Here is a 60,948-nt window from a genome sequence, read left to right on the forward strand (position 1 = left end):
TTTGGGGAAGGGGTTGGAATGGGGATGGGTCAGAGGGACCTGGGGACAGATGGGGGTCAAGCACCCACCAGCTCCAGCAGAAGTTAGCACCTATGCCTAGGGTTACTTGATCTAGCTCCAGTGAAGTCAATGGAACAATGCTGATTTTCTCTGGCTGAGGAAGTAGCCCATATTTTTTAGCCACTGGAGAGATGAACCTATCGGTTATTCATGGTGCACCTTAAGTCCCATGGAATTGTTTACTTTTTAAATAGTACAGTGCTGAATGTTGAATAGCAAACAGCATACATTTGTGTCTCAACAAGCACCAACCATAGTATCTGAATATTTCACAAACATTAATGAACCCATACGAGGTAGGTAGGTACCTTTTAACTCCATTTAGAGATCAGTAACTTGCCTATGCTCACATAGGAAGCCTGTGGCACAGTTAGGAATAAAACTCTGATCTCCGGAATCCCTAGAATGTATCTTAATCACAAGACCATCCATCCTCTGATAAGGATGCAGAAGTGTTGAGGCCCCAGGGAAAGACTTTTTTCATGCTCAATAGTCAGCCCAGAATCATATGCAGATATAGGAACCAAGGCCCAGGTCCCTCAAAGGTATTTAGGGTGTCTAACTCCTTGGTTGGGTCATCGATAGGGGCTGAACCCTGGATTGCTGGTTCCATCCACAATCTACTACCACTTGAGCAAAAGAACTAATTCTGTTAGCTGGTGGCTATCCACAGAGGATCAGCTACTGACAGGGACACAGATACGCTTTGCCAGCATGTTACACACTTTCCACCCCAACCTGGGGAAACTCAACCCAAAGTTCTGAGATGCCCAGCAGTTCAACCCCATGGGTTTCTAGAGGCCCCAGGTGAGATTTCACCAGCCTTTCTTTTCTTTCTTCCCATTTTCAGTCCTACTGCTCAGAACATACTGAGGTTGTTGTTCGATGACGTCACATAAATACAGTCTATTTTCCATCAGGATACTTAAAAAGAGCTTTCAAGCCTGCTTTCAAACAAAGCAGTATACAGCAAACACATACTGTGTAAATGTAATGAGATCCCTGCACTGTTACCCCTCCAGGGCTAAATAATATTATCCTGCTACATGGCGTGTGAATTTCCTGTGGCCTGACAGCCAGCTGGCTGTCTTGTACAACTGTGTCATTTTACACATCTGTAGCCATACCAGCATATATGTCATATGCATCGAATCCTGCCAGTGCTGTACGGCTGCTAGGGATGGAGTGGTTGGGAAATAGCCAACCTGCCCTGGGACCCATTAGTATCCCCCAAAAACCTGCATCTAACCAGACAGTTACACACAGTACAGATCATGGATCAGATGTTCAGCTGATGTAAATGTAGCTCTAATGAAGTTACTTAGACAATCTCTATTGGAGACAATGGAGATATGCTGATTTATATTAGCTGAGGATCTGGTTCCAATATGTTGGTATTTGAAGAAGTTTGCCTAAAAAACTAGTTATTGCTTTGTCAGATTCTCTCTCTCTGGCCGGGAGTTCCCTGTCCCACAACAGCCTCTGAATAAGTAACACACACCATTGCGCATGGCTCATAACTAACCAAGTGCTGGTGCATCTGCTAACTTGGGAGGTAGATTTCAGAAAAGTTCTCAAAGTTTTCATAACAAATCAGACAACACAGATTCTTCCTTCCTATGTGTTCCACTGAACCCAGTCTGATGACAGAATACAAATGTACGTCTGAGGACAGATTACAAATCCATCCTTCCATAGACGCAAATAGGAGCTTTGCAGTAGATGACCTAGAGTTTTCTGCCAACATGGCAGCAACTGTGGCATTTCAAATTCACTTTTCACCATTCTTTGCTGTAGCAGAGAGAGAGAAATTCTGTATGAGCTGAGACATCTGCTTGAATTCCTGCTTCTGATTGGCACTTGGCATTCTGAGTACCTAAAACAGACAGGTGGTAAATATACCTTACACAGCCACCTGTGTGCCTGATCCACAGAGGATGTGAGCATTTCAGCCACCAGCTGGAAGAGCAGGCTTGTTAAACTCATGCTGTAGAGACATGTGCATTCAAGACTGAGATTCTCAGGTTTAGTCCCAGCAAGCTACTTTCTCCCCGAAGCTGGGTCACAATTAGAGCTGGTCAAAAGTTTTTCTATCTAAATTCTTTTTTCCACACAACATTTTGACTGTTGAAAAACTGAAATAGTTTTTGCTTTGTCAAAGGAAAGTTCAACTTGATATTTTCCACAGAAAACGTAGATTAAAATGAGTTTTTCACTGTAATCTCCCACAGAAAACAAAGACTTTCTGACCAGCTTTATACAGAATTCATCTAGCCTTAACAGAATAAACTATCTGGAAGTCTAAAATGCCACATTTATCGTATTCACTACTTTATTAACCATAAATCAGTGATTGGCATGTTTAAATATGCCAAGCAAGGAAAACAAAGTATGTAGTATGATACAGCCATCATTGTTCGGTGCTTGCTGTTTGGGCTCATTGTTTGATCTGAGTGCCTCTAGAACTCAGAACATTGGCTTAGGGAGGGGAGGAAAAGCCATACACCAAAGCAATGCTGCATTTCCCAGAGCAGGTTGCCTGCAGCATGGGCTCTTTCAGTCTCTTTAGAACACAGGGCACTTGGCAGGGCAGAGCAGGCAGGCCTGGACCATTGCTCAGCCCTCAGTTATTGGACTGTAACCCATAGATCAGTGTGCCCCCATGTTAATAACTGTGATAATGTGACACACCTGTCACCTTCATTCATGCCACATTACCCTTCTGAGTAGAGCCCTGGAAAGCTGGCAAATGGCCTGTCTCCAGAAGAATGTGTGAAAGAGAAGCAGGGACATGGGAAACGGAAGCCAGCTGCAGCCATGCATTCTACTACTGCTGTTGTAGAAACCACTTGAAATGGTCAAGTCAGTGTAAGAGGGCGCTCTGCCCCTTTAATAGCCTTGGGCGGGGCGGGAGGGAACAGGGAGCTGCTGATCCTGCCCTCCAGAGAAGCCCAACAGGTTTGTGCTAGTAATCAGCTGATCTGTACTGCATGACCATGACTGGCCCACGTTCTCAGCTGGACAATATAAAGGGGGACAACTAGGTGAGAGCTGTCTCTTGTAACCAAAGCAGGAGGCTGCAGGCCAGTACATCCTTTGGAGACTCACCCCCACCCAGGGTCGGCTCCAGTCGCAGGTACCTGGGACAGCAAATAGAAAGGGGTGGCACTCTGTCCGTCATTGGGGCAGCACGTCCAGGACTGCGGCGGCAATTCGGCAGCAGGTCCTTCACTCCCTCTCTTCCTCTTGGGCAGCAGTTCAGTCAGGTTTTTCTTATTTCACCTTTTTTTTTCCGCTGCTTGGGGAGGCAAAAAAACTGAAGCTGGCCCTGCCCCACTGCAGGGTCAGAGAGAGCCCTACCCAATAGCTACCAGAGGCTGAGAACCCCAATCTGAACCCCTAATTAGACCATGTGTTACTTTTTGCACACTTTTCTTTCTTGTTTGTAAAAAACAGTAAACAGAGCCCTGAACAAAGGGACAGAAAACTAACCTGGGAGTGGCTGATTGTCTATTCCCTGCTGGTGACTAGGACCACTGGTGAACAATCAGCCCATAGGTAACTTATTGTAGCTTTCTTATTCCAGGCCAGTACAGGACAGTTCACTGTTTCATGACCACTCTGACAGTTCAGCCACATCTAATTTGAACTAGCCATTCACAGTCATTGTGGTGTTGCTCTGTTGTGTTTCAAAAACATTTTCACCCCTTGCAGTGCCTCTAAGCAGGCCCAGTGTGAGGCAGAGCCTTGAGAAGAGGATATTCCAGAAATCCCAAACTATCCTGTCATATCTGCTTTCTATAGAATCCTGTGCTTCAGCCATCTGCATATTGTCCTTTGTTTTCTTTGCAGCCTTATTCTTCCAGATAAGGGAATAGATCCTCAGCAGGTGTGAATCAGTATAGCTCACTGTCTTCAATTTACACCTATGAAGGATCGATCTGCATGGTATTTCCTTTCTAAATGGTATTTCCATACTGATGACTCCAGGTGCGCATGCTTCCTTCTTCCCTCCAAGAAATGGCATTTTACACCAAGGGCCAGTAGCCTGCCTTTTGTTTTCTGGGTCATTTGCTAACAGGACCACCAAACCACAGATTGCACTGGAGCTGTGCACTGTGGTAATCCAGGGCTGGTGGGGCTGATGTTGAGCTTCTCTGGGTGACTTTGAAGGGACAGGATCTGTTTTGTTGTTAGTGACAGAGGAAAGTTTCAGAGGCTTGACTCAATGTGCATGAACGTCCACTGGCTGGATGCTTCTCCATGTCAGAATACCAGGCAGCCGGCTAAGGCAGGAACAGACTCAGGATGAAGCAGGAGCAGGCTGGAACATGAGAAGCCTATCAGAACTCTTACACAATTGGAGTGTTCCTGATCCAGTAGCAAGGCTGAGCAAACTGGAAAGAATGCTTCCCTTAAGCACTTATATACCAGCCTTGGGATCACCTGGGTGGGTCCTCGCCTGTGGATTGGCTGAACCCTGGTTGAATGGTGTGAGGCCTATCACATGACCTACCTCTGATGACTCATCACACTCTCTGTTTCAGGGATGACTCATCAGGCTTAAGCAGGTTTAGGCTCAGAGATAACTCAGGGATGGCTCATCACCCTCTAGGCTGATTTTCTTTGGTCTGCAACAATGGGACTGGAAACCTTGTGAGAATAGGCTCTCTCTGGAGATTCCACGAGGTCTGGGTCCAGTCTAGAGCAGAGATGGGGACCAGATGCAGTAACAGGGGGACATGGCAGAGTGAGTACCGAGGAGTGTGGACTGAGGAGGACATAGGCCTCTGAATTAAGGGCTCACCACTCAGCTGCAGCTGAACTCTGCTTCTGCTTCTTCACAGCAGAAAAGAAAGATTTGCAGCTCTGTGGTCCTGAGGCTGACTGGGGTCAGACAGGATATAGCGTTAGATGAACCCCATGTTTGATCTAGTAGAGAAATTCCTCTATTCCTAAGAGGCCAGTTTTCTGACTTGGAAGCAAGCAGAGATACCAGATAGGTGCTGAGGCTAGAAAACCAGTTGTAAAGACCAAGTTAGGGACCAAAGCTGCAAAGTAGATGGGCCAAGGCCTATTATAACCTAAGCTTAACACTTGGAAGGGATCCAGGTGCAGTACCTAGGGGAACCAAGGTCATCACTGCTGAAGGCAAACGGTAGCCTCTGCAGTAGCCTTTTTTGAGTAGAGCAGCTAACCACTTATGAAATGGACAGGAAAATATGCCCTCCAATGCATGCCATGTTTCACATAACCCATTTGCCCCAGTTTCCACCACAACCGAGAAGGGCGGGTGCACTGTAGAATAATTAAAATCTGCAGGCCCAGGGGAGATCACATAGGCAAAGCTTCTGTATCAATGACAAGGGGAGGGTTGAGCCAACTCCAGCTTCAGGAAATTAAAGTCAGGCTCCAAACTCCATCATTCAGGTTTGCTACTGAATTACCAAGGGGTCATTTCTTTAAACAAGAATTGCATTTCTTTGCTTCAATGCCAGAAAGATATATAAAATATAATTCATGGTCAGATTAATGAGAGAGGGAAAGTCATTAGAAATCAAAAATGAGATAATTCTGCTGTGGACATGAGTGATGGCAGTAAATAAATTATATATGGTTGACATTACTTAATTAGTTGGAAACATAGTGCTTTTTTAACTTTGCTTAGGTGAAGTTTTTCAGCTTTTGACAAGTACATTTCAAGATAAGTATCCTAGATGTCAAGACAGCCAGATATATCTCGTCACTCATGTCATTTTTTGGCCATATGATTTTGAAATTTGATTTAATCGTTTTAGAATTTTGGTTGCTGCCATAACATGGCATGTTTTGAAATTAGAGAACAATATTCAGATTATACTGTGTTCTCGAGAGCAACTAGTCAGTGTCCTCTGAAGCGGCTCTTGATACGATGGGCAAAAGATCAAGTCTGAGATAAATGGTGTTGTCTTAATTGTTGTAAATGCTTTGATAACCAATAACACTTTGCACTTCTACAGTGCTCCTCACTTGAGCCTCTCAAAGCACTTCACAGGCATGAATTAAGCCACACAAACTAGAACTGGCTGGTTGCAAATAATATTCTTTAGGCAACTTTTCATCAAATAATTATTCACAAATGTGTGTTCCTATTATTTTGCTTGCAACCGCCTTCTGCAGTAGGAACACATTATCCCCATTTTATATAGATGGACCCATGCTGAGGCAGAGAGGTTTAGCTGGCTTCTCCAAATCATACAGGGCCTGATCCAGAACCTGTTAAAATCAATAGGAGTGAATTAAAGGGAGAATTAGAACCCAGTAGTCCTGCATCAAATCACTTGCTCTGTCCATTATTCCATGTAACCAAGAGAACCGTCTTTTGCTAATTAACCAGCATCCAGGATCCTCCATTGTTCTGCAACACATATAGTCATTATAACTCCAAATAGTGGAGAATCCAAATTGGCTGGCTGGCTTAGTTTTCCTCCAGGTGGAACATTCCACTGGAGTGTTTTGTTTTTGTTTAAGAAACAGACCATTAAAACACTGTGCAGAGTACTAACTCTGCATAGGGATAGTTGATTCTTACTAATTCATTATAAAACAATCATTACCTCTTGAGATATATGCGTGAGAAAAAATTAACTTTGTAGGCCTTACCCAGCCAGACAAATTGGAGGATAATAGGGTTAGCTCTAAAGTGATTGATGGACTTGCCCCATGGCTAAGTGAAATTTTTAAGGAAAAATAACAAAATGCAGGGAGAAAGGCACATTAATTCAGATTGCTAATGTTTTTGCATTTTGCAATACTGCCAGCTAATGCTGTTATTGGGTTTTACTGATTGGCTGGGAAGGAGGCTTAGCAGCACACTACCTCAGTCATTTATATACCGAAGATCTTGCATGGTATAAATCAGCCATGGGGCAGTGATGGTTTGGAAATGACAACAGATTTTTATTTTAAGATGGTTCAGCGTTGTCAAGTTCAGACCCAGATCCAAAATTTCTCAAGTTTTCAGACTGTTTTAAATTCAAAGATTTGATCCTAATCCTAATAACTTTAGGGACCATCTTCAAAGTTCACAGCTTGGTCTGAACGCCAAAGTTTTGAGGGCATTAGAGAAGGGCTCAACCCATAGCACCAGAGCCAAATGTATATGGATATAATTAACCACTTAGGACTATGTATTTTGTGCTCTGAAGTGTATCATGTACTAGGACAGGAGAGTCCCTCAAGGAGAGCTGCAGATGAAATTGGTTATTCAGGCATTAGTATTCTTTTCTCTTTGAGTCAGTACTTATCTCACTGCCCCAGCAAGGCATGGGGAGATGCTGTACTCATGGTGATGTGTCCCTACTAGTTGTGATAGTAAAGCTCTCATGGTGCTTTTCACGTGAGTATGGGTAATAGTTCTGGGTTCCTGTTTGGGTCATTACATTCTGCCTCCTAAGTCCTGCCTGCTGTTTCTGTTCCTCTCATACACATCCTTAATTCACAAGGGAATGACACCTCCATTCCCTGTCCCCTCCAAGTCGCTGTGAGTAGTGCATCTGTATCACTACCTTCCTCCTTAGCCAACCGAAACCCAGATCTTACGTCTAGCTCACATCCTGCAGAACCTTGGCTTGAGCTGAAGAGTCCTGCACCTACTGAGTTCCAGGAAGTGGGCGCGGCCCAAGCCCACCCATGTGTGAAGGCCCCTTCTCCAGCCTAAGAGGAGGAGTTACTAAATTTGAGGACCATTGGCCTGGCTGCTGCTGCTGACATAATGAGCTCTGCCACATTAGCTGTTATCAGAGGAGGAACAAATGAACAAGAAAATGTGCAGCCAGTGTACTAATTTGCCAGGAGCATAGTGTTATGTCTTCTGCCATGCATAGACAAGGCTGTGTTTGATCTTCATGCACATCTGTTATCCTGTAAGGCAAAGCTTCTCTGGGAGTTTTATCCAACCTAGGTTCAGCCAGATTTGGTCCAGAATTTGTCTCATGCCAAAAAGTTGCTTTCATTTATGCAATCTAAACCAAAGATTTGAGCAGCTACGTAGTCAAGGGCCTACCCCTCCCCAGGGTGTGTCAGGGTCAAGTGCTCACTCAGGCTCCAGTCATCCAGTGGGGGCAGACAGCATCAGCAGTTCTAGCTGGGCTTGTCCCTTCCAGGGTTCAGAGGAAACAAAAAGAAACCAATCCTAAACAAGCCATCAGCCTCTCCCCCTTTAGGGGCCTCAGGCAAGCCACAGTCCAACTCAAAGGCCTCTGGGCCATCACCAGAAAGTGTCTTGTGGCTATTGTTTATAGTCTAGCCCACCTCTGTCTCTGGAAGCTCAGACGGTTCATAGGTATGGCTGCAGGCTCCACCCTTGACCGGACCTCTTCTCATGAGCTGGGAGATCAGATGTCTAGCCTCACCCTCCAGTTTCAATATGCTGGCGAGGGCCACTTCAGCCCACAGCACTGCCTTAACCCATTCCTGTCTCGTGCAGGGTTTGTACACCCCTCACAGGGCCACAGGTCATCAGCTTTACCCTGACTTCCCTAATCAGCTTCCTACGCCAATTGCCATATAACAGCAATCACTACAGTCATTGACCCAAATGCTGCAGTATCGCTTGATAAACTACAGCAGCGATACTTAGACCTCAGTGGTTCAGGAGCCGAAATGGCGATCAACATTACTCAAAAGAGCCTCCGTAGTGTGAATTCATTGTTTCATTTACTATAGTCTTGGTATTCTGACCAAGTATTATTTTCTCAACCTCAATTGGTTAATATCATAGTAAAAGCATCCTGTTTGGCTAATAACTTAGACTGGTAATAATTAAATCACACTGTTTTAATAGTATGTTCTGCAAACAGCCACAGGAGTCGCCTGAACTACAGCATCTCAGTCACTGTATCATTCACAAATCTCTCTCCATTAGGTCATCCATCTTCTTCCATTCCAGCTGATGTTTCTGAGCCTTGTTTTCTTTATCAGCACCCTCTGGCCACCCTATCTTTTGGGAAATCCCTTTAACACACCTCTCTTAGGAGCTTGCCTCTCCTTGCATTTAGTCTTTCCCTTGGTCTCCTCATTCCATTTAATGAAAGGATGCCATGCTGAGGTGCAAAACCTTAAAGGCCCTTTTCAAACAGGGAGAGAGACCTAGATCCTCAAGCTATTTAGGCACCTATTTCCCACTGACATCATTAGGAGATAGACACTTAAATACCTTTGAGGATCTAGGCAGAGTCTACTTGATCTTTCCATATCAGCTTATTAACCAGCACCTGGGATCCCCTGTTGGTGGGAGGGTTATCACCAAAGGTCACCTGTGTTTAGAGTTGTCTTGTCTGAGTTTAGTTCTCTTTAGAGAGGCAGTCCTGTTTGCCATCTTTTCTCCCAGGAGAAAGGAAGACCCAACAAGAGAGTTAGGTTGGGATTGGAAATTGTAGTTGGTGGGGGTTCATCTACCCTAGAAGTGCTACAGTGGCACCAATGCAGCTGCGTCACTATAGTGCGTGTGGTGAAGACTTTCTCTGCCGTCTGCATAATAAATAGCAACAGGTGGGTGTTATGTTGGTAGGAGAAGCTCTCCTGCCAACATAGCACTGTCCACACCAGCACTTAAGCCGGTGTAACTTACGTCACTTAGGGGAGTGGTTTAATCACACACTGAGTGACATAAGTTATACTGACATAACCTATAGTGTAGACAAGCCATGGGGCTCTGTCCAGTTCCTAGTAGACAAGCCCTCATGTCACAAAACTGCTGTCACAACTGCCCTCTACAAAGATGTCAGGGACTAAATGGACGTGGGCCTGGAGCCTCACCCCCATTACTTTCAATGGAAGCAAGGATCTAGGCCATGGGGCCTCAGCTCTTTTGTCAATGCTGCTAACAGTGGGACCATGCAGGAGCAGCTTGCATTGATTGAGCCCATGGTGTTCACGGTCCTGGTTAAATAGAACAGCGGTTCCCAAACATTTTACTAAGGCAACCCACCAACTGCATTTTGTTTTGCAACTCACCCAGGGTGCAGATCCATGGCGAGGGGTCATAGGCCAGCATCCTTCTCCTCCTCACCCTGCTAAAAGGGCACCAACCACCCGCAGCAGCATCCCTTCTCCCAGCACTGCAACCCTAATCCTGGCCTGGTGCGAAGGGGAGGCCCAGGCAAGGGTGTTTGGAGAGTCAGCCTGCCCTGCACTCATCTTACTGCAGCAGCACCTGTCTGATGGGGCTGGGCTGGGCTCTCTGCTCAAGGCATTGTGACCTAGCACACATGGTCACCATGGATGGGTGGCACAGCCAAACACGAGTGGCACTGCAACCCTGTTGCAATGCCCAGAGTAGGGAGCCAGGCCTAGCCCCCCAGGTGAGTCAAGATACACCATTTGGGAAACACTGAAATAGACGACTTTACTTTCTACTTCCCTTAATACAGCAAGTCTACTAACACTAAGGACTGGGTCCTGTTGCAGTGCAGTCAAGGACAAAAAACTCCCATTGACACAGAACAGCATCTAAGGAACATCTGCGATGCAATGAATACAGTAATAATAATAACTGGAGATATACCAATCTCCTACAACTGGAAGGGCCCTTGAAAGGTCATTGAGTCCAGCCCCCTGCCTTCACTAGCAGGACCAATTTTTGCCCCAAATCCATAAGTGGCTCCCTCAAGGAGTGAACTCACAACCCTTGGTTTAGCAGACCAATGCTCAAGCCACTGCACAGAGTTACAAACACCTCAGGAATGGAGGCTGTTCATAACTCTGAAATGTTGTTCATAATGCTGAACAAAACATCATGGTTGTTCTTTCAAAAGTTTACAACTGAACATTGACTTAATACAACTTTGAAACTTTGCTATGCAGAAGAAAATGCTGTTTTTTAAAGTAATTTATATTTAACACAGTACTGTATTGTATTTGGGTTTTTTTGGTTTGTTTCTTGGCTGTGTTGCTGCCTGATTGCGTATTCCCAGTTCCAAATGAGGTGTGTGGTTGACTGGTCAGTTCGTAACTCTGGTGTTTGTAACTCTGAGGTTCTACTATATAGTGAATTTTACACCTGATGCAACTCCCATTGACTATAATGACAGTAGCATCAGATGCTAAATCCACTATGTTAATTACATCGTTGATGTTCCTGAGTTGCTGTCTCTTCATACTGACTACGTATTACCAGCCAAGGCCTCCTCTATCCCTAGTGAGAATGTATTTCTGTAGCTCAAGGCACTCAATCTACTGGCAAGAGTGACAAACTGTCCTATGATGGTCTCCTGCAAGGTGCTGAGCACCCTCACCTCCCATTGAAGTGCTAAGGGCCCACATCCTCTTCAGGATCAGGCCCTCAACGCTTAATTCTGCATCTCTGAAGTCAACAGTCAATTGATCTCACTGATTTCAATGAGAGTTTGATCAGCCCTTGTGGCTGCGCTTCAACAAAGCACTTAAGAACATGCTTACCCCATGGCAGCCCATCCCTATTCAATAAGGCCCTCCAGTTCAGGAATGCAGTCCTGTTCAGGAAAGGCACTTAAGCATATGATTACTTAATTGAGACTTAAGCACATGCTTCAGTGCTGAATTAAGGACTATATTCACACATGCAGCCTCCACTGACACTAATGGGAGCTGTCTCCAAATATCTGGTGGCAGAATGCAACCCAAAATGCTACCAAAATAAGCATGGAACATGATGTCCTTTATCCACCTCCACAGGTTACAATGAAAACGAGTGTGTCTATGATTTGGTAAAATATATTTTATTTGTTCATACAAAGAAATAGTATGAATTATCAGAATTTCATTTTCCTAGAAACATCTTTCTCTGTGTAAAATTAATTTGTGTTGTACATACCACAAAATACTTGATTTACATTTTTTTAATTATTTTAAAAACAAATTGGCTATTCTATAGTACCATGTTACAGACAACACATCGCTAATATCTGTACTGCACTTCTGAATACAGGGCTGAATGAAACTCAGCCATAAATTAATGTTACAATGTGAAAAAAGAAAATCTAACCACACTCTGAGTTTAACGGTTTATCCTTCTTGAAGAAAACAAAACACGTTGATAGCATTGTGTCCATTATTAGAAACCCAGATGCATACTACAGGGAATCCAATCTTGGTTGCCATATTGCTTAGGTAAGGCCTTTTATATTAATTGGTCTCATATAAACTTCATTACAAAGGCTGTTCAGCCAGGATTAGCAATTTGCTTAAGGTATTCAGAGTATCAAACACCATATAATTCTATAATCCAACATGGTTGCCTTATGAAACCATTCAGTACCAAGGTTTGATTATACCAACTAAGCCAACAGCCTGGTGAATTTTGTACAGTTCAGAAAGGCATCAGGAGATCAAAAATTGTTACAAAGAAAGCAATATACAGAGAGATCAGGACACCTAAATCCTCCAGTATATATAAAAAAACCAACCTAAGGAAACAGAGGTGAAATGAAGAAATGGCAAAGTGATAAATACCTGAAGTTTGCCAAGTACTGGAAGAAATGGGATCACATGGTTGGACAATGTTGTCACTTCACCAGAAAGTGATCCTGGTTTCATGACAGCTAAGTGAACAGCTGGAGAGTGACCATGCAGGGCCACCAGAGTGCAAAGCTTAATTCAACACACTGCATAAGTTCTGCATTAGGAAGATGCCAGGATTCAAGTTCTATAATAACTAGTGTCCTAGGATGCTGCTTTATAAGATCTAAAGCTTTTTTCTGCAATCATTCAAGACCCTCAAGCTAGCAGGTCCTTATGGTAAATTGAATATGCTAGTATATTTATCACTCAGTAGTAGAGGTGGACCCCAAGACCTGCAGTCCATGGCGAAAGACTGGGCCCAAAACATACACACATCCAAATGCCCCTTGAGTTTTCATCTCAGTTTTGCAACCCAGGGCTCACTCTGCACTACAGTAATGAAGATGCCACACTCTCTGTTGTGGCTTTTCACAGTATTGGCTAATGTGTTGTTTGGCTGATGAAACTGCCTATGGCAAAACAATACTGTTTCACAGGCGAGATTCACCTTTCCTTGGAGTGGGAAAAGCTCGGAGGAAAAACCAAATCAAAGGTTGCACTACGCTCCAAAACTGACTGAAATTAGACTCTCATTATAGAGCTTGACACTGCAAAGGGATTTGAGAGTGCTCTCATATACTGGTCTTTCTCCTCTCCCACTGACCTGGGTATGGCCCCCTACACCCACATTTCCCAGTGGCACTGATAAATAAGAGAGCTGGGACAGGGGAACCTTTTGACTCTGTATCTACCTTTACTTGTTATGACATTACACTGCTCTCGTAAACAAGTTAAAATTCCCTGTTAGTCATTAGGTTAAACTAAGCACCCCGGGGGTTTGGAATGGGTGCAGATCCATCCACATTTTAAGGAGCAGCATTTTACTGCAAACCTCTTTGTTACAGAGACAGAGGGCTGGCTTCTGCTCTCAGTACCATTAGTGTAAGTGAGATCAGAGCTGGACCCAGCAAGAGCAACATGGGCCTGTTAACTGAATGGTTCAGAAGGAAAGTTATTGCATCTGCACGTCCATCATTAAGCAGCTGTAGTAGACAGCTGTATCGGACAAACAAGAGCAAGGAGGCTGTTAAAGTAAAAGCAACATCTGAGGAATGTTATATGACCACCACCACCACAGCTGGGTATTGTTTAGTAATCTGGTATTATAATGGAGGGGTTGCTGATAGGGGGTGGCCACTGGCGTCTTCAGCCTGGTGCTAAGATACGTTGGTTTCATATGTGTCACCAATATATCAACATAAATCATGTATCTTTTACCCATTTGCTGTTGCTGCAGCATTATACATGCAGTTGTCTAGCATTTTATTACATTGCACATATACTACTTGTTTACTTACACAGTAACATCATAAGGTTTATTTAGCAAATACCTTGCTGCTCCCACTACATGGTATTTATAGACATTCCTGCACACTGTATGAAAGGTGCAATTAATAGCTTGTTTAATCTATATTCAGGGTTAAACTGAAGTCAAAACGAGCCTTGTGTACCCTGTAGTTGCCCTGAAACAATGGTACGGGCCCTGCTTTAATTAATTTCAATGGGAATTGGGATTTTCTGCAGTTACCCTGGTCACTAAGAGGTCCATTTGAGATGGGTGAACCTCAGGCGGTGAGGACAGACACCCAAAGTTTGTGGAGATTATCCATACCACCTAAGCCTACAAAATTTGGCCAGAACTCTAGTGAGAATCAGATTCATTCACTCACTGCTAGCTTCTGCCAGGGCAGTAAATTCTGCAAGAATAGCTATTCTGGGGGTGGGTCAACATTTCTGGTTCCACTCCTGGCCTGACAGCAGAAACTTCAGGGAGCAGAAACGCTCCTCTGAACAGCTCAGCTCCTCAAAAAGTGTTTGGCTCAAACTACAGGCAAAATGTTGGGTTCTTATTTTAACTGGTTGTCCCATCCTTGCTTATGTATTTAAATGATCAACGGTTACACCTCTGAGTAAAGAGCAGTCTGGACTAATAACAGAGCCCTGTGTGATTCAAGGTCTTATTTTCCAAGTATTTAGGGTGAACGTACTGCATGTGAAATGAGAGACCAGTGGCAGTAGATGCAGGCAACTACCATGCAAGTGTCCCTAAGTAGTTCTACAGATTCATCTGAATCCTGCCTGGTAACATCCCCTTCCAATTCCAGGTAGAGGCCGGTTCTGGACAGAGATTCTTGATGAAGTATTAGACCAAAATGTAAGGTGGACAAGACAACATACAAGGAGAATAAGGCTGAAGCCCGCCCCCCCCCACCACCTCACCCATCCCCACACAGTCATTGCACTGGTGACCTACCTCAGATCCCCAGCTGTGCATGGACTCACTGTGTCCCCTACCCACGCCTTGGGGGACACTAAATCAGTGACAGACTCATACCATGGCTTTTGCTAATGGCTCCTGTGATTCTATTGATTTCTTTGGTGTGTCAAAGCAGATGCTTTGCCTGCACATTCAACTCTAGTGCGTTTTAAAATGGGTTCCGTATAAGGTGAGTGTATACATGTAGAAGCTGAAGTGCATTTACTACGGCATAGTTACACCCAGTACTAAGCATTTCACATCTTTAATAAGAATAATAAAAAGTTTTAAAAAATGCATAGAGTCCCCACCCAGGAAACCTGTTTGGGCCAGTAGGGGGAGATTCTCCTTGTTTAAAAAACAAAACAAAACAAAACACCAGAGTGATAAGACTGCTCCTCCTTACAGCAAAATCTCATGCTACAGGTGCTCCTTTTGCTCTTTTCCAAAGGAGCACCTTATGTACCAAGCAACACTTGGTGAAACAGAAGCAAGCAGAAGTCTCCCAGCAGCAGTATGGCTGGGGAGTGTGGATACTGACGGATTTTGCACATTATAACGTCTCTGTAAAGCAGCTGCTGTGTTGGGCATAAGCATCTGAGCTTTAAAAAGCAGCACAGCCTCTCCCTCCCCCACTGTTATTCAGAAGGCAGGTAGGAACCTCTCTCATGCAAAAGGTAGGGGAACAGATACTAGGGAGTTAGAAGATGACAAGTAAATGTTTATAAATGCGTAATACCCGTAACGAAAATAAAATTGTGCTTTTCCCCCCCCTTCCCCTTCCTTTTTAATACTAATTTCCTCTCAGTAAATGGAAACACCATCATTTACAAACCAAACAAAATAAAAAGACCAATATTAGAATTAAACATCATGGAATGTTTAAAAAAAAAGGTTAGGGGCTAATATTCTAGACAGTGTGGTTAGGCAGCTTAGTGAATTAATTACTTAAAAATTAAAAATAAATTATTATAAAATAGATTTCTGTACATTTTACATACACACATCTATAGAAGCAAGCTGCACCATGGGGTAATTACAAGGAGACACTGTTGTGCCAGCCTCAGTCCCAGCCGAAGTCATGCCCAGTCATCTGGTAGAATTTCATGTTGAAAGGCCTGTAGAACTCCCGCAGTCTCTGCACCACCTCTCTGTCTATATTGGGGTGGGTCCTGCCTTTCGTTTTCCCCAGGCAGTGGGGTTTGCTGCTGCCTTCAGCTTTCTTCAGGCAGGGGAAGCCCTTGGTTTTGTTGAAGTAGAAGTGTTTGTCCGTGATGATCCTCTTAAGGCCCAGAAAGTCCTGGACCCTGCCCAGCTCCCCGGCAGGGTCGCTGATCAGCCTCTCCCCGCTGACGAAGAGGATCTGCCCGATGGGGAAGTAGAGGAGCCAGTTCTCCAGGTGCTTGGCGTAGATGCCGATCTGGATGGCACTCCACGAGGTGTCGATCAGGCCTGTAGTCCTGTTTTTGAAGGTCAGGCTCTCAAAGGTGGGGATATCAGGCTTCTTTGAGAGAGTCTGCGTGTAATCAGAGATGGCTCGGGTCACGGGATCCCGCACCACCACGATGAGCTTGGTGCCCTTCGACATGGCGGAGATTCGAGCAGGTGCTTCCTTAGTGACAAAGTAGCTGGGAGTTTTCTCCATGGTGATCTGCCCATCCAGGGTTCTGGGCATCAGGTCTCTACCAAGAAAACAAATGTACTGGTTAGGACAGCAGGATAACTCATCCCTTGCAATGCAACCTTTATGGGCCCTGCTACCAGCATAAGTCCTATTTGCGTGACTTGCAAATACATAAAGTATTCAGGCACGAGGTTAGACTCCTGGCAATTATACCACAGTAGTGATTCATGCTCTGTGTTTGGCTTGCTTTAAAGAGGCTAGTCCACCTCCATGGGGTGTGAATTAGCTGCAGCCTTGAAACTACATCAGTTCAGCAAAATGGAATTGAAATATATTCATCAGAAAAAGCTAAAGCACAAAGAAAGGAATCATTCACCCTTGGGTGCTATGCAGATTGCCTGGCTCAAAGGAAAATCCTATTTCCCTATTACTTTGCTTTTGTAAAGGTTACTGGGCTTAATTTCTAATGGGAAACCCATTGCTCATCTCTTTTGTAACACTACACTGGGAAGTTTTCTAATGTGCATCACAAAAGAGACCACAGCTTCCTTGTGAAGCATAAAGCATGTACAATTGCGTGCAATGCAGCAAGTTGAACGAACAACTGCACACTGACTTGTCAACATCAGGTCCACCATGTGTACTCAGGGGAAGAGGCCTTTTAAAGTCTCAATTCTCTTTTCCTCTAGACCCCCTGAAAGTGCACGATTGTCTCCTATAATACTTGTACAGCACCTAACACAACAGGGTCCTGGTCCACAACACACAAATAATAAAAAACATCAACTCCTGTTGACTTCAGTGGGAGCCATGATCATGAACCCAAGGCAAAAACTTGAGCCTTGTGTTTTAATATCACGTAATGTGAATGTATAACAGCAAGAAAATCCTTAGCCTAGGACAATAGCTTCTGTGCGCTTTGGCTAGTAATTGTTTGTATAAATTATACCCATTCCTAGAATACTTAACTCCTTGATGCCATGTATCAAATCCACTGTAACTTGTGTCCTACTAATAGAAAATACAAGTGAAAAAATAGATCTCTTCAAAAGGCAGTATCCCACATACCTCTTAGACATTCCGCCCACTAAGTTCAAACATATTGAAACATTGTAAGGAAGGAGCACTAGGGCTCTGTAATTTAACATGCCAAATGTTTTCACATCTATGTGCTCCTCTTTCATTATAGGCAAGATTTGCTTAGGCGCACTCCAGAAAACCCATGCCACTTAAGCCCACAGTAGGTCTGTGCAAAGTGGCAAGAGGCAAAACCTCTGTGGGAGGGCAGCTCGTCTTTGCCGTTACTGGGTGCTGTGGGAAAGGTTTCCGAGCCAGCTTTCCATAGGTCAGCATGTAGGGCAATGATGGGGCAGGCCAGTGGAAATGCTGTCAGATCCATGTTTAAATGGATGTCGTGTCAGACCATGCAAGCCGCCAGTGGAAGTGGATTTCACCTCTCCCAGGCCCTTGCGTTTCACCCACAGCAAGGCCTAACTCCACATGCTTCATACAGGTGCAGTGCTTTTTACTCATCGCATGCCATGCCTGATCACTGGTGCCAGATGGAACCTGTACTACTCTATCAAATTCCCAGGGTGAGTGAGTCTCCAAAAAACCACTCTGCCAGGTAGAAGAGGGATTTTCAGGAGAAGCTGCTCTCCAACTGGCGAATCCCACAAAAGGTCTGTTTCCTAAGCCAATCGCAAAACATAGCAGGCCAATAATGGCCCAGTAAACAACTACTGAATCTCACCAGAGCTGAGGCTGAATTTGACAGGCCACTTGTTCACCAGTGTCTGTTTTTTTGAGAAAACTGAACCTGATCTCCATAGCCTGTGCTGGCTGTCTCCTGGCTTAAGATATTGGTTTTGACTTATGAAGCCCCTACTGGCCTGGGAGCTACCTATCTAGGAGATGGTTCACCCCTGCGACCTATTGCAGCAGCTGCGGTTGGCGGAGATGCCTACGTTGAAGCCACTTTGGAAGTAGAAAGAGGAGTCTGTTAGTGTGCTGGACCTTGGGAACTCCCTTCTTCCCCAGGTTTGAGAGAGCCAGAGCTCATTAGCCTTCCAGGCATGGTAGAAGGCCTGCTTTTTCTCCCTGGAGGAGATAAGTAGCCTCCATCTCTTGCTGTCTTCAAGACTGGATGCTTTTCTGGAAGAGATGCTCTAGCCAAGCAAGTTATTGGGCTCAACACAGAGTAACTGGGTGAAATTTAAGGGCCGGTGTTACAAGGAGGATAGACTAGATGATCTAATGGTCCCTGCTGGCCTTAAACTCTGCAAATCTAGGAAGGGCTGGGCAGTGGTGGTGTGTAGAACTCTTGGATTGCACAGGAGGGGGAAGTAGAAGGAATCTATTTTTATTATATTTATGGTGTTGCTCAGTCAGTTGATCCAATCAGAGAGGAAGTGACAGGGGTGTTTATTTAGTTTTCTAAAAGAACATCCAGGGCACCAACAACACTGGACAAATGCTCCATTACGCTTTGTAAAAATCCAAAAATAAATAACTAATAAATCGCCTCTGGCAGGTACAGCAATTAAATCCACAGGCCTTTGGGATACTGGAAAAGAGGGATTCACTGGGAGAAGAATCAAATCTCATGGTCTAGTGGCCTTCTACCTTTACAGACTTACATCCACCTCCCAATAGACTTACAAAAGAGCCACAACTGGCCAGAACCAGAATTCATGTGAAGTGCTGCTGACACACTTTAGCTCCTGTTGGCTTCAGAGTGAGCTGAGGGTGCTCAGTTCCTTACAGGATTAGCTCAAGAGAGTTTCAAAGCAAAGTTGTCTGGGCTCCCTCTACTGGATCTGCAGTGGCATTTTGTGGAAAGATGGTGTTCCTAGAGCTATGAACTTCCCTGATGAAATTCTGGCACAGGTACAATAGCAGCAGCCAAATAGATTCACAATGTGCCTTTCTCTGCATGTAAAAAACCCAAAGTCTGTTCTTTGCCAGTGAAGAAGAATAAAACTGGTAGGGAGAGAAATGTGATTGTCAAGCTTTTCAGAAGGTATTCCAGGCAAAGAAGAGTAAGAATAAAGACCCTCTTAACATGCATTAGAGTTGTTGAAAGTGCCACCAGGATCTAGTTCCAAAGCAAAGCTTTCCTACTATGCGCTGACACTCTGTTGTATACTGGTAGTGTCCCAAGACCACCAACAGAATCACAGGGAATGTCTCACAGGGTCTGCCTTGTTTTAAAAGGCAGCATACAAAGCAAAAAGAACAATGGCATTTGATGGACAATGAAGCCTGTTGAGACTAAGATGGGTTTGAACATTGGATTAAAACAGCCTCATGCTTTAGGAAAATTAAGATCTGTATCTAGGTCCAACTTTGATGTTCTGGCCCATCTCTAGCAGAGATCTACATATGGGTCTTCCATGCTTTCCTAAACAGGAGAGTAGTTGGCTTGCTTGAGACTAAACAGGGGAAGAATCAAAGTCACAGGACTACAGGTTTACCAGATGGCCTGAGATTTACACAGGTGGAGAAGTAGCTAATGCTTGTTGATACCTAGCTTAACTAATAATAGATCATGATGATTCTGAGGTGAGCCACCATCTGATTCATGGGTATATACAAAGGGCAAACTGGTTTCATCATGGCACTAAGGGACCAATCCCTACACACACTGAAGTCCACAATGAAACTCTTGTTGGCTTTGGTGCAAGTAGGAGTTGGCCCAAGTCGTACAGCCTAGTCGCTCTGAAAGGGACTGATCCCAGAGCTGCAGGAGCAGCAAGAGCAAACTAAATCAGTGGAGAAGCATCACTGGAGATAAGACAATCAGAAGAAGAGACAGTGGTCAGAAGAACTGCTGTAGCGGATACGTGTTGGCAGGCTGCAACCCATCAGGATGAAAGAAGGGGAATCTAACTTTGCCCCACTATTGCTGATCTGCTGTGCATAAAGGCTAAAGAGGATAATGTGCTGCCTGGATGGCTCTGTAATGTATTCTACGACTACTCCTCATTTCTAATACACAGGTGCAGCTCTTGGAGACTATAGGGTCCTGCCTTGACTTGCAGAAGATGTACATCCAAGTTAAAGATCTGGGTAGCTTCAATCTGCTCTGTTTTGTGCAAATGGGTGTTGCTCCTGATAAACTGTTAACACAGGGGGAGATAATGAAAGGGGAGTTAGCCATTGGCAACCTTAATACCCTTTTACACCCTTGACAACCTCTCCCATACTCTTTGGTTGGGCAAGGTTTGGGTGCCCGATGCTTTCGGAAAGCTAACAAGCCCCACCCTTGGCAGTTCCCAGCCACCCCTCATACAAACACCACAGCACACTGGGCCAGACCCTCAGCTGGTAGAAGGTTGAATAGGTCCATTGACTTCAGTGGATCTATGGCAACTGACACCAACCAAGGATTTGGCCCTTAAAACTTCCATGGAAGAGAGTCTTGGCAAAGCCATGAAGTGGCTGTGTGAGCAGAGAGATCAATTTTCCACAGGCAGAGCAGAGCACCTAACTCTGAGCTCTTAACGTGTCAGGGAAGATAGAATTAAAAAAGCTTTTCCTGTAATGAATATTTGTTCAGCAAAGCTTCACCCATCGTAGGCGAAGTGATGGGCTTACCCTCAAGACGGATTGGCCTACTTTACCTATCAACCACTTAGATTAATGTAAGAATGAATAAAGAGAGCCTAACCGCTCTAATCCCCAGGCCCTTTGCAGGCCCCAATCTTTATTAATAAAGCAAGTGCACACAAATGCTTAAAACAAAACAAAAAAACACCCTCTGCGAAACTGCAGCATTTTAAAACACAGATTCTTCCAATCTGAAAGATGGAAAGAGATACATTTACGAAGTCGCAATGACAGGTGGCCACGTGGTAATCCAATCCTTGACACCTAATGCCCTTCGTGGCAGCTTTTTGTCCGCACAAAGGGACTCTGAACTAATCTGTTGACACTTTTCAATAAAGAATATCCAGAGAGGCTATTGTCAGTAGGAGGAGGTGGGTGGATGAGGGAAGGCTTACAAACTGTTGAGCTGTTATTTGTTTGTATCGAGTCGGCAGGTACAAGAGACCTACGTTTGCAAGAGAGACAAAAGCTTTCCCCGAGGGTAGCAAGGGGGTATGTGACTGACTAGCTATACCGATGGAACAGAAGCATGTCAGGGCTGGTGTAGTGATCCTTCCTGCGCCTATTCCCTGGGAGGGGGGGAAACAAACCATAAATGTAAGAAAGTTGGGTGTGTTGGGGTCGAGGAGGATGGGTGGAAAGCTAAACCTGACTAGAAAAAACATTTCTGAATCTAGGCAGCATGCAGAGCCCAGTTTGCGAAACATGTGGCACGAATTCTATCCAATACAATTATCGCCCAAGTGGTTCTTAGGCTACGCCTTCACTACCCGCCATATCGGCAGGTAGCAATCGATCCCCGAACGTGCTTATATCGATTTCGGAACTCCATCAACCTGAACAGAGTTGTGGATTCGACACGCGGAGCCGCGGACATCGATCCCGCGCCGTGACAACAGTGAGTAATTCGATCTTAGATACTTCTACTTCAGCTACGTTATTCACGCAGCTGAAGTTGTGTATCTGAGATAGATTTTCCCCGTAGTGTAGACCAGCCCTTATTGTCAGGAATCTGATCTGGAGGTGTATCACAAACATCCACAGCATGGCAGATTTTAGCTTTAAGAGTGTCTCCTCCCCTCCTGCATATGTCCATAGAGATTGTATTCACCTCTGGCAAAGTCTGAGATGAGCATTTCATTTTAGCCCACTATTTCTGGCTGATCATCTCCCATGTCATATTTACACTGTACAAATATTGTTTTCCTGCCTATGTAGGTTTCTATCCATAAAGCCACATTATGCACGGGGCAGGTTTTCTGCAGTATTTCGGACATGCTATGAGAGTGGAAACTGAGTAAGCATCTTTCTGGGGTTGCCAATGGGGCAAGACAGCTGCAGTGGGTGCAGAACTAGAGGTGCAGTGGGTGCAGAACTCCTCCTGCTCCTATGCCTCTCTTTCTGAAGCCTCTGGCACAGAGACCTATTGGGGCACGTCAGAGAGGGACGAAGGAGTAGACAAAGTGGGATGTGCTTCTGCAATTGTCAGAGGAGACCTTCCAACTGGAAAGCAGCATATAACCCAACCCCAGACACTTCTGCTTGAGACAGCTTTGAGCATGGGCTTGGGAGAAAAGAACTTCTGTATTCTAATTCCAGCTCTGTTCCAGGTGACCTTGGTCAATCACCTCCCTGCTCTGTGCCTCAGTTTCCCAAAACAAGGATTATAATGCCTGTCTCATGGAGGTAGAGGGGTGAGATGAGACAGGGTTGTATTTTGAGTAGTTTGAAGATGAAGAGAACTATTTAAATATTATTTGGATAAGCATGAATGGCTCAGATCTTCAAAAGGTATTTAGGTGCCTAATTACCATTTAGTACAATGGGAGTTAGGTCCCTAGCTACCTGTGAGGATCTGGGTCTAAATGCCTGGATGCTTATCTAAACCTCTTGAGCCTGTAAGACTGGGCAGGAAATCATGCTCTCTTGCAAAATTTACAGCTCTCCCCGCTTCAGCTCAGGCTACAGCCTGAATGAGAATGACCTTTTTGTGCTGTATTTCCAGACTTCTCCTCCAGCTGTTCCCTGGAAGGAAGAGACCGAGGCCAAAGGGAAATAAAAAATAAAGAGAATCAGCAAATTATTTTGGGCTTCAACAACATTCAGTTCAGGTTCAGGCCTGTAATCCAGATTCATTTGCCTGTCTACACTGCAGGCCAGATTCAGAATACCCAGGCAGGTTTTGCTTAATTTTTAGTGATGGAAGACATGACAAATGTGTAAAAAAAAGCAGACCCAATATACAGTGATCTGATATTTCCTATGGAAGGTGCTCAGGCACCCTGATGGACTGTCTAAAAACCCAACTAGATTAGACTGAAGGTTCGTGTGCTCAGCAAAATCCACTGCACCCACTTCCAACCAAAGGCTTCAGAAGACCAGCTGAGATGCACAGAACATCTGAACTTCAGACGTCATTTATGACAAGAGAAAGGCTGGCCTTGAGGTGGCTAAAATCAGCCTGAACATAACACTTCCTAAAGCTGCAGTGTAGATCTGTACAGCATCTGTAGCCTTAAATGGTGAGGGAGGGACACAAAGACACCTGACAAACCAAAGCACCCAAAGTTACAGGCTGCTTTTGAAAAGCTGGGCCTTAACCTCTCTATGTGGATAATACTTCCCTAGCTCCTGGGTCGTGTTGCCAGGACAAACTGGTTACTGTTTGGTAAGTGCACAGATACTACAGAGATGAACGGAGAGCAGGAAACCCCTGAAATAAAGCTCTTCTCCTCATCCTCCTTTGCAGGGCTGCAGTGGGGAAAGGTAGAGTTGTGGGGTACTCCTGTTAGGGATTTATAGAGCACTAGCCAGCGTTGTCCCTAGGTGATGACAACAGCAAGGAGGTGTGAGGCAAATAAAAATGGTCTGTGTTCTCAGCTTACTAGGGTTTGGTCACTTGTATTTTTTGCTTTGTTCCTATCCTTTATGACACAATGAACCACTCCACGTTAACGAACTAGGCTGCAGGTGCAACAGAGGGTTCTGTAAGGAAACAACCTTTCAAAGCCTGAAGCTGAATTCTGTCTCCAGCAGGGAAGTGAGGGAAAGGTTTTGGAGTTTGACAGCATTCTTTCTTGTGCCTTACATTAACCAAATCAGGGCCACCACTATCCTCTGCTTGGAACTGGTGGGCAAAGGGAGGATTGAGACAGTGCTCTAGAACTGCTGTCATCTTAACGGAGGCATATTATTTTGGAAGCAAAAATAAACTCCTTACATGCTCCAGTTTCACATACCAAGTTATCTTCGCCCATTGGGAAATTAAATGAGCTCCTCCCAGCTTCCTTCATTTGCATTATGAATATTTCTTTAAGTGAAACACTCTTTAAAGGTTCGGTTCCATTCTCTCCCTGCACTGATAGCTCTCGTGGCCAAGGGAAAACAGAAGTAGTTTTAGAGGGCCATCAGGAATATAAATTTAGCTCAGAAGAGCATGTTCAACAGAGGGCCCGGGAAAGATTTGGAGACACTGTGAAAGGGGAGTGGGGGGGGGGAGATATCCCCATTGCTGGCACCAAGCAGCTTTGCTTTACATTTCATCCACTTTGCCAGGGCGATAACCAGTTGTTCCTAGTCTCCAAGATAGCCGGCTGCTGACAGGAAGTGGGAGAAATTTACAACAGTTATCAACCGAGCTGAGGGCTAGATTAAAAAAAAGCTGTAACAGGGCCCAATAGACAGGAGAGCACTGGGAAAAACAACAAAAAAAAAAAAAAAACTTGGAAGCTGAAAATATCCAATGCAGCAAGACAGCTTAATACCAGCCTGTGTCTTTAAAATGCAGTATCAGTCTCTTGTTTGCTGCACACTTTATTGCAGGTAGGTCATTTGCCAGCTTCTGTAGAGAACGAACCAAGACTATTCTCATATAACCCTGGCTGCAGCTTGCAAGCAGAGACCCCATCCTTCCAACTCACCCTGATTTAAATGACAGCAGAAGATACTCAGCACCCTGCAGGAGCCAGCCCCAGTCTCTAGCTAATTTGGATGCTAAGGGAGAGGGCCAAAGCACAAGAGCTGAGAGTCATACTGAAACACATACTCCTGGGTTTCTCTTAGCCCTACTCCACCCTCCTGCAGCTGGGATTGGGCTGATCCAGCATGGTGCTGAAGGTGCTCAGCAGCTTGCAAGACTAGGCACAGCTTCACTGCAATGTCCAGTGTTAAAGGGAGTTTTGAAGGACTTCATGGGAAGAGGCAGGAGCTGAAGAGTACCTACCAGTGATGCAATAAAGACTGTTTACTGCCAAGTTTAAACTTCTGGCACATGGCTTGAATCATGATTGTTTCTGACATCACAAGTAAGTTCTGAATGAGCTAAGCGGCTTCAAGACAGACTCCAATGTCACGGAAAGATGGTCTGGGCTGAGCATGGCTTGAGGGGAGGGGGAGGAAATCACAAAGGAGTTTGCAGGGGGAGTTTTGAAAATCCTATGAGAAGTGTTCCTCCATCCCACCACAAGCTGTGGAAAGGAAGCTACATGAAACGTGAAGTTATTTCACTGGCCGCACCAAACTACACTTAAGTTTTAATGGCAGCTCTTTCCTCCAGCTCAAGATTAAAATAATTAGATCCTAGAAATCTGGAAGAAATATGGTTCTAAAGCAAGAACCTGACAAGCCCTGGGAATGTTAAAGTGTTTTAATTGTATCACAGAGGCTGCCATCCACACAGAGGTCCCTTGGCTTTGGAATTATCACTTGGCTTTTATTCAGCTCTCTCACAGCAGTGGATGGGGTCGGGGGAAGATATTGATAAAACCCCATTTAAAACCCTGGCTCTGCTTTGTTTGGTTGGGGAGGAGAGGATTTTTTCAAGAATATATCTTTTTCACATGAAATAAACTGTGGGTTTGCCCCCTCCCAACGTTGCACCCAGGGCCCTGGCGGTAGCGCTAGCACCTCCGCCCCACAGCACAGGCCACATGAGCTCCTTCATCTCAAGTGGGAGCCCATTGTTTGGGTTGGCAAATTACACAAGAAAACCCAGAGTGACTGAACCAACCTGTGCAGTTTTGGAAGGGGTGTAAGTCGACGCCACGCTGTCAAACGCATGCCTAGTGGGCAAGGAGCCCAGGCTGATGGGGCAGAGGGCTCACTGGTACCTTTGTTCCAGGTGGCACCCCCGGGGGGGGGGGGAAGACCCATCACAGGAGGCTGTTCCAGAACCTCGCTCCTTTGATGGTTACAAACCTAGTTGTTAGCCTCCATGTATTAACGGCCTGTGATTTAACCCCTAGACCATGTCTCCACAGTCAGACTATATTCCAGACCAAATGTATGTTTAAAGATATAGACAATTTACTGCATCCCTGGCTCTTTGAAAGATCCAATCTGCCACCTGCTTTTTGCCCTAGCATTGGCCAATTTTAATTCACACTTCGTTATTCTGGTGCAAGTTTCTGGGTCGGTTAGCCATTACTGTCTCCTGGCTTCCTTTGGAGCTTACGCAGGTGACGAGGCCAATGACAAGAGGGTTAAGGAAAGGAGTTGCTGATTGCCTTTTGAACAGAGGAGACCTGTGCACTTGGAAACCACTGTTGGCTCAGTAGGACTTACCCTGTGCCACCCCTTCTCCTCCTCACCCCAGCAGATTAAATGTGCCAAGCATTTCTTAACTCGAAAGGGACATCAACCCCTTTTAGAGACGCTAGGGAGGAAGTGACACGGCTAGGCTTCAAAAACAGCAGCAACTTGACAAGCACATCAGGTGAGAGGAGCACACTGGGCTCATTCTGCAGGGACATGAATGTGGTATTAGAGAGACATTGTTTAACTTGCACAACTGCCTTAGAATCATAGGACTGGAAGGGACCTCAAGAGGTCATCTAGTCCAGTCCCCTGCACTCGTGGCAGGAGTAAGTATTATATGCTTAATATGCACCGTGTTTGTTATTAGGCGCCAGAGCTGGACTCCCAAGGCCTTAAATAACACGGGATCCCAACATCCCTGAACTCAGGGTGGGGCGAGGGGGGTCTGGGGAAAAGGCATCTCTGACACCCTAACAAGAATGCGCCAGTGGTACAGCCTTTTTTAATTAGAGCTTGTGTTTGAGTTCACACTAGCACTGGGATCTGTTCTGAAAGCAAGATCTCAGCTCTGCAGATGGAGCCAGTCTCTACCAATCTAGAAGTTTCTTTTCCCATCCCCACCTCTTCCCAGTATACAAAAGCACTAATAACCAGGCTGGTTACCTTAACAAGCTGCATAGGGTTGCCAACTTTCTACTAGCACAAAACCAAACAATCCTGCCCCACCTCTCCTCCAAGGCCCTGCTCTCCCCATCCTCACTCACTCACTTTCACTAGGATGGGGCAGGGAGTTGGGGTGCAGGAGGGAGAGAGTGTTCTGGCTGGGGATGTAGATGCTGGGGTGAGGCCATGGATTAGGGTGCAGGAGGGGACTCTGGGCTGGGGGGGTGGAGCTGAGGGGGTTAGAGTATGGGAGGGGGCTTTGGGCATAGGGTTGGGATGTGGGAAGGTGTATGGGCTCTGAGCAGGGGCCAGAAATGAGGAGTCCAGGAGGGGGATCCAGGCTGGGGCTGAGGAGGAGGGATTTGGGATGCAGGAGGGGGCTCAGGCTGGGGCAGGGGGTGTGGATGGCTTTTGCTCTCAGGCCTGACCTACCCTTAAAAGGTTTTCCCAGTATAACTATTTTTGTCAGGGGTGTGGCTGTTGACTGGAGTACTTATACCAGTAAAGGCTTAGCATGGATGCAGTTACGTGGGTATAACTCATTCTCCTTCCCCTCCTGGAAGGAGTTATATCAGTGTAAGCAAAACCACTTTTACACAAGTATAACTGCATCCACCCTCAAAGGGGAGTTGCCACTTTAATTACAGAATAGCTAAAACTTTCTAACTCGGACAAGGCCTCAGAGGAGCTCCTGAAGAGCCTGGATTCCCCAACCCCCACATCACCAATAGAAACTTACTTAAAATCTATCCAGCAGGGGCTGTGGCCTGTTTCTAGAGTCACCCCATAAAGGCGCATCACTGACTCTCCCCAGGCTCTGGTTGGGGGTAAAAATTGAGCTAAAACAGAACCACCTTATCCCTTCACCCATTAGCAGGGCTTCTGTTGAGGTGCTAAGGTGTTTGGATAGTGTTTTTCCTCCAGTTACTAGCCAAGAAGCTGGAAGCATAAAATGCTGGGAACCTCTGGGAGGAAGCCTCTTCCTAGGGGATTTGCAGCCCAGTTTTACGTGCCCAACACTCGGATGCTCAAAGCAGCCCGCTCAAAGTAGCCCTCTCAAACCCAACCTCTTGCCCTTCTATCACCATGCCATCTTCTCCCCTGCCACCTTAAGTGTGGTAGTCAGCTTTGACTGCAGAGCAGCTTGGAGATTGCACGTGCCAGTCAAAGAGAAGTATGGCCACATGGCTGGGAGTGGGGAGAATTTTCTCGGTGGCCTCATTCTCCATGACTTTAACCACCCTGTGATTAACAACTGGGCAAGGTGGGCCCAAACCACCACCACTCTGAGCAGGCGGCATTTCCAGCTGCTGTGCACAGCTGCAAGATGGTGTGGTGTAAGGCACGGAAGAATCAGGCCTTCCTTTTGGGGAGGGAGAGACAAGGGAGAGCTCCAACCCTTTTCTCCTGTTTCTCAACAGGAGATTAAATGGAGCAAGCAACAATTCTCTTTCCTCTCGGCTGCTTCTTCACTAGAGCCGGTCGAGATGTTCAGGGGACCCTGCCGGCTCATTAGAGGGAGCCTTCCTTTAATGTAAGCACCGCAGCCTCTGTTCTTGTACTTAAAAGCTCTGAACTGCCACTAAATAATTATCTTCCTTTCTTGGTGGGGAGGTGGGGGCAGCACTTTACACATCAAAAGCCTGCTTTGGAGGGGCCTACCACCATTTTAGATGAAGTGGTAAATATTCTGTTCACTCCAGTTATAGTTTAATCCCATTAGTGAGGCCCTGAGAAAGCAATGGCATTATCAGCTAGTGAGCATCTAGGAGGATTTTTTTTCCCCGGGGGAGGGAGCACATGGCAGAAGGCAAGTAAAGAAGTGAAAGTAACAAAAGATGCATTTGCCAGCTCCACTACCCCGCCCCCCCCCCCGAAAGATCGATCTCCATTGTCCTGATGCTTCAACCGTGCTTTGCTCTGAAAGTTTAAAAAAAAAAAAGGGGTGGGGGCGGGCTTTTGAGTGCACCAAGGGGCAGGCTGAAATGAGCATCTTATTCGTTTTGGTCACCTCCAGCTTCCTTTCATTCTCTGCAGCAATGACTCTTCCCCACCCGCTCATTCCCTCCCCCAGGGTGGCAGATCCACTTAACACAGAGCACCAGTTCCTGTTCCTGGTGGGGGTGGGAAGGGAACCAGGGGGTAGTGCTTAGATTAAAAGCTAATTGCTGTTTATGGATGAGTTCTTTAGAATATTTCTCATCATTATCAGACTTCACTGCCCACTGGCTAAATCAGATGAAATTAGACAGATGACTATTTCCTTTAAAAAAGGCATGCTTCTTGTGCTGAAAAGGGGGGGAGAGGGGGTTACTGGGAAATACAAATTAAAGAAATCCTCTAAACCCAGCAGGAAACATGATGGCGCTAAATGGCAAACTAGGATGAGCTGAAAAAGGCTTTAGCCCCAGGGACAGCTGCCTGGATCAAGCTTTTGGGGGTTTTGTTTTTTTAATTCTGTAAGAAGTTGGCTGTTAATACCTCGTGTACTCAAAAAATTACCTGAACTTTTGCCCCTTCCATCAATATTCTGATTACCCCAGTGTACTCCTCCCCCTACAATGGGTACATCTACACAACAGCTGTGAGGTCTGATTCCCAGCTTGGGCAAACGTACACACACTAGTTCCGTTTGAGCTGGTGCCTACATAGAGCAGCGTGGCTACATTGGTATGGGCAGGAGCTTGGGCTGGTGACCTGTGTATGGACCAGGTGGGGATGGGGGTGGGGGGTAAGAACTGGACTCTTGCAACTAGCCCACTGCAGCCACCCTGCTATTTTTAGCACACTACCTTGAGTTGAACTAGTGCATATACATCTGAGCTGGGAACTGTGTGCATCTACACAGCAGCTGGAGCCAGGATACTGTGTGTTCCTTGGCTTCGTGGACAATATTAATCCCTCCTGACTATCAACATCTTAGATTTCTTTGTACAATATTCCTGACTCCACCCCCTCCACTGTTTCAGCCTAGTGCACAAACAGGCCTGATTCTGATCAGTAACACTGATTTCAGCTGATATAAATTGATAAGAGTAATGTAAATTTTGAGTGACTGGTTGTTTCTCACCTCATGTTATTAAAGGGAGTTCATCATTCTAGTTGCCTCCTGGATTTCAGGTGCAAACATAGGGGTAAAATGTTTTATGCATAAAACACAACTGTGGAGAAACAATTTGGATTAGTGCAAAACACTTTGTGTTTGTCTACAGAGACTCAGTGCTTGGCTTTAAATGTGGTTTCACTGGAGTCTTTATTAGGATTTTAATATTAGGACAACAACATAGGAGACAAAATAGCAAAAACTGCTAGTTAGTTTCCCTTCCCTCAAAATCCATAACATTAAGTCAATGTTAACAATTTACTGAAGGACTTTGTAGTTCTGTGTTGCCATCATTACAGCAGTAGCCCTGTTCCTTGACTTGTGAGGCTATCACAAACACCGATAAAACAGGAGCCAGTGGTTGGAAGTTTAAGTGGGAGCAGTTCAGACTAGAAACAAGGCATAACTTTCTATCAGTGAGAGCAATTAGCCACTGGAACAACTTCCCAGGGGTTGGGAAGATTCCACATCACTGGCAAGGTTTCAATCAAGCTTGATGTTTTTTGTAATCAGTGCTCTAGTTCAAACAGGAATTCATTCAGAGATGCACTATGGCAGGAGTGGCTCAACTTACTGCCCCATGGAGCAACACCTGCCGGGGTGTGGGGCTTCTTCCCCAATGCCACTCCCCCCTCGGACTAAAGCCCCTATTCCCCCATCCCTGCAGGGTAAAAGCCCTGAGCTCCTCCCTGCCCAGTCTTGTGGGTGGAGAACAAGGGGCACGTGGTGGGCTCCAGGAGGCGCACTTTAATGTAAGAGAGGGGCATGCGGCTTTAGAGCCCCAGTTTGGCCATGTCTGTACTATGGCCTCTGCTGTGCAGGAGTCAGGCTACGTGATAACAGTCTCTCTGGCTTTCAGCCAGTTTAACATCCCCTTAGGATACAGATTTTTTGTTTTAAATGCAATGAAGATGCTTTCCTAGAATGAATCCCATCTTGTAGTGTGTGCAGAGGGAAACTGGAACTAAAGACAGCTGAACAAGGACAGATTCAACAGTTACAAGCAAGCCAATAAAACAAGGTAAAATCTCGCTCTCATCGAGCTGAGATGCAGTAAAGGGAGAGATGTGAAAATAAACTTGGATCTCATAGGCTTTACCTAGCTCAGAGCAGACTTAAGGAAGAGGCTTCACTTGGATGCAGTTTAAACAGCTGATTAAAGAACATCTAAAAAAGTTTGTAGCTGCTGGAAAAATCTACAACAGCCCCAGCTGCACAGGGGCTGAGAAAAGGCTGTATAGATAATCAGTGCCACTTTGGGACCAGTTCTATCCCATGAAGTTAAGAGTTGTGCCATTGGCTTCAATGGAGGCAGGACCAACCACCTTCATCAGAGCTGCACCATTAACAAAAAACCAAAACCACTCACTTTACAGTTCTGTTAGCACCATTTCTCTCCTGGTTAATGCCTCGTGATGAATCTGTTAGCATCCAGTCTTTGCACTGGACAGAGGGAAGGGGCATTAGTAGCCTGATACGACAACTTTATCACAGAGGAATAAGCCAGGAGAGGGCCAGTGCCTGAGCTTGCAATGACAGCAGTTGGAACAGACTCATCTGTATTGCACTCTGCTATGGCCTGCTCTAAAAAGTCCTTGTACAGGTACAAGTATGAGTTAGGGGTGTAATTCCCAGATCGCTACAGTTCCTAGCATGGATGCATTTATCAGTATAAAGAAGCCTTAAACTGGTATAGCTTATCCCCCATCCTGTACAGGAGTAGCTACACTGATATAAAAACACCTTCACAGGATAACTGCATCCATGCTAGGGACAGCTGTGCCAGTACAATTAAAGCAAGACAAATTTATAGTGTAGACAAGGCCAAAGTCTTTCATGTGACACCTCCATTTCTGGAATTCCTTGCCCATATCCCTCTTCAACACAAGACCACACTTCCCCACTCCCCAAAGAAAAAATTACATCTTCAGATAGCCTGAACCAAGTGAAACTATCATTTGTGGATTTGCTTACATGAAACAATGGCACAGTCTCATTACAATTCATTTGCACCTTTCCCTGGAGCCTGCAGTGGAAAATGGCTGCAAATGCAGATTATTATCCAGTGATCCAAAACTGCAGCAAATTCAGCAGATTTTAGAGGCCCTGGGTTGTAAGTTCTGCATCTTCTGCCAATGGTTGCATCTCAAACACCTCTGCAGAGAATCAGAGGAGAGCAGAGAGTGCTGTCAGAATACATGTCAAGATTTCACAATAAGCATTCTTAATGGGGGGGGGGAAGCATAAACTGAGCAAAGAGCCCTCGAACTGCCAAACTGCTCACTTGGACTGGTTTGCTTCCTTCAAATCTAAGCACAGCACCATGCAGTCAGACAAGGAGTTAAAAAACCAGTCACCAACCACTCATCTGTATGGTGTTTAAATTATTGCCTTCCCATGATCCCAAGAGAGTCTATTTGTAACAAAAGTATCAAATAACTACAGGGTTAATAAGATGCTTGCTTAGAAGCATTTTCTACTTGTAGTCACACACAATGGATCCCCTTAAACATTAGGGTTTAGTATAATGGTGAGCCAAGTAATAAGTTTGTTAACGCTCTGGGGTAAAAGTATTGGCTGGAGTCAGTTGTCATAGAACCACTGAGGATCTGTTCTCAGGTCTCATACTACATGGGGGCCACTTGTGGATTTCCATTTGAAGCCAGTGTTTCAAGGAGGTGCATGGGTCCCTTTCTCACTAAGAAAGGAAAGGTAAATTCCATGGAACCTCAGGTTCTCATCCAGCTCTTCACCCTTCTGAATAGAACTAGTCAAAAAATTCAGTGAAAAACAAGACAAAACACTTTAAATGAAGTAGCACCAATTTCTTCTCCCTGGTTTTCTGAACAGCTCTAAGGGCTCAGTTACACTGATGTAATGCCACTGACTTTAGCCAAACCCACTGAGCACCATACTGTTCACTAGGTGTGCCCCTTTGGCTCAGAGCTTACGGAGCTATGGTCTTGTGCCTCCCACAAGGCATTAAAAATTCTATGGATATTTTAGTTGTAAGTTTATTGTGAAGTTTCCCCTCCAAGTATTGAGCGCATGCAGTGTGCTTGCCTGTCAGCCTTCACCCCCGAGGTAGCTGTATTTCACTGATGTTATATGCTGGTCCTTGAAGACAATATCCTGCATTTCTATAGCACATTGAAATTGTGGGATGCCCAAATGAGATGGCTCATGTAGGAGTCCAATCTGTCAAGCCTGGATAGGAGTTCCACATGCATCTAGTGGAGAGCAGAATCTACATAGTATGTAAAAATCCAGCCGAATGTACATTAGTATCTAACCCAGCAGAGTTCACATGACATCAAGGTGAAGTGTCAAGAGCAGCAAAGTGACATTTAACACGACACGAGCAGCTGTATCACAAGCCGAACACTTCACAAAACTATTTAACAGAGGTAGCCTCTTTCAGAGTTAAGAGCAAACACTTTGCACTGGTAGGAAAATGAAAAAAACTCTGGTTAAAAAAAATGCAATGGTTGTTACTGAATCAACGCAAGTAGCATATATGTTTCCTAACAACTAAAAACAATTAGACTTGGAAAATAGCTCACACATGACTGAGGCACCTTCATTATAGTAAAAGTGCAACAAACAGCTCCAGAATAATATTATATGTATAAATAATATATCGGCAAGGGTGGAACACTTGGAGTGATAAACTCGGGGGGGGCCACACACGGGAGGACACAACAGGGGAATAGTGCTTTGGCCTTAAGTATGAGTGATGTCCCTGCAAAGAAACACTGCATTATTCTTGTGGTCACAGGCACCATTTGGGCTAAGAACATGGACACAAAACCACCAACTGAACAGGACAAAAGCGCCACTGCAATAGGCTCTAATTGACACTGCTGTGACTGCCAGCTCCAGAGAGGCTAGAACAGGAGTCGGCAACCTTTCAGAAGTGCTGTGCCGAATCTTCATTTATTCACTCTGACTTAAGGTTCCGCGTGCCAGTAATACATTAATGTTTTTAGAAGGTCTCTTTCTATAAGTCTATAATATAACTAAACGATTGTTGTATGTAAAGTAAATAAGGTTTTAAAAATGTTGAAGAAGCTTCATTTAAAATTAAATTAAAATGCAGAACCCCCCAGACCGGTGGCCAGGACCCGGGCAGTGAGTGCCACTGAAAAATCAGCTCACGTGCTGCCTTCAGCACCCATGCCATAGGTTGCCTACCCCTGGGCTAGAAGCTGAATAAGCCATAGAAAGTGAGCTCTCCTCTGCCCACATAGTGGTGGTCCCTTCCAAATGAGAACAAGACACAGGGCATGTCCAGACTACAGAACTCATTCCAGTGGTTCGCCCTTGAGTTACTCCCCCAAGTCAGCCTAGCGCTGAGTGCATGCTGCAGGAGAGCAAAGCAAGCAGGTGTGTATTAACCCTGCCTCTGCTGCATCTCCTGGTTCCAGAGCTATGGTAGGGGGAGCACAGAACTGCCCGTTTCATCTTTAACCAGAGACAATTTCAGTTTAGAAAGCTCCCTGGCTTAGGCACCACACATGTGAGCAAACACCACAAACAGGTTTTGCTCATTTTTTTGAGTCTTAGTTTCAGCGTTGTATCCTAATTACCTAAATGAATCAAACCCAAGTCCCTTTGTGAGCCCTTTCTGTGTTTGCCACAAGCACACACATAAATGCACTAATCTGTTCCTAGCTCTGAGACAACTGGGCAAGAAGTTGTACAGGTAATGTGGCCCTTTGTTACCCAACTATTAAAGCAGCTCAAATCATTTGCCAGGAAACTTTATTTCTCACCACCTTGTCAAGTTTCCTCTAATAATGCCTAGTCTCCTGGTGCCTTGCCATTATCAAGAAGTGCAATTCTAATCAATCTAGAGCTGACACCCACCCCTAGCCCCCTTTTTCTGTGCATAAAGGCATCCCACCTTTCACACTCATGGTTAGTGACTGATCCTGGCAAAGGCAGCACTCGGTGGAATGTATTGTCTCATCTGTCTTCAGGGTGGGTGGGGAGTCTTTAAAACCCAATGAACGTTAGCCAGCTCCTGTATTTGATTAGAACAAGTGTCAGACATCCTGATAATGAAGTTGTACAAGCTCAGATTTGCCAGAGCCAGAAGATAATGGATTTTGTGCCATGCTCAGTGCCTCCTGCGATGTCTCTTGGGGTCCTCTTTCATTCAGTTGACTTCAGGCCTGGGGAAAAAGCAAATCTCTGAACAAGCAACATGAAAAAGGGGCAAGTTCCCCTCGAGGAACAGCGTGAATGGGCAGGAACAATGCTGCATGGTCTGCCATGTGGGGAGCAGCTTTCTGGAAAGATGAGTATTTGACATAAAGTTCCTGTCGGGCTGAATCCCTTTTGTTCCCATCTTCAGCAGGAGATTCCTGCCTCCCCCAGACCAGTTGTTTCAACCCTTGTGAGCTGCGTTCAGTCATTGGACTCGCAAAGGCTAGGCCACCCTTAACAGCCTCAACTCTTCCTCCCTCCACTGCCTCCTCCTCCTCTCACACTTAGTCTCTGTAATTCCAAATGAAAACAATCCCTTCCTCTTCAGACTCCCTTCTCCAGCCTGGATAAAAGGAAGGGGTGTTTTTAACTGCAGAAGTAGCCACACTGCTGAGAAGAGGCCACTTAAGGAATTGTGTGAGGTTAAGACCCCTTAACGGGACTGGCTACAAGGTGGCAGCCATGTGACAGGCCTGCCACTGACTGGTTTCTTTATGGTGGCTAGGTGCTGAGAGAGGGAAGCTGAGCACCCCCAACCCCCAGCTGATCATACAGGAGAACCAGCTTTTGATTTTTAATTTATCCAACAGCACTTCACTCTGCTGGTCTTAGCCGCCCTCCCTGCATTGAGCACCCCCGGTAATGAACTCCTATTTGGCTGTTGAATGAGAGCCGGTTTTACTGATGAATGCTGAGCCTGAGCAATGCAGGGAAATCCATAAGGTTTGGATTGGGGGGGGGCGGGACGCTCAATGTTAAAAGCTAGACACACTGTCAAAGGTTTAAGAGCAACTAGTGATTTTCAGGTGCCCAACCCGATACCTTAAAAAGGGACCTGACTTTCAGAGGGCAGGTGCTAGTTATCTTCTTCAAAGCAACCCCTTGAAAGGAATCAAAGTTAAGCACTGTGAGTCAGTTGCAGTAAGTCACTTTGCGTTGCTGTGCCTCATTTTCTGCACCTGTAGAGTGGGGATAATAGGAGCCAAAGATTACTGGATGAAGCTGTTCAGTGATTACATGTGGTGACAAATTTTATTCACTGATTTAATTGTCCAGCAAAGGTTTGGTCAGCTGGAGAACTGGCTGCATAACAAAAGTGAATTGCTGAATAATGACATTTATGGAAAAACACATGGTTTGTATGCAACCAGTTGTGCTATTTGCCTACTTGCTATGAGTGCTGGCATGCTTACTGAGGTGTGCAAAGTGCTTTGAGATCCTTAGATGAAAGGCACTAGAGAAGTGGAAATGCTTAATCTGGATCTCTCTCCAGAGCTTTAGTTCCAGATTGCCAGCCATAGGTGTCCTTATAGCAGAGGCTTGGCTGACCAGCTCCACTGCAGGGTTTTCATTATTCTAAAAACCTCAGCCAATAAAGCAGCTCAAGATGTTTACACATTAGTGCACTAATTAGATAGGCTGGCATGCAATAGATTCTCCCCCTCCAGGAGGGCCAGATGTTCTGCTCTCAAGGAGGATAGGTCTGGGGGTTTGTTTTTTTAAACTAGGAGGGTGGAGTTGAAGAGGTCACTGTCTAAATCTCCTTTAACTACAATATGACCTGGACAGCATGTACTTATGCCAGGATGAACTATATTTGCTATGCTCTGGAATAAAAGATCTAGGAAATTAATACACTGTTGACCCTCTGTGCTGATCCCTAAATGCATTTTAATACAAATGGGATTGCCTTCTCCAATCACTCACAATTGGATTTGTGCTTACAGTCATAAAGGGAGTAGCCACTGCATTAAATTAGCATGGCTGTAAACAAAAGAAATGATCAGGTCCAGGGCACGTTTGGAAAGTAGTCTAGTGCTGGATGATCACCTCCGCAAGATCTACTTACCAAGCAAGCCCCCACCTTGTCCCTCCCCACCCCCTCCAACCTCCAAAAATAGAAAAAAAAAGAGTTTAAAAAAATGATTAAGTTTCAGAAAGAGTACGGGATTGCTGCCCAGTAAAGTTACAGCTTCATGAGATTACAAGAAGTCAGAAGCATGTCGTCCACAGAGAAATCAGAGCTAAAACATGCTAGATCAGATGAAAACAATTGGCCTATGGCGAGAGAGTGAAACTCCCAGAGAAGCAGGACAGGTACCAATAAGAAACATTAAGCAGGTGTGTCTGCAGAGCACCTCCTCCTCCCATTAGTTACAGGGCTCATGATCGTGGTGTAAATAGTAGATCCAAAATAAACAGTCAACTCAACACTGCCAAGGGGTCTTTTAAGGAGGACTCAGCCATAAAGATGTTCTCTGCTGTGTGCTCATGTAATGAGACCTATATACTTTAATGAAAGACTTTGCATTTCCATACCAGTGATCTGACGGACTGAGTGAGTCTATTGGACTATCCACATGCACACACGCCTGTTCTTCTTGCTGTTTATTTCTGGGCTACCCAGATCATCTCTTTAAAAGACTAGCTACTCATCCTATTCACCAGGATAGATCACATCCTGCTGTCTTTGCTGGACACTATCGAATACATGGTTAAGGACTCATGGAGCCAGTTGGATACTTTGATTCTGTCAAATAACTAACACCCACCACATGCCTTCTCAGCTTTTTGCACCCAGAGATGGTACTTACATGGTGTCAGAACCTCATCCAATTAACAGCAGCCTAGCAACATTGTGGGATGGGTATGTGTGCAAACTCATCTCTCTTTATTGTACCCTCACCCATAGCTCCAATAGAATTTAAAAAAATTACTCATCTCAAAATTACTCCTAAATCCTTCAGCCACAATTTTGCTATTAAGAATCCTGTGGGCTTGTATGCAAGAATTTAGTAAAGCCCAAGTTACATGACTCCTCCCTCCTCCCAAACACTGCTCAGTTTGAATGAGAGCCATTGTAATTCAGATTAAAGCAAGTGTCAGATTAACAAATCAATGGGCATATGAGATATAAGACTGGTTACCACTGAAGTCTTTCAAATACCCAAACATATGGATGAACCAAATCTGAATTGTAATTGACTCACCCCTCTTTGATCTTTCTACCTTATAGCATCCCAAATGAGACAGAGCCATCAGCCTCCACACTAGAGCTGAGGAGTGAAAAGATTCCATTGTGAACCAGCCACATACAATGCCTATTCTCTCAGCTTCCGGCTGCTGGATGTAGATGTGCCGTGGCACTTATAATTGAGACAGATCAGCTTCAAAAATCAAACCGTGAGTAACGGAGCAGAAGAGCTCTATTGTGGTCATGTTACGTTACACAGAAGTCATTTACAAACCCATCTAGTGCAGGGTATTTTCCAGAGATCCCACATACCACTAACAAGTTGTCCTCGTGTGCACCCCAGAATTCTAACAGCTTCAGCATTTTAAGCTGCACAGAGGAGCACTGTGCAGGAGTTTTTAAGGAGGCTCCATGGCAAGCCAGCACAGGAGTTTTTGGTACTCATGGTATCTGAAAAGGCCACGCAGCAGCCAGCCCTTCAGTTCATCTTCCTGATTTTTCCCTCAGATTCAGAGGACCCAGTTCCATACAACCAAGCACAGAAACAAAGGATGGAACTTCTAGAGTCACTGTATTTTATTATCCATTGCTAGCACTGACAAATCACCAGGCATTCACTCCTCTGTGGCAGGCATACAACAAGAACCTAGATAGGTTTCTGCAGTGCAATGCTTAGTGCTCTGTGTGTCAACCCAAGCAAATGGGAAAGAAAATGCATGAGCACCCTTTAACCATGTTAAAATGCAATCTCCTGTTGAGTCCAATTCTGCCACCCTTACTCAAGTGGAAATCAATGGGGACTATTTGCTGAGTAAGGTACTACTCTACTTAAGTAAAGTCAGCAGAATCAGGCTTGCACAGAACTGTTCACCACCTTGTCCATTAACATCCCATGGCTGGCTGTTCACATTGCTTCTATTTTGTTTAAGTTCATCATTTCCTGCAGTGGTTTTCTTTATTAGATGGAGTTTTGGGGAATTGGGGGGGGGGGGTTGCAGTTGAATTCAGGAGCAACTAAAGCATTGCCCTTCAAGCCATGGAAAAATACTTCATTTTGAGTTTTGCAATGAACAAGGTTTTCCTGGGTTTGGGTACAGGTGGACAAATAAGGATTTGAATTATATATTTTAATTACGTAAAAGTGGAAAGATTTCTCAGACAAGCCACATAAATATTTGCTAGGCTCAAAGTTTCAGGTTTCACCACCAACCCAACATCTGGGCTGGGTTCCCAAAAGGTCTGCAGGAAACTTGCCAAATCCTTCAGCAATCTCCAAATCCTAGGCACACAAAAGGGAGAGGTTTGTTTTTTTTTTAAAACCTTGAACCAACAAGTTTCTATCACTAGGGTTTTGTTGCATACTCTTTGCTACCTAATAACCTTGGTAATTGGGTCATGCAAAGATCAGAAACTCCTGCTCTCTATTAACAGTATTTGGCATATGATCCCAAGTTCAGCAGTTTTGATTCCTTCCAGTAGAGGGCAATGATGCCACTTACTATTCAGCTCCTTATAGGTACGGGGGGGGGGGGGGGAAATCACACTAAATAGGTGGTCACAAAACAAGTGAAACTAGCTAGAAAAGTTCACCAAAACTGAGACTTTACAGAGCTCCATTTATTGTCCAATCCTGCAGTCGGCTTAACGCTGCCAGTGAAGTCTGCTGATGAAATCTGTGGCAATTATAGGAGCTGGCACGCAAGAATCGGGGAAAGATACAATACCTTGTTTACAAAAAAATCAGAAAATTCACAGGTTCTTAATCTGCTTTAAGACCACCTGGGCCTACTGTTTATACATAGCCTAATTAACTATACTACCTTTATCTGTGTGACTTCAGCTTTCTCTTGGGAGAGCTAATAGCTGTAATGTTAAGGATACAGTTTGCCAGAAGTAAGCAACGTACAACACACACACACCCCTGCAGAAGCATCAGGGGAAGAGGGCTCCACCTTCCACAACAGATCCAGGTAGTACAGAGGAAAGAGAACCTGTAATTAACAAGCTTAAGGACAGACAACTAGAGCTTGCACCCCATATCAGTTTGCAGTGAGACCTGGCTTGACATGCTAACCTGCTATTCAGTTTTATCTGAGCCTGATCCATGGCAAGTCTGACAACTCCTCCCAAGGGATCGTTCCACTCTTAAACTTCCCCTCTGCCCCATTAACTGGATTCTTTCAGCCTTTCAGAAACATCAGACTGACCTCCTGCTCACTTGCTACTAAAGCGGTGATAAAAGGAAACAAAAATTTGCTCACAGAATTGTGTGTCAAATTCTAACACACTGATGGTGGGGGATAAGGAGGAGGGGGAAGAGACATTACAATCCCCTTCCACCCACTCCCACAGAAAGTGTAAAAGCCAAATCAAAAAAACTTTACAACACTAATAAGTTCAGCCTGCAATTCTGCCAGGCAGCAGAGCACTTAGCATTCTGGTATAGAGATCTATTATACCAACATTCTGTTTTAGTGCGTGGTTAACACAGGCTCACTTTCTATACTAGGATCCATTCCATCCATTAATTCCAACAAAGACAATGAATTAAAATGGACCCCAAAGATACAGCTAGCTCAAGGGTAAAATTTCTACAAGCTCCTCTGACTTAAAAGCCTAACTCTCATTTTCAAAAGCGACTTTAACCTGTTAGCTGCTGACAGTTTAGTGGCTTGAGGTAAAGTTTTCACTGGTGCCTCTACTGAGGAGCGGAAGTCATGAGAATTTGTGGGAAATCTTATCCCAAACCACTAAACTGTCAGGGACTAACCGATCTACAAAACCCCACCATCTAGCACATTGCAATGCTATGGGATCAGTGTTATAAGATCTTTGGATGTATTAAGATAATATCAAAGGACGGACGAATAGAGACATGCACCAATGCAGGACTGAAACTTAGTTCAGCCATTCAGTCCCATTTTTAGCGCTGACTCACCACTGTTACTCTGGAGTTACACCTGGTATAGCAGCTGCAGCCCCTGAGCACATAATACTGGATTGTGTAAGTCCAGGTTAAGGCCCATTTCCAGCACTGTTTGCATATCCCGGCAATGAGGGCAGTGTCAGAGTGAGGCGTTTAGACTCACTTCTGTCGAGAGGAATTCGGTTACTGATTTTAACTAAGAATGGGAGTAGGCTCATCGTTGGTATACCACCAGCAGCGTCATTTTATAATTAGTTTATTTGGCAACTAGTTTCCTGGGTATAAAAACACAGAAGATATATTTTTACAAAGACAAATTATGTTGATGTTTAAAGGCTAAAATAGTTAATCTACTTACAGGAGAACCTCACAATTCTTAAATCGATTTGAAAATTCAGATGGTAAAATGGAAACACCTGTTTGGCCTTAGCTATTAAATATTTGTTTAGAAATGTGCAAACTGTGGCAGTGAAGTCTATTAATAAACACTTCATTTTGTTATCCACTGGCCTAACCCTACACTAAACACTGGAGAAATTACTGAATTATCTCTTACTTCACTTCTGTTACTCCAGCTTTATGTCACTGTTATTGAGAGCAGAATTGGTCCAAAGTTGCCAGGTATTTTAGAATCCCTATGAAATACTCTAAGTTTAAAAATGGAATGATGCTTGTAAAAATAAGTAAATACCACACACATTGATACAATGTTTTCTTTTGAATGGTTTGTTAATCTAGTATCTAGTTTGCATAATCCAGTAATTGATCTCCTGGTCATCAGTGCAAATTATTGGTTCCACTGAAGAGCTATACATATACAACACATTTTTAATGTCATTAAAACTATTATTCACCTCCCTGGAGACAGATTGCAGCTTTGCAAAATAGTGGAGGTTATTTTTTACATGATGCAACTAGCCTCAAGGTGTTTCTCCCCTTTTTAAAAAATTATGCAATAACCATTACAAAAGCCAAGGGTTGCATATATTTGTTGCAAAGTGTATGTATATATTCATGTCCACAGAAATAGATGTGAAGGAACCAATCCTGCATTTCTTACTCTGTCAAAACCCTCACTGTGACCGAGGACTTCAAGCAAGTATTTTTCAATTACCATGCATCAGGTCTTAATGTTTACAGCTCCAGTGTTGGCTTTTAAAAAGCGTATCCCCTCGTTACTTACATGTTAAAGGTATTTTTTGCAAGAGGATTTCAAGTGCTGATTCCAGGGATACTTGGTTCTGCTCGTCACAGGGCCAGTCGTGCAGTAGCGCAGGATCAGGCCCCGCAGCAAGGAAGATCAGAATTTAGTCATCCTCTCCCCTACCTTCACAAACATGCTGGTCTCACTTAACTGACAGAACAAGCAATTGGAGTACAGACCAGCTAGGAATCCTTACTAGAGCAGGTAGAACATGCCAATCTAAACAAATAAAATGGAGTTTTTCCAATGGGAATTGTGCTCCTAAGAGTTATTTACATATTTTTTAAAATCCAACACAGTGACGCTGAAGTGTTGCCTTAGTAGACCAGCCAGATTAGAGCCCTGATCTTTTAGGACTCCTCCTTAATAGAGTAAAACTTACTTATACAAACAGTCCCACTGATTTCATTGTAAAGACTACTTGGGCAAGGCTTTGCAAAAGCCCCATTATACTTAGTTAAGCACAATATTAAATTAGCCACTTGTCAGTTTGGATGGAAGATTAAATTTAAGGGGTGGAGTGGAGGGGGGGGATTTAGTACAGTCTGGGCCTTGATCCTTAGCTGATATAAACTGGCACAGCTCCACTGACTTCAACCCGCCAGTTAACATTAAGTGAAGAGCTGGCCCTCGATGGAGGGTCTCTTCCCCTGCCTTCCCCCCCACCCAGAGAAAAAAAATGGACCTTTAATTGGACTGGTTTGGGGGATTATTTTAGGCTCATGGTTTACTGACAGTTAACTGTCAGTAAGACAATGTATATAACCATTTTGTTACTACTTAATGAACATTTTGATTGTAAGAAAAAAATCATTGATACTGTTTCTAATTTAATAGAATTGAAGGCAGCTGGAAATAAGTTTATTTTAATTAAAGGGAGATTCTGATCCCATTCAATAAACTTGAACAGGCACAAGATTAGACCCTGAATTACATGCCTCAGGACAGACAACAGGGTGTTAGCGGGGTAATATCAAGAGTCACTACACATTTTTGCCTGAAGTTTCTTTTGCTGTTATTACTACAAGTAACATTTAAGCCCCTAATCCTGCAAATATGCATGTGTGTGCTTAATTTTACCCTTGCAGCTACTACAACAGGGCTACTCATATGTAAAGTCAGGCACATGCATATATGCTTGCAGGATCAGGGCCCAAAATTCTTGGGCCTGAGAGAGTCAAGAAATAATTATACTTCCTTGTCCTCCTCCCCCACCCTCACCCAGGGCCAGCTCCAGGCACCAGCCCAGCAAGCAGGTGCTTAGGGCAGCCAACGGAGAGGGGCGGCAGGTCCAGCTCTTTGGCGACAAGCCCCTCACTCCCTCTCGGAGTGAAGGACCAGCCACCAAATTGCCGCTGAAGACTGAAGCCGTGGTGGTAGAGCTGCAGGTCACGATTGCAGCTTTTTTTTTGGCACTGCTTGCGGAAGCAAAAACCCTGCCCCCGCCCCCAGCTGTTTATGTTGAGCATTTGACAGCACTCTAGGTAGGATCAGTTTCACTCTAGTCCAGTGGTTCTCAAACTTTTGTACTGGTGACCCCTTTCACATAACAAGCCTCTGAGTGTGAACCTCCTCCCCCCCCCACGCCACTTATAAGTTAAAAAAACCTTTATATTTAACACTATAAATGCTGGAGGTTAAGTGTTTGGGGTGGAGGTTGACAGCTCGCAACCCCCGCCCCCTTATAATAACCTCATGACCCCCTGAGGGGTCCTGACCCCCAGTTTGAGAACCCCGCTCTAGTCCATTACCCCTCTTAGCATGGGTCTTTTCCACCAGTTGCAGGAGTGAAGGGCACTTTTTAAAAAAGAGAAACAATTTGTAAAACCAGTAAGCGGCTGAGGAATCTGGGCCAAGTGCAGTACCCAACACTAGTTATTTGAACTGGACTGGACTTCAGGTTGATTTACTGATAATCCAGGATGCCATTGTGCACCAAAGGTTGTAGGAATTCGGTTCTCTTACAGCTTTTCCTTATTGTCCCTAGACAGACACCCTGGAGGCCTAGGAACAGGGTGTTATTGGGAGGAGGATTCTGGTCCTAGACATTGTTGCTTCCACTGGTCCATCAGAACCCAAGTGTACTGACCTTCAGAGCAGGAGGCAAAATACATCATTTTGGGGCAAGCATTTGCCTGGCAAAATTCTTCTAATGGCAGCACAAGGATCGATGAGGGCATTGTTTGTGACTGATCAACTAATATGTTGCTCATTTTTAATGGTTTTATGTCACGGTAATGGGTGCCTGAGGGTCATTTAAATATTGTCACTGGCAACAAAAATTGAGATGGGAACCTGCTTAATTAAATGTGTTTTGCCCAGCATAAAAGCTTTCTTCCCTCCCCATTTATGCTGTGGCTAACAACCATGCTCTGTACAGCTGATCTGCATCAAGTCATGCATGTACTATGGATATAAAAAGGAATTTTCATAAGCTATTCATTACTCCTGCGGCAGTGTATCCCAGTCAAGTCTTCTGCCTCGTGTTTGATATTTGGTTTATCTAGACTCCAATATTGGTTACTATCGGAGTGTTGCTAGTCATGTGAATCAAAATTGCATGATCAGATCCTTAGAAGGTGATGTTAAAAAAAAAAAAAACCATTTAGATTGGAACACGCGGGGGGCAGATTTTGCTATCACTTGTGTCTTTTGACGTTCTTTGCAAGCTTTTTTAAAATTATGTGTAACATTACAATACAAGTGATTTTAAACTTGCAAAGAGATGTGAAATTGTTGGGAGCATAAATGAGAGTAGATAAGTAAACTTCTCTGCAATTTTGATTTCTGGGACTATTTTGAATGTAACATTATGCTTGAAAGTTTAATATACAATCACACAGGCATCACTTCAGTCACTCCTCAAACACCGCATGCTGACAACAGGTAGCAACTGATAGCTTCCTGACCTTCTCATTAAACTGCCGAAATAACACGACCTGGTATTTGTTGTTTTTTGGAGCCCACATGTCCACTGTCCAACACAGACCTGGCCTATTAATTATCCCCCAACCCACTGATTACTGGCATTCATGCCAACACAAGAGGTGAGTGTTCATGCTGGAAGATGACTATACTTCATTCTTACTACAACGAGCCCAAGGTCTATGCGGTTATTCCATCCTAAGTCAATTGAGCAATTAAAGCCTGCTCTTGGCAAGTACTCAACATCCTCAATTTTGTTTCTTTTTGACTATGATGGTACTCAGCACTTTGCAGGGTAAGGAATAAAGAACTGTTTAGGCAGTATAACACATCTAGAAATTAAAAAAAAAAAGTTTGTCATTTGAAAAAATGTAGGTGTCAAAGCCTTCTACCTCCCAGAAAGCAGCAGAAGATATTCAACTGCATAAGTTCACTTTGTCAACTTTAATGAAAGATATGGAGCACCAGGGATTTTCTTCCAATTATTTTGATGCCAATTGCTAGCATAATGTTCCATGACATGCCACAGAGTATCGCACTAATCAGATTAGCCAGGCAGATCCACCACCCAAATAAGTCTCTCACACACCCCGGAACGCATGGTCAACTTTGAAAAAGTTCAACTACTCAACAGGTGAGGCTATGAAACCTGATCACGGCAGACAATGTAGCTCCTCTCAGCATCGTGCTGGGAAGAACTCATCACGTGCGTCATATCAGGCAATGTGCTTGAAACAGAGTAGCGCACTGAAAGCCCAGCAACACGAATAATCTTTGCCATCTGTTTGAACAACTCAACCCTCCTCAGATCTAAAGGAATGATCCCACACAAACACAAGGGCCTTGCTGACTGATCATAGCAGTCCACCCCTCCTTTCTGGGGCCATTTTCTTCATAACTCCACACAGTCACTAAGACAATGTCATTTGGGTCTGTCAGGATCTGACTGGAGGCAATAAGTGCCTTGCAGAGCTTTTTTTTTTAATAAACAGACAGAAGTAGTGATAGTCCCATTTAAACTCCTATTGGACTCTTGCCTGCAAACGTTAATGAGTGGGTGGGAAAAATCCCCCTCGACAAATGATTTTTTTTTGGTACTGATTTAAGCCAGTATGAGGCAAGCTGAATAATGGTGTGATTTCTTTTTGAAAGAAAAACGAACAAAGATCCCAAAGGGATAAAAATGTTAAGGAGAAGCCATCCAAAAAAGAACGAACAAAGCCTTATTTAAAAATAAAATTGTAGCCTTCATTCCACTTAAGTGCAACTCAACGACATTTGCTAGAGAAGCTTGCCTTCTTTGTACAGATGCTATGATTCATATGCATAAAGTTTTTTAATCAAAGAAATTCCGGTCCAATCCAGGTCACTCTGAAGTTTATCGTAAGAGACCCCTTGCATCCTTAAAAGCAAGATCTTGCAAGGTTTGAGTGCCCTCAGAGATGCTGTCAGTGGTAGTGGAGGGCACTCAGCACCTGGCTGCACTGGATCTTTGTTGCTCTATCAATAGTTTGCAAAGATATACTGTAAGAGGTGTTGGAACCAGACACTTGTTACCACTGTAATGCAGGAATTTATCTTGCTGCAGCGATTATGGGTGAAATCCCAGCCTCAGTGAAGTCCACGAAAGTTTGCTGTTAACTTCACCGGGGCCGGGATTTTACTCTAGATCATCCCCCCCACCCCCTTTTCTGATCTGACAAGGTACTCGAGGGCACAACAGGACAAATTTCTCATTATGGCAACTGGGACATTCCTATGGTAAGGAAGTTCACAGCTCACCAAGTCTCCGCAGAGTCACTGTGAAGCAGCACCCTAACACAATGGAGATCCTCAGCTGGGATTCCTTAAGTGCCAAGTAATCCAAGAAGATTTTTATAAATGCAGTTATTACCATGCTTGAAATAAAGAAACTACATTAACCAGACAGGCCCCTGAACCTGCAGCCACAATTCTCACTAAAGTCAGAAATTAGGGACTCAGCACTTGCAAGAGGATCACACCCTAAAACTTGGCTTTCCAAGGCAAGGATTCCATCAGTTTCTGTCCAGAGCACTGTACATTATGGTGCTATTATTAAGATTACAGCACTAGGGCACTTTCCTAACACAGACAAAGCCTACAATCTGTTCGTCTAAATGAAAATTCAGTGGGGGACTAGGGATATTCAGCACATTGCAGGAGGTGCTTGGCACTGCAGCAAACCAGCCCTATGGCAGATAGAAAAATTATTAATAACAAATGATAATAATCCAGCAAGCAGTATAGGTTGTCTCACAATAAGTGTAACAGAGACTTCAGTTCTTAGTACTATTAAGAGTATTATTACTGCCCCAAATAAAAAGAAGGAATCCAATGATAAAAATAGAGAGAAAATAGTTAAAAATATCAGGGAACTGATATTCTAGGCTTGCAAGAAGTTAGTTTTTTGGCAGTCCTGTAAGGCAGCAATTGCACTATATACCAGACCACAAGAGGCTATTCCCTTGTCTCTCCCCTCCACAAACACACAAGGTTGTTAATGCTGTACACTTCAATTTTTTAAGATAATCTCAAAGGGGAAGCTTATTAAATATCAAAAATTCCTTATACTACTTATATTTCTTCTGTCATGGTAAATATTCTCATTTGAAGCCGCTAACATGCTGCATTAATTACCAGAGAAAATGCAACATGCTTACAGAATTCATTTCTATTGGATCTCCAGCTATCTTGTTATTGAAAATCCATTCAATTTTTCCCTCTTATCACTTTGCTGCTTCAGGGACTGTATTTCCCAACATCCGATTTTGCTTTATTTTTGCCACAGAAAAAGTGAAACCAAACATGATTTTCAACAACCCTTTATCTTGCAAACAGTTAAGCAGAAGAAAAACAAAACCCACCATTTTGCCTCTCCTTCAAGTCAATATACCATATAATTTATAAAGGAACAGTTCAGACAAAAAAAAAAGATATTAAATACTATCAGTCACAAATACCATTCCAGAATGGAAGCTTATCTAGATAAGCAAGTTCTATAGAAAGTTCTGTCTTGCATGTGTCAACAGAAACTTTAAAAAACAAAAACTTTTTTTTAAAGTTGTCTCTCAACTAAAACAAAGTACCAATTCCTCAAAGATCTACCACCACCCCAGGGTTAAATATTCCTATTAGCATATTGCTAGGAAGAAATATACCAAGAAGTAGTTTAAAAACTGGACAATTGGATTTGTGCAACAAAGACTCAATCCTGCAAACACTTATGCATATGAGTAACTTTACAAATGCAAGAGGCCCCATTGACTTCAGTGGGGCTACTTGTGAATAGTTTTAAGCGTTCCTAGTATCATCAGAATAAGAGATAGTATGTATATAGCTGAACAGTGAGCAATTTATATTTTCTGGTTATGCAAATGACAAAATAAGAAATTTTATCATTCAGCTATAGCTCTTTATCCTTTTTGACATTAACTTCAATTTAAAACATGAGATTATGGAAATATGCACGACCTTGAAAAGTGCTGAGGCTCAGTCAAATCCGTGGGAGTTTGGAGACAATATCTTATTTCTAACTTATATGGTCAAATCCCTTTAGCTTATTTGGATCAGAGTTGGAAATTTACAAAAAGTTTTTTAATGAAAAAAAAAGTGATATGCTGTCAGATTTTTAGTTTGTGACATTTATTAACTGTGAAACTATTTGGCAATTGCAGTGTTCATTTTCCAATTACAATATTCATTTTTAAGTGCTAAACTTAGCCCTCAGTTTTGCAAACACTTAAGCACATGAATAACTTTCCAGTATAATTTGCAAATGTGCCTAGTGATTTAGAAGCCAAAATTCTTTTTTAAAAAAGTTGTTCTTAAATTCCCAATCTCAAGCCATTTTGGTGACAAAGTTTTACGGGTAGACACATTCCACTGAAATCAATGGTCCCACTTGCATAAAAAGTTACACAAGCGTTTACAAGGTAAGGGGGTAGAGCTCCCACAGAAGCTTATTAAAAGAATTTATATTCCAATGCATCGCTTCAGAATTAGTGTGAATAAACTGAATACTGGCATTTCCAAATGTAAAGCAAAAGTGTCTTTTAAATATTGACAGTCTCCCAACTCACTGCATCTGGGATAACATTTATGATTAAATTACTTTTAGTTATTTTCCTCCTCCTTCACTTGTAAAAGATTGATCAACCATTTTATGGTCTAATTTAGATGCCTAATTAAAAACAGAGTTCAACACCTTCAACACCATTTCTGCTAATAAATCTTGACAGCTCTTCTGTTTTGTAACATGCAGGTTCTCATTTCAGAATACTGTATTATAAATACAGTTTGCTTTTTTATTTTACCTTAACTGCTGTAGGGTTGGCAGTATGCTGCTGAAATCCCAGAATTGATAGCAAGAGATTTCAAAAAAGAGACTTTAGCTAGATTGTATCTCCTCCTCCTCTTCTCGGTAACCACTGCAGCATACATTGTGACCTTATTTTATGTTTTGCTAACAGCAGTTGGAGGGTGGGAGTCTCCCTCTCAAAGTGCATTCAAATTAAAATTTGGAGAGCTTGAAATCTTCACAGCTGCTACCTAAACTCACAGGGTTTCAAATTTAACTCAGTTTACAAATTCTGTTTTTAGTATTCCTTTACACTGGGAAAAAAGTTTCTTTAAACATCAGTATTTTGCTAATCTTGATTTGAAATATTCATGCGAATCTTCACCATACTCCTACAGGCTGCTTATACACATGTTTAATGCTAGGCAACAGTAGTTCCATTGGCTCCAAAAGAGACTACTCACATGTGCAAAGTTAAGCAGGTGCTTGCAGGACTATGATTTTTATAAAGCACGGATTTCTGCTCTCTAAGGCCCCAATCCTTTTAACTCTATAGTAGTCCCACTGCCTCCTTGTGTGTAAATTGTGTGTGTGCTTTCAGGACCAGGCCCTAAAATAGAAGATTTAGAACTGAAGAACTCCTACCTGCAACCATGCAATTCCAGCCCCAGTGCCACTGAAGATAGTGTTCATAAATCTTCTACTGCTCTGAAACTCCACTCACATAACACTGAACCTGGTATCTAACCAGTTTTACCCCCATTAGTGCAACTGCAGTGTAGTTAATTATCTTCATTCTGCTTCCCAAAATGACTAATCTGAGCACTTTCTCAGTGGTGAAACTAATCCTGAGAGAGAGAGAGAGAGAGAGAGACTAGGAGAATTAGTGTATGAACTACTTAATGCCAAAGTTACAAAATGAATGCTCCCCTAATTCATACAGATCTAACCACCACCACCACGTTCTGTCACAAAGCACACAGCAGATCCTGTAGCGATACCACTATAATTTTTAGTATGGTCAAAATAAAGATTTGGTTCTGCTAAAATGTTCACGCTATATAGTCGTGTTTCAATAGCAGAAGAGTATTTAAACATGTCAAAGCAACATGTAAAATCTTGAAAGTTAAGTGGAGGGGAAAAAAGTAATGTCCAGAAGCTGAGCAGTATTCATGGTTTGTATAAAATATTTCAGTTTTAAGTTTCCTATTAAAACCTTAATTTGTAATTTACCTGCAGCTATAATTTTAGCTTGTTTTCCACTATATTGAGGTTATTTGCACAACAGATACAGATATTAACTAAATAATTTTCCCCTCTAAGATTAGCAAATAACATGTTATATACTGATTTGGGGAGGTGGAAGGGGGAAGAATCATTCAAAACAAAAGCCTTTAATTAGTATTTCCACCTCATCTTCAAAAGCATGTCAGCTCTGAGGAAGTGATCTGGGATAGCATGAGAGTGAATAAAGTAGGTAAAATCTGAAGCACTCCAGTCGTAGTCTAAAGCAAACCTGATTATGGGGGCACATGACTGTTTTGTTTCTTTTCTCACAGCAGTTCTGAATCACAGCAAACAGAAGAGGGGGGGAACATCACCCAAATCAACATCTTTAATGAGCTTCATCACCCACAAATCTCTTTTGTTTAGGTTAATGGTGCCTTGCTATGCCAAGTGGAACTACAATTAAATTCTGATGCTTAATGCAAATCTCCTCCTCTGCTTTGCCACTGTAGCTCTTGGGATTAACAAACTATAAAACCATTACCCACTTAACTGATTGTTAGCAGTGCAGTTTGTGCTGAAGAGACAACCTGCAACATTACAGCCCCTCAAGTCTACCTTATACATGTCAGGCAATAACTTTTCTGAATATCCTGAACAGACAACAGCATAGGCCACATGGTCTACATATTAGTCTAAACCTTGATCTAGGGTAATAAATTCCTCTTCCATTCCCTCCTATTTTAATAATGTTAGGAGCAGACCACCACCCCTGTTTATATGATGTATAAATACAAGTCATCCCTATTTATGGGCTAGGTTGCTGCATTATTTTTCATAACCCCTGCAATAATTTAAGTTACCACTGCTTTGAAACAAGATGGGGATTCAGGAGCGCATTAACAAAGAAGATCTAGAGAAAGACAAAAAACTCTTCATCTATTTTTTAATCCTATTGGTTCTGGCGCAGGGGGGAGAATAGACCTTAGTTTAGAGTTTACAGTATAAATGCATACACTGAACATAAATTTAAATCAAATTAAAATAAAATTCCCAAGTTTGAATAATTTTTTGGATTAATTAGGTTAATAGGTTATCAGTGATCAGACCTTATACCCACAGCAGATTGCAGAAGGAGCAGAGAAATGAAGGTGCATGACTGAGCATAGGGGTGGGAGAGAACCCAGTATTTTTATAGGGGGTTATATCTTTCCAGGCAATTATCTTGCCCAGTTGTAGTAGGATCTTAATGCTGCTCTTTCAGCAGACACTAGTGTAGAAGTTAATGTTTCTTGTCACCCTGACAGTTTTGCTCATTAATTTTGTGTTTAGTTTAGGGAGGATATTAAAAAACAAGAAAGAAACCTGTTTTGACTCCCTTGAAGGCCAGAGCAGTGCTAAGATCACCAATCTCCTCTTATGCTCTACTAAGGAAATTAATGAACTGCTGAATAAATAAAAAACAAAAACCTGACATTCTGGTGCTTTTAATTTTGTTGTTGGAAGGAAGAAAGAATTCCACCTTTATCATCATCACCACCCCTCTCAAAAAGAGTCCTAAACACATACCTAAAGTGACTTTGAATGGGCCAGATTCCATAGTCTTAACACAGAACCCCCATTAACTTCAGTGTCTACTTATGGGTTTCAGGATTGAGTTAAAAATAGATTTGACTTCTGTACCATGTTCCTGAATGAAGGAGGGAAAGATTGAATGGAAGAGGATAGCCAGTTTGATTTGTTTTATTGCAACAAAATAAAGTATTTCCTTTTGCTGAACTCCACCACCTCTTTGAAATCAATAAGTACCCATTCACTTAAAAAAAAACCCACCAAAGAATGAAATATACAACATTAACAGGGTTTTGTAACTAACATCCCTAACACACACTGTGGGTGCTACTGGATTTTTCACTTAGTTTACAGTTTATTTTTTTCCTTTCCCACCAAATGTTTTCCAGCTGACACAGATTATACCTTCACCTTTCTTTACGGATTAAATTAATTACTCCAATTCAAATGGAAACATTCCTTAATTTAATAAAGTCACTGTTCTGGAGTTAGAACATTATATGCCTGAATGTGTTTTCAAAAGCTAACCAGATTTAGAATTAAGAATTTTCTTCCCCCCTTGAAGAAAAAGAAAGAAAGTGAATCTACAGCTACAAAGCAGTCAAGTACAAATAAAAGTGTGAAGTTCATGATTTACATTATTTACTGCAAGACAATCAAATCTGACTATTGTAGAATTAGACAACTGATTTTGTTTAAGATACACCCAGGCTTCTTCATACATAAAAATCGTAGGTCTATATATTTAATGACATGATTGTGTGACTGTCTATACACACGATACAGATTTACTAGACAGGCCTGTACACTCAAGTGCATTTTAATCTCTAGCTAGTTATCGATCCCTTCCCATCAAAGCGAAATCGGGGCTAGTTCTCAATTAGTCAGACTCCATTGTCTCCTAGGATTTAGTGGAAGTTATTCGCTTTCCATTTGTCATAAAGCACCAAAAACTGGGCTTTGCAGGAATCGTGCTCGCAGTTTAGTTAGTGAAAAGGGAACCAGGCAGATGAAGGCTGCAGGTGAACAGCCTCCCCCTCCCCCCCGAAGTTGGGCTAACTTTCCTCCCCTACATTTTCTGTACAGATCCGTCACCTGCCGCTCGGTGCCCCCCCCCCAACACCCCTGTAATGCAGCTCCAGGGTAAAGCAAGGCAGCTCGCAGCCTGGGCCATGGTGCACAAGATGCCTTTCATCATCCGGCAAAATTCAAGAATCAAGAATTAAGTAGGGGAGGGGAAAAGAGGACAATCAAAGCACTTTAGTCTCCCGGGAGCTGCATTCTCTCTCTTCAGTCCTTCCCTTCCACACCCACTTGAAGAAATTGTAAATTTTGCTCTTTGGCGATTTTTTTCAACTCGTATTTGTTCTGAAGATAGGACTTTTTAGAACCCTGCTGCCAAAACAGTTTTAAACGAAATTCAGAGACACCACCCGTATTTGGGCAGCACAAGGCAAGCGGGGAGAAAGAACAAAGCGTTAATACGAGATTGTTCCTCTCCCACTGCTGTTCAGCTCGGCTGAGCCCCAGCGAGTTGGACCGCAGAAGTTAAACGGGACGCGGTGCAAAATGACACGAAGCAGCGGCAATATGTCAGGAACTCCACCGTTGAGATTATTTATTTCCCAGCTCCGCGAGCAAATCGGGCCCAGATTATCCAACACTACGAGGCTAATCTCATTTAAACTAATAAATTTACTGCGAACTGGAGTTCGCACCTCAACGCCTTTAAACACCGGCTACACTATAAAATAACAAAATCTACCACGGGAACAGCTGCGATCCGTTTCAATCCAGACAGTTAACTGCTTTTCTGCGAACAAAAAGGATCTGGTGCATCCGAAGTATTTCCTCCCCCCCAAAAAAACTTTTCATGATCAAAATTTATTTTAAGGCCCCCCAAAATCAGAGTTTTATTTTATTTTATCGATAAAACCAAACAACGTGTCTCGCAAACGCTCAGAGAAATCTGGATTGTATTGGTTCGAGTTAACGCGGAGCGGTACCGGAGTTTTTGATCGATTCCCTTTTGCAAAGGAGCCGAGAAGGATCTGATGCGCTGGAATAGATGCTGCAGTGTCCCTTTCTTCCCAACAGAGATCACTACATCCCTGCTCCATGCTAAAGCTGCCTCCTCGCAGCGATCAAACCCCGTCTTGCCAAAGCAAACTACAGGCGCCAAAAATACATGCGAGGAATTGAAGTTGGGGGCGCGTTTATATGGATACTGGCAAATGCCGGACCTGAAATCGCAGCTATTGGTGAAACGGTACAAGATGGGAAGGGGCACCTGCATTGCCCCATCGGTCACGACAGCAAATAACTTTCCATCTTCTAAATTATGGGAACCTTCTCAGCTGCCTTATCTGGGATTTTTTATCAACAGCTGAGCTGCCTTCAGGAAACCGAACCGGGACACAGCACTCGACTTCTTGTTAGTCAACAGCCTGACCTGGAAAATCAACCCGAACCGTTCGGGGTAATCTTACAAATTATGGGCAGACCCTGCTCTTGCAGAAGTCCGTGGCCCAGACCGCTATTGCATGAAATAGCAGCAGAATCTGTGTACCCGATCCTTCGATAAGCCAGATACCCCCGGATTCCTTCGCCGATTTGTTAGAAACAAAGAACGGGTCTAATCAAAGTGCTTCCCCTCTGGGGCAGTCCCCTGGTGCAGCTCGCCCCCTCATGCGGGGATAGTAGAAAGTAGCTGAATGGTTCTCCAGGATTCAAATTTAATTGGAGGGAGAAGTCACTATTTTGTTTTAATTTATTTTATTTTACAATTTCTATATCGCTTTAAGAAAGAAACAATCCCACTTTCCGACAGGAGAGCAGTAAAACCACTGCACGGCAACTGGAGAAGAAAAATAAACTTTCTAAGCATTTTTTCCCTCGAGTCTCTGCGGTAATGGGAATCCCCAGGGGACAGGTCGGTTTAAAAAAAAAAAAAAGCAGAACTCCCTACCCATTTCCACAGAGGGCAGTTTGCAGGACATCTTGTCCGGCTGGAGAAATTAGAAATGGAAAAATACACACTGGATGGGTCTAGCATGGGCCAGGGCAAAATCCAACCCGGAGCTGCACCTAATTTAGACCCTTTTCTGCTGCAAAGAGCGAAGTTAGGGAAAGCTCCGGGAGCAGCATCTCTTGCATGTTCAGAGTTGGGGGGAGGAGGGGAGTGACTCCCGCTGCTGATCTGCGGCTATAAATTATGGATCTGTACAAAAGGTGCAAGTGGAACCCCCCCCCTCCCCTGGAGGGGGAAATGAAGCAGAAATGGCCTGGAGGGAGAGGAAGGTGATTTATGGGTGCAAGTGACCCCAGAGGAGGTTAAACTTTCAATCACGCACACGCATCGGGAGGCACAGAGAGGGGTGGGGGTAAGGGGGGTACCTGTACCAGGCGAAGCCCTGCTCGTAGTTGCGGTCGAAGAAGTGGGGCTCGGCCCCCACGGCTCGGATGTCTGGGTGCACCCGCAGGAACTCTAGCAGCGCCCGCGTGCCGCCCTTCTTCACCCCGATGATGATGGCCTGCGGCAGCTTCTTGGTGCCGGAGCCGTTGAAGAAGCTGGAGATGGGGCTGGTGGGGTCGGGGGCCGCGCTCTGCTCCTCCCGCAGCTCCGAGGGGGAAGCCGCAGCGGAACCCGCCAGCCCCTTGGCTCCCCCGGAAGGCGCCCGGCGCAGCAGCTTGGAAAGCACCTGGAGACCCTCTCCGTGCGCTCCAGCGGTGGCGGCAGCCTCCCCAGAGCCGGCAGCGGCAGCGGGCCTCCCCGCGAGGCCGGGCACTGAGGCGCAGGAGCCGGCGCACGAGTAGAACATGTAGAGCCAGAGGAAGAGCATGATGCAGAGCAGCAGGAGTTTCCTTCTCACCGGGAGGAGCGGCGGCGGCTGCAAGGCGCTGGGCGCATCGAGGCAGCAGATCAGGCGCTGTCCCATATGCCCGCCTGCGCGCCGGGCAGCATGGCTCAGCGCACGGGCACCGCCGCGGGGGTTGCTCCCGGGCCCCGCCAGTCGAGCCCCAGCGCCGCGCGGGGGTGCCCCTCTGCCCAGCCGCTCAGGAGCCGCGCTGGGCAGCGCACAGGCGGGCTGCGCTCCCCGGGAGAGACTAGCGCGGGGAGGCTCGGGGCGCCATGCTGCGCTCCCCGGGGCGCACGGCCACTGCCCCAGGGCAAGTCACTCAGCAGGCTCCGCGCGACGCGCCCAGCATCGCCGCCTCTGCCCCAGCGGCTGCTCCCCCGGAGCGTGCAGGCAACCGGCCCCTCGCAGAGCCTCCCCCTGACTGCCAGAGCGCCGGCCTCCAGCGGGCAGCCCCTCAACCCGGCGAGGAGGAGTGGGAAGCAGGATCCCGTGATAGGCAGCCCCGGTGGCCTATAAGAGCCTGGCTCCCTATGCTAATTAGTCCTATTTGTTGATAGCAAGGCAGCCAACGGGAATGCAGGCTGCTCCGGAGGGGCGGGGCGCCGGGGGTGGCTGGGGTGATTAGTGATTCTAATTGGCTAATGAGCCGTTCAAGGGGCAGGGGCGGCTGAGGAGTCAAGGCTCTTTGGGGGAGTGCGGGGTGGAAGGGAGGAGAAGGGGAGAATGGATCAGCAACCCCCCGCCCCGAACTCATTCCTCCTCCTCGCTCAGCCACGCAGCCAGAGAGCCTGGGCTGCGCACTGGAGCCAGCCCCGTTACCCGCCCAGATGTGCAGCAAGACGCAGCCAGATGTTGCGAGCGCGCGCACACAGGGAGGTTATGAAGTGGGGGGAGGGATACTGGCTCCGGAAGGCAGGGATCGTCCGGGGAAGGTCATCAACCCAATGATGAATTGAGTTGGCTGAAGGGACCCGGTTAGTGGATGAAGAGGAAAGGAGACGCCTCGCAGCAGCCAGTGCTGCTTCCAGCGCCCACCCTCCAGATGTGTATATAGAGAGCTCTGCCACCAGCAATATATATAGGGACCCCCGCTCCCCAGCAATATATGCAGTGCTGCCCCCCGCAATCCGCGCAGCTCCCCTACCCCCAGAAGTATATGGCTCCCCAGCAATATATATGGTGCCCTCCCCCACTGATCTATACACTCTCTCAAAAGTACTGTATATAGCCCTGCGGTCAGCCATACAGCTAGCTATCTCTCCAGCAATATATAGGGCTCCCTCCGATAATCTATAGCGCTGCTCCCAACCATAGGGACTTTCTTCTGCACCAACCTGGCTCCCCGGGGCAGTGCAGGCAAGTTGCAGCGCACGGACCTCGGCACTACCTCACGGGAGGCCATTCATTTCTCCTCCTGGCGAATTGCTGCCCGGAGATGCCATCTGGGGGCTTCGCTTTCGGAGCCGCTCCACCTTCACTGGAAACATTTCGTTTTTCTTTCCATCTCCCCTACTTTTGCCCTAGCCGGGGGGGGGGGTGTTGCTCATGGGGGGCGACGAACTTTAAAGGGTTCTTTGCAGACAGAGACTTTTAACTGTAACCGCAGACGAAGCCAAGGAGAGAGACAAACGGGGAGCTAATGACGTTAGTACTTAGCGGGGGTGTTCAGCTGTGTTTTGTTTTTTAATGAAGTAACGTGCCTTAGCTGCACGAAGGGAAGGGGGAAATACGCTGATAAATTCGATACAGTTGTTAGGCTTTTTATATTTACACTGAGGGCAGAAGAATGCACATCCCATGGACAAATGCTCCCAAGATTTAGAACGAAAAATATTGTCATGCCATGTTATCCCTCCTTCCTTTCTTTCTGCAAAACCAACTAGACCTACCTAGCTCGACTTGCAAAATAGATAAACATTGGTGCATTAGCCCCACGCTTAACGATTTCATTTTCTTTTTTCTGCGGGAGGCCAGATCGGTCTGTTTTGTGTTGTGTTGCTTCGTGGCACAGCAAGATGCCTCCAGTCAGAGAGCAGAGAGCTACTGTATTTATCAGAAGCTGGCTCCAGGCTGCCTCATTATTTTTGTCCTTCCCTAATAGCGGGATAATCATTAAAGGCCCTTCAGGACGGCAGCAAGTGCGCTGAAGTTTACAAAGAGAAAGTGGCAAAGGTTTCAGGGGTGATAGCGGGGATTATCTGTCTCCCCCGCACACACTCTGTGGCTAGCCTGCCGAATGACTTGGAGTCTTTCCCCGTGTATGAAATGCTACCTGGGGGGAGGGCTGCTCTGTCGTCCACTGCCTGGAGCTGCAACTGGGCTGCCCAGCGGCACTAATTACAGGCGTAACCGGGATGGCCAAGGGACAGGTTTCCCCAGGATCCACTTGAACGTGGCAAAATGCAGCCTTCAAATGGCCTTTTCCCCTCCAGCCAGGCGGCGGGCGGATCAGCCCCTGGAAACTCAGCCAGAGGAACTTTCTGAAACAAGCAGGGATCCCCAGCCGCCCGCAGCCTGGAACAACGAGCCAGGTTGGCGGGACAATGCGGATCACACCCACACCCAGGCAACAAGATGTTCAGTGCTCAACGCCGGAGAGAGGGACTTTCAGACCAATTCAACTTCGCGACAGGAGACCGGCACAAAGACTCTGATGTTATGTGTATACGCGTGTTCTCCGGACACACAAAAGACAACGTTTGTGAAGTTCTTAAGGGGAATCAACATTTTCCTTCTTCCCTGGGGCTTTAAACCAACCTGGATCATTCAGTTACTTATGTCTTCATTTGCTGTTAGGAAAATAAACAAACGCTACAAGAAAACACAACACTGGGTTTCCATAGGAGTTAGTGGGGGTGGGGAGAAGGTGTCTGGAGGAAAGAATATTTCAAAGTTAACATTTCTTCCTACAGAAAATACGTTTCAGCTTATGGATCATCACAGCTAGTCGTTTTCCTCTAAAGCGTGTAGAGAGTTTTGCCAATGGATTCAACAGGAGAGGATTGGGCCCTTGGATGTATTTTGCCCAGCTAACGTTCTAGCTAAACTTTGTTTGCCTTTAGACATAGTTAAATAATGTTTAAAAGGAAAAGAAGGAAAAAAGGACAATCCGATGTTTTTTCCTGGCGAGTTTAAGTACTTGTTTCTCTGTCTAAATCTTTTGAAGATGTTTCGCATAACATAATCATTATTCACCCTTAGGTCTGTTTTTTAAATAATTCTTACAGCGCACACAAATTCGACTGAAGGGCAGATCAGATCTGAATCCACCTGAATAGAATCTGCGTTATCACTTTTAAGGTTGATTTCTGAAACCAACATTTTGTATCCTAGAGGAGGAGAGGGAAAAAACAAACAAACAAACCTCCTAGAGATTAATGCCCCGTCCCTACTTTTCACAGATACTTGGTAATGATCCCTTGAAGGAGGAAAGGCCAGAGGAAAAAACAAACGAACACGTGTTTGTATTCCTAGTCAAAAGAACAAAAGAGATCTACACAGTGTAAACTCGTGAGTTGCAACGTCAGAGACATGTCAATTTCGCAGTGAAAATAACCCAGTGCAAATATCTGCCTCTTTTGGCCATAGCAACTATGGAGTTACTAATTCTCCCCGGTTTTGACACAGACATTTGCAATTTGTATCGATTTATAGACAGGGGGTTGGTTGATAAGTCCCCAAAACTTGTCAAAGCGACACTCCCAAGTTTTATCGGTAGGAAACCGTGTGTGTAGCTCGAGTGCTCGACCGATTAGCTTAGCCTAGCCCATCGAAAGCTACCTCGGGATCTTTGCAGGGGGTCGTGCGTTATGTTTGTCACCTCTCGGAAACTGGTAATTGGGACGGAATAAATGATTCCCAACGCAGAGCCATTGTCCGGCCATCCCAAGAGAAGAAATGTAAAGGGATCTCTTCTCCGCAGCGCACAGTTCTGCTGGCTGGAGGAGGGAAGTTTAGTGTGTCCCTCGGCCAGGAAAGGAAGGCGATTGAGTTTCAGTTCGTTGCGGACCTGTCTCGGAAAAGCTTTGAGGCGAACTGGCAGGTACGCTGAAGCCAGCAGGGGCGAGGGTCTCCAGTTCCCAGGATCAGGGCGCTCTTTAGGATAGCAGTCGCTCAGCGAACTGCAATAATCCACTTCCCCCCTTCTCCCGCCCAGAACATTGGCCTTTTCGCTGCGGGACAGCCCACAGATCTGCCAAAGCGGGCAAGGCCAGTGGGCAGGAATCGGTGCAAGTCAGGGGTTGCCTGCGCTCCTCCCCAGCCCCCAGCGAGAGTTGGCAAACCGCACCATGTGGTTGC

At 44.6% G+C, this 60,948-nt stretch overlaps 1 protein-coding gene across 1 annotated transcript; it reads right to left on the reverse strand.

Annotated features, from left to right (window-relative positions):
• Positions 1-11,854: 11,854 nt before the first annotated feature.
• On the reverse strand, positions 11,855-56,734 carry HS3ST3B1 (heparan sulfate-glucosamine 3-sulfotransferase 3B1). The gene is made up of 2 exons (XM_050919378.1): positions 56,186-56,734; positions 11,855-16,578 (listed from the first exon to the last, which is right to left on the reverse strand). Exons 1-2 carry the CDS (start codon positions 56,725-56,727, stop codon positions 15,960-15,962), a joined length of 1,161 nt encoding a protein of 386 aa, XP_050775335.1. The 5' UTR covers positions 56,728-56,734; the 3' UTR covers positions 11,855-15,959.
• Positions 56,735-60,948: the final 4,214 nt, after the last annotated feature.

Source organism: Gopherus flavomarginatus, chromosome 12, assembly GCF_025201925.1.
Source record: "Gopherus flavomarginatus isolate rGopFla2 chromosome 12, rGopFla2.mat.asm, whole genome shotgun sequence".
Classification (NCBI taxonomy): Eukaryota; Metazoa; Chordata; order Testudines; family Testudinidae; genus Gopherus; species Gopherus flavomarginatus.

Bases quoted from the DNA above. Each gene is read 5' to 3' on its own strand.
- HS3ST3B1 (XM_050919378.1), bottom strand. From the start codon at position 56,727: ATGGGACAGCGCCTGATCTGCTGCCTCGATGCGCCCAGCGCCTTGCAG. The intron at 16,579-56,185 runs GTACCCCCCTTA...TTTTCTTGGTAG, and splicing joins CAGGGCTTCGCCTGGTACAG to AGACCTGATGCCCAGAACCC.